Raw genomic sequence first — 72,089 nt, forward strand, 5'->3', positions numbered from 1 at the left:
ACAGGAGAGAAACCTTACAGATGCTCACAATGTGGGAAGAGTTTTGCTGCATCTGACACCTTAAAATCTCATCTGAGAATCCATACAGGAGAGAAACCGTACAGCTGCTCTCAGTGTGGGAAGGGTTTTACTGCATCTAACACCTTAAAATATCATCTGAGAATTCATACAGGCGAGAGGCCTTATCCCTGCCTTGGTTGTGGGAAAAGCTTTGTTAGTGCAGGAGCCCTAACCATACACAAGCGGATACACACTGGAGAGAAGCCTTATAGCTGTGATCAGTGTGGAAAGAGCTTTGCTCTAGCTTCCGTGCTGACTTCACACCGGCGCATACACACTGGAAAGAAACCTTATAGCTGTGAACAGTGTGGAAAAAGCTTTGCTCTAGCTTCCACCCTGACTAGACACCAGCGAACACACACAGGAGAGAAGCCTTACAGCTGTGATCAGTGTGGGAAGAGCTTTGCTCTAGCCTCCATCCTGACTACACACCTGCACATACACACTGGAGAGAAACTTTATAGCTGTTATCAGTGTGGGAAGAGCTTTGCTCGAGCTTCCACCCTGACTAGACACCTGCGAGCACACACTGGAGAGAGAAATTATGTCTGTCTATGTGGGAAGAGCTTTGCTATATCAGGACACCTGAGTAGACACCAGCGAACTCATACAGGAGAGAAGCCTTATAGCTGTGATCAGTGTTGGAAGAGCTTTGCTCTAGCTGACAGTCTGAATACACACAAACGAACACACACTGGAGAAAAGCCTTATAGCTGTGATCAGTGTGGAAAGCGCTTCAGTCAATCAGGGACCCTAAATTCCCACCAGCGAACACACACTGGAGAGAAGCCTTATAGCTGTGATCAGTGTGGAAAGCGCTTCAGTCAATCAGGGACCCTAAATTCACACCAGCGAACCCACACTGGAGAGAAACCTTATGTTTGTCTATGTGGAAAGAGCTTTGCTCAGTTAGGATCAATGAAAAAACACCAGAAAACAAAAACGTGTGGTATTTGGTCTCCCTCCTATCCGGCACCGGTTCCAGATCCCTAAATAAAGGGTCAACAGAAAACAGTCATATCCATCTCCCATTCTTAAACAGTTGACTTAGTCTGATCACCATGGTAACCTATGGAGCAAATTATGCAGCTCTGATCTAGGATCAGGTCTCCCCTGTGTCTAAATGGATAAATGTTATCATAGAAGATGTCATAGTGAACGTGTGTGTTCCTAAAACTAATCAGTAATACATTGGATAATATCCATGAGGTCAAGGCAAGAACTATGTACAATGAGGGAAAAAAGTATTTGATCCCCTGCTGATTTTGTACGTTTGCCCACTGACAAAGACATGATCAGTCTATAATTTTAATGGTAGGTTTAGTTGAACAGTGAGAGACAGAATAACAACACAAATCCAGAAAAACGCATGTCAAAAATGTTATAAATTGATTTGCATTTTAATGAGGGAAAAAAGAGCTCGATTTTGGTCTCATCTGACCACAACACTTTCACCCAGTTCTCCTCTGAATCATTCAGATGTTCATTGGCAAACTTCAGACCGCCCTGTATATGTGCTTTCTTAAGCAAGGGGACCTTGCGGGCGCTGCAGGATTTCAGTCCTTCACGGCGTAGTGTGTTACCAATTGTTTTCTTGGTGACTATGGTCCCAGCTGCCTTGAGATCATTGACAAGATCCCCCTGTGTAGTTCTGGGCTGATTCCTCACCGTTCTCATGATCATTGCAACTCCACGGGGTGAGATCTTGCATGGAGCCCCAGGCCGAGGGAGATTGACAGTTATTTTGTATTTCTTCCATTTGCGAATAATCACATCAACTGTTGTCACCTTCTCACCAAGCTGCTTGGCGATAGTCTTGTAGCCCTTTCCAGCCTTGTGTAGGTCTACAATCTTGTCTCTGACATCCTTGGAGAGCTTTTTGTTCTTGGCCATGGTGTAGAGTTTGGAATCTGATTGATTGATTGCTTCTGTGGACAGGTGTCTTTTATACCGGTAACAAGTTGAGATTAGGCGCACTCCCTTTTAAGAGTGTGCTCCTAATCTCAGCTCGTTACCTGTATAAAAGACACCTGGGAGCCAGAAATCTTTCTGATTGAGAGGGGGTCAAATACTTATTTCCCTCATTAAAAGGCAAATCAATTTATAACATTTTTGACATGCGTTTTTCTGGATTTTTTTGTTGTTATTCTGTCTCTCACTGTTCAAATAAACCTACCATTAATTATAGACTGATAATTTCTTTGTCAGTGGGCAAACGTACAAAATCAGCAGGGGATCAAATACTTTTTTCCCTCACTGTAGCTGTGATCAGTGTGGGAAGAGCTTTGCTGTAGTTTCCACCCTGGCTACTGATATATAAATTAAAATATATACAGGTTAAAAGTAATGACTAAATGTTCCACCCTTAAATATAGTTGTGAAATGTTCTTGTTTTAAGTATGATTAGTACTTTCTTAGTAGTGACTAATTATTATACTCCGAAACTCTGTGAGATGTGTTAGAATCTACTACCTGGTAATGTGTGAGTGTAGGCCCAGTAAAGATTATGACATTGTGTTACTATATAGCAATGTGAGTAGGAGTTAGACCGGACGGCGAAGGAGAACTGTTAAACATGGTGCAGAATATTGTGAGACCGGCGATAACTGAGGAATGCAGGGAGTAGTCTATGATAAGAACGTGTGTGTGTATGTATGTATGTGTGTGTGAACTGATGGTCAGGAGAGCAGTGGAAAACTACAGCCCGCCTACAGAGGGGTGGGATTTTTGTATGACGTGTGCGTATAAAAATATTGTACGACCATTTTGTGGCAGAATTCTCAATGAATAAAGATCTCTGACTATGCAGACCGGGACGCTGTCCGTTTCTTGATCCAAAAGCCTTACAACCTTTTGGGAGACGCACAGAGACACTGAAATAGTTAGTTAAATAATTATCATAACAGCTACACACCATCGAACACACACTGGAGAAAGAACTTATGTCTGTCTGTGGAAAGAGCTTTGCTCTAGCTTCCACCCTGGCTACACACCAGCGAACACACACAGGAGAGAAACCTTAGAGCTGTGATCAGTGTGGAAAGAGCTTCAGTCAGTCAGTACACCAGCGAACACACGCTGGAGAGAAACCTTAGACACAGTACCAGTTTGGACACCCCTATACAGTACCAGTCAAAAGTTTGGATACACCTACTCATTCCAGGTTTTTTCTTTATTTTTACTATTTTCTATATTGTAAAATTATAGTGAAGACATCAAAACTATGAAATAACACATGGAATCATGTAGTAACCAAAAAAGTGTTAAACAAATCAAAATATATTTTATGTTTGAGATTCTTCAAAGTCGCCACCCTTTGCCTTGATGACAGCTTTGCACACTCTCTCAACCAGCTTTATGAGGTAGTCACCTGGAATGCATTTCAATTAACCGCTGTGCCTTAAAAGTTAATTTGTTGAATTTCTTTCCTTCTTAACAAGTTTGAGCCAATCAGTTGTGTTGTGACAAGGTAGGGATGGTATACAGAAGATAGCCCTATTTGGTAAAAGACCAAGTCCATATTATGGCAAGAACAGCTCAAATAAGCAAAGAGAAACAACAGTCCATCATTACTTTAAGACCTGAAGGTCAGTCAACTTGGAAAGTTTCTTGAAGTGGAAATCTGTCCTTTGGTCTGATGAGTCCAAATTTGAGGTTTTTGGTTCCAACCGCCGTGTCTTTGTGAGACGCAGAGTAGGTGAACGGATGATCTCCCACCGTGAAACATGGAGGAGGACGTGTGATGATGTGGGGGTGCTTTGCTGGTGACACGGTCTGTGATTTATTTAGAATTCAAGGCACACTTAACCAGCATGGCTACCACCGCATTCTGCAGCGATACGCCATCCCATCTGGATCGCGCTTAGTGGGACTGTCATTTGTTTTTCAACAGGACAATGATGTAACACACCTCCAGGCTGTGTAAGGGCTATTTGACCAAGAAGGAGAGTGATGGAGTGCTGCATCAGATAACCTGGCCTCCACAATCACCCTACCTCAACACAATTGAGATGGTTTTGGATGAGTTTGACCACAGAGTGAAGGAACAGCCAACAAGTGCTCAGCATATGTGGGAACTCCTTCAAGACTGTTGGAAAAGCATTCCAGGTGAAGCTGGTTGAGAGACTGCCAAGAGTGTGCAAAGCTGTCATCAAGGCTACTTTGAAGAAAAAACATATATTTTGATTTGTTTTACACTTTTTTGGTTACTACATGATTCCATAGGTGTTATTTCACAGTTTTGATGTCTTCACTATTATTCTACAATGTAGAAAATAGTAAAAATAAAGAAAATCCCTGGAATGAGTAGGTGTGTCCAAACCTTTGACTGGTATTGTATATGTGGGAAGAGCTTTGTTCATTTAGGGCCAATGAGAAAACACCAGAAAGCACAAACATGACGTATTTCATCTCCCTCCTATCCAGCACCGGTTCCAGATCCCTAAATAAAGGATCAACAGAAAACATCTAGTGAACAGTCATATCCATCTCCCATTCTTAAACAGTTGACTTAGTCTGATCACCATGGTAACCTCTGTGGAGCATAATATTCAGCTCTGATCTAGGATCAGGTCTCCCCTGTGTCTATGTAATATCACACATTGTGATCTAAATGAATAAATGTTATTCTAGAAAATGTCATAGTGAACCTGTGTGTGTTGGGGGGATGTTGATAATTGTATCTTCTTTCATATACTCATGATACTATTATTATTAAATGCCATTACGTTGAATTATGTTTCAACAGTATGTGTATATTAATGTATTCAATTGATCAATAAATTCAATCCATTATCTTCTAAACAAGAAGTTATCACTTTAATTTGATATTTTTATAATAATATCTAAATTGATTAAAATGCTCCTAAAACTAATCAATGATACATTGGATCATAATATCCATGTGGTCAAGGCAAGAACTATGCATACTGTGTCTTGTAACAACGGTTAATGTAATAACTTTTAGAATTATGTAATAAAACCGGTAAATGTAATATCTTGTCGGTTAATATAAATAATGTTGAATTGTTATCGTAATAACTTTTCCATTAAATTTAATAAGTTACGTTATCAGTCAGGTGGGTAACAACTTTTTTGATGAATAACGTAATAACTTCAACCGATCATGTAATAACACCTAAACCAATATTTTATGTGTTGCTTCACTAATGTTAATGCACATACAGTGGGTGGAAAAAAGTATTTAGTCAGCCACCAATTCTGCAAGTTCTCCCACTTAAAAAGATGAGAGAGGCCTGTAATTGTCATCATAGGTACACGTCAACTATGACAGACAAAATGAGAAATAAAAATCCAGAAAATCACATTGTAGGATTTTTAATGAATTTATTTGCAAACTATGGTGGAAAATAAGTATTTGGTCAATAACAAAAGTTTCTCAATACTTTGTTATATACCCTTTGTTGGCAATGACACAGGTCAAACGTTTTCTGTAAGTCTTCACAAGGTTTTCACACACTGTTGCTGGTATTTTGGCCCATTCCTCCATGCAGATCTCCTCCAGAGCAGTGATGTTTTGGGGCTGTCGCTGGGCAACACAGACTTTCAACTCCCTCCAAAGATTTTCTATGGGGTTGAGATCTGGAGACTGGCTAGGCCACTCCAGGACCTTGAAATGCTTCTTACGATGCCACTCCTTCGTTGCCCGGGCGGTGTGTTTGGGATCATTGTCATGCTGAAAGACCCAGCCACGTTTCATCTTCAATGCCCTTGCTGATGGAAGGAGGTTATCACTCAAAATCTCACGATACATGGCCCCATTCATTCTTTCCTTTACACGGATCAGTCATCCTGGTCCCTTTGCAGAAAAACAGGCCCAAAGCATGATGTTTCCACCCCCATGCTTCACAGTAGGTATGGTGTTCTTTGGATGCAACTCATCATTCTTTGTCCTCCAAACACGACGAGTTGAGTTTTTACCAAAAAGTTCTATTTTGGTTTCATCTGACCATATGACATTCTCCCAATCCTCTTCTGGATCATCCAAATGCACTCTAGCAAACTTCAGATGGGCCTGGACATGTACTGGCTTAAGCAGGGGGACACGTCTGGCACTGCAGGATTTGAGTCCCTGGCGGCGTAGTGTGTTACTGATGGTAGGCTTTGTTACTTTGGTCCCAGCTCTCTGCAGGTCATTCACTAGGTACCCCGTGTGGTTCTGGGATTTTTGCTCACCGTTCTTGTGATCATTTTGACCCCACGGGGTCAGATTCAGTCTTCCCAGCCTGGTGCAGGTCTACAATTTTGTTTCTGGTGTCCTTTGACAGCTCTTTGGTCTTGGCCATAGTGGAGTTTGGAGTGTGACTGTTTGAGGTTGTGGACAGGTGTCTTTTATACTGATAACAAGTTCAAACAGGTGCCATTAATACAGGTAACGAGTGGAGGACAGAGGAGCCTCTTAAAGAAGAAGTTACAGGTCTGTGAGAGCCAGAAATCTTGCTTGTTTGTAGGTGACCAAATACTTATTTTCTACCATAATTTGCAAATAAATTCATTAAAAATCCTACAATGTGATTTTCTGGATTTGTTGTCATAGTTGACGTGTACCTATGATGAAAATTACAGGCCTCTCTCATCTTTTTAAGTGGGAGAACTTGCACAATTGGTGGCTGACTAAATACTTTTTCCCCCCACTGTACCACCCTCCACCAATTGCAAACCCACACACACAAACCTATGCACTTGTAGTTACTCACACACACTCACAAACACACATTGAAATGTACACACCTGCACAGTCAGACACACACACACACACACATTGATAAATAAAATACCTGAATTAATCTGTAGGCTTTATAATCAATGAGACAGTGGGTCGGTCAGGCTCACTTGGGGTGAAAATGTCCCTAGAGTTGGAAAATGTGTTTATCACAGCTTTCTGTGAGTTATCACTATTTCTATTAATCCTTACAACCCATTCAGTTTTTCCATAGGAAAATATTGCATGTTATTTTGGCATTAATACGTGTCACACATCAGTTTTCAAACAATGTAAAAAAAAAGATATATATAATAATTATTGCGTTAATAAAGCTGCATACAAACATGGTCTCTTTTTTGCTTTCTTGAGTAAGGCAGGTGTTTCAGACTAGCTCAGTGCTTTCAATGGTGGTAGGGCAGCCAGCAGAAAATACGGAGCGTAGGTGTCAAGGCGTCAGTGTAATGCGTTAGGCGAAGTCAGGCGCAGGACACAGAGCTAATCAAAAGGCGTACTTTACTCGAAGGTAAAAGAATGAACAACAACCTCCACGCAGGGAGGGCACAAACCCGCACACTAACGACAACCGAAACATTAACAAACACGCACAACACACAGTGTGAGACAGAGGGTTAAATAGGGAAGACATAACTACATAATGGGAAACAGGTGTGACCAAAAAGACAAAACAAGTCGAACATAGATACATGGATCGGTAGCAGCTAGTACTCCGGTGACGACGAACGCCGAAGCCTGCCCGAGCAAGGAGGAGGGGCAGCCTCGGCTGAATCCGTGACAGTACCCCCCCCCCCCCCATTGACGTGTGCCGACCCCGGCCTCAGGGACGGCCAGAAGGACGCGGAGCAGGGCGGGTCGGATGACTCTGGTGGAAATCCCTCAACATGGAGGGATCGAGGATGTCCCTCCTAGGGACCCAGCACCGTTCCTCCGGACCGTACCCCTCCCACTCCACGAGATACTGCTGGCCCCCCACTCGACGCCTCAAATCCAAGATGGAACAGACCGAGTACGCCGGAGCCCCCTCGATGTCCAGTGGGGGCGGAGGAACCTCCCGTACCTCAGACTCCTGGAGTGGACCAGCTACTACCGGCCTGAGGAGAGACACATGGAACGAGGGGTTAATACGGTAATTAATAGGAAGTTGTAACCTATAACAAACCTTGTTCAATCTCCTCAGGACTTTAAATGGCCCCACAAACCACCGACCCAGCTTCCGGCAGGGCAGGCGAAGGGGCAGGTTTCGGGTCGAGAGCCAGACCGGGTCCCCCGGTGCCTACACCGGGGCCTCACTGCGGTGGCGATTGGTGCTCGCCTTTTGTCGCCTGATTTCCCGCTGCAGGTGTACATGAGCAGCGTTCCAGGTCTCTTCCGAGTGCCGAAACCACTCATCCACCGCAGGAACCTCGATCTGCCTCTGATGCCAAGGTGCCAGGACCGGCTGATAACCTAACACACACTGGAAAGGCGTAAGGTTAGTAGAGGAGTGGCGGAGTGAGTTTTGGGCTATCTCTGCCCAGGGGATATAACCTGACCACTCCCCCTGCTGGTCCTGGCAATAGGACCTCAGAAACCTACCCACATCCTGGTTAACTCTCTCCACCTGCCCATTACTCTCTGGGTGAAAACCTGAGGTAAGGCTAATCGAGACCCCCAGACGTTCCATGAATGCCCTCCAGACCCTTGAGGTGAACTGGGGACCCCGATCCGACACAATATCCTCAGGTACCCCGTAGTGCCGGAAGACGTTTGTAAACCGGGCCTCAGCAGTTTGTAGGGCTGTAGGGAGACCTGGCATAGGAATGAGACGGCAGGCCTTCGAAAACCGATCCACAACGACCAGGATCGTGGTGTTCCCTTGTGAGGGGGGAAGGTCCGTCACAAAATCCACCAATAGGTGAGACCACGGCCGTTGTGGAACAGGTAGGGGTTGTAATTTCCCTCTGGGCAGGTGTCTAGGTGCCTTACACTGGGCGCACACCGAGCAGGAGGAAACATAAACCCTCACGTCCTTGGCTAAAGTGGGCCACTAGTACTTCCCACTAAGACAGTGCACAGTCCGACCGATGCCAGGATGACCAGAGGAGGGTGACGTGTGAGCCCAATAGATCAATCGATCACGAACCTCGAGCGGCACGTACATCCGACCCTCTGGACACTGGGGGGGAGTGGGCTCGGTACGTAACGCCCGCTCGATGTCCGCGTCAACCTCCCACACCACCGGTGCCACCAGACACGACGCCGGTAGTATGGGAGTGGGCTCCGTAGACCTCTCCTCTGTGTCATACAGTCGGAACAGAGCGTCTGCCTTAGCGTTCTGGGAACCTGGTCTGTAAGTGAGGGTAAATACAAAACGAGTGAAGAACATGGCCCACCTTGCCTGACGAGGGTTCAACCTCCTCGCCGCCCGGATGTACTCCAGGTTAGGATGGTCAGTCAAAATGAGAAAAGGGTGTTTAGCCCCCTCAAGCCAATGCCTCCACACTTTCAGAGCTTGAACCACAGCTAACAGCTCCCGGTCCCCCACATCATAATTGCGCTCCGCCGGACTGAGCTTCTTAGAAAAGAAAGCACAGGGGCGGAGTTTTGGTGGCGTACTCGAGCGCTGAGACAGCACAGCTCCAATCCCAGCCTCGGACGCATCCACCTCAACCTGGAATGCCAAGGAAGGATCCGGATGAGCCAGCACCGGAGCCGAAGTAAACAGGTCCTTCAGATGCCCAAAAGTGTAAATGTAATCAACAAAAAATTGGAAGACTGAAGGAGCATTCATCAAACCGTGTGGCATGACGAGGTACTCATAGTGCCCCGAGGTGGTACTAAATGCCGTCTTCCACTCATCTCCCTCCCGGATACGCACCAGGTTGTACGCGCTCCTGACATCCAATTTAGTGAAGAAGCGCGCCCTGTGCAATGACTCTGTCATACTCGCAATCAGAGGTAATGGATAGCTGTATTTTACAGTGATCTGATTTAGACCACGGTAGTCAATGCACGGGCGTAAGCCACCATCCTTCTTCTTCACAAAAAAGAAACTCGATGACACAGGGGAAGTGGATGGCCGAATGTATCCCTGTCTCAGAGATTCGGTGACATATGTTTCCATAGCTGCCGTCTCTTCCTGTGACAGAGGATACACGTGACTCCGGGGAAGCGCAGCGCCTACCTGGAGGTTTATCGCACAATCCCCCTGTCGATTGGGTGGTAATTGAGTCGCCTTGTTTTTACAGAAGGCGAGATCCAAATCGGCATATTCAGGCGGAATGTGCATGGTGGGAACCTGGTTTGGACTTTCCACCGTAGTTGCCCCTACGGAAACACCTACACAGCTCCCCAAGAGAGCCCTCTGTTGCCATGAAATAGTGGGGTCATGAGAAGTTAACCAGGGAAGCCCCAACACCACGGGAAACGCAGGAGAATCAATCAGATATAGACTAATTATTTCCTCATGCCCCTCCTGCGTCTTCATCCAGAGTGGCGCTGTGACCTCCCTAATCAGACCTGACCCTAAAGGGCGACTATCTAGGGCATGGATAGGGAAGGGCACATTGACTGGCACAATAGGAATCCCTAACGTACGGGTAAACTGACGATCAATAAAGTTCCCAGCTGCGCCTGAATCTACTAGCGCCTTATGCTGGGAATGAGAAGAAAATTCGGGAAATACAACATTAATACACATATGCGCAACAGGGAGCTCTGGGTGAGTTGGGTGCCTACTCACCTGAAACGGTTCATCAGTGCGCTGCCTACTGCCTCGACTCCTTGAAGGCCCTCCCCAGCACCGACCAGCAGTGTGTCCTCTGCGGCCACAGTTGGTGCAGGGGACGGCCCCTCTACCTGTCTCCCTCATAGCAGCACCTCCGAGCTCCATAGGGGTAGGGTCGGAGGTGCTGGGGGATGGAATGGACGGCCCCTGATTTGAACGCCCGCGGGTAGCCAACAGGTTATCCAGTCGAATCGACATATCCACCAGTTGGTCCAGGTTTGGGTTGGTGTCCCTGCAGGCCAATTCTTCGACGAACGTCCTCCCTCAAGCTGCAACGGTAGTGGTCGATGAGGGCCCTCTCATTCCATCCTGCGCTGGCAACCAGAGTCCGAAAGTCCAGTGCAAATTCCTGCGCGCTCCTCTTCCCCTGTCTGAAGTGGAATAGACGCTCACCCGCCGCTCTCCCCTCTGGCGGGTAAACTCTGCATAGCTTACAGTTGCGGCGTATATATATATATATATATATATTTTTTTTTTTTTTTTTTGGTCATATAGCAGACACTCTTATCCAGAGCGACTGACAGTTAGTGAGTGCATACAGTGGGGGAAAAAAGTATTTAGTCAGCCACCAATTGTGCAAGTTCTCCCACTTAAAAAGATGAGAGAGGCCTGTAATTTTCATCATAGGTACAGGTCAACTATGACAGACAAAATGAGAAGAAACAAATCCAGAAAATCACATTGTAGGATTTTTTATGAATTTATTTGCAAATTATGGTGGAAAATAAGTATTTGGTGAATAACAAAAGTTTCTCAATACTTTGTTATATACCATTTGTTGGCAATGACACAGGTCAAACGTTTTCTGTAAGTCTTCACAAGGTTTTCACACACTGTTGCTGGTATTTTGGCCCTTTCCTCCATGCAGATCTCCTCTAGAGCAGTGATGTTTTGGGGCTGTCGCTGGGCAACACAGACTTTCAACTCCCTCCAAAGATTTTCTATGGGGTTGAGATCTGGAGACTGGCTAGGCCACTCCAGGACCTTGAAATGCTTCTTACGAAGCCACTCCTTCATTGCCCGGGCGGTGTGTTTGGGATCATTGTCATGCTGAAAGACCCAGCCATGTTTCATCTTCAATGCCCTTGCTGATGGAAGGAGGTTTTCACTCAAAATCTCACGATACATGGCCCCATTCATTCTTTCCTTTACACGGATCAGTCATCCTGGTCCCTTTGCAGAAAAACAGGCCCAAAGCATGATGTTTCCACCCCCATCCTTCACAGTAGGTATGGTGTTCTTTGGATGCAACTCATCATTCTTTGTCCTCCAAACACGACGAGTTGAGTTTTTACCAAAAAGTTCTATTTTGGTTTCATCTGACCATATGACATTCTCCCAATCCTCTTCTGGATCATCCAAATGCACTCTAGCAAACTTCAGATGGGCCTGGACATGTACTGGCTTAAGCAGGGGGACACGTCTGGCACTGCAGGATTTGAGTCCCTGGCGGCGTAGTGTGTTACTGATGGTAGGCTTTGTTACTTTGGTCCCAGCTCTCTGCAGGTTTGGAGTGTGACTGTTTGAGGTTGTGGACAGGTGTCTTTTATACTGATAACAAGTTCAAACAGGTGCCATTAATACAGGTAACGAGTGGAGGACAGAGGAGCCTCTTAAAGAAGAAGTTACAGGTCTGTGAGAGCCAGAAATCTTGCTTCTTTGTAGGTGACCAAATACTTATTTTCCACCATAATTTGCAAATAAATTCATAAAAAATCCTACAATGTGATTATCAGGATTTTTTTTCTCAATTTGTCTGTCATAGTTGACGTGTACCTATGATGAAAATTACAGGCCTCTCATCTTTTTAAGTGGGAGAACTTGCACAATTGGTGGCTGACTAAATACTTTTTTTCCCCAACTGTACATTATTTTTTTTACTTTTCATACTGGCCCCCGTGGGAATCGAACCCACAACCCTGGAGTTGCAAGCGCCATGCTCTACTAACTGAGCTACATCCCTGCCGGCCATTCCCTCCCCTACCCTGGACGACGCTGGGCCAATTGTGTGCCACCCCATGGGTCTCCCGGTTGCGGCCGGCTACGACAGAGCCTGGATTCGAACCAGGATCTCTAGTGGCACAGCTAGCACTGCGATGCAGTGCCTTAGACCACTGCGCTACTCGGGAGGTCTATTCCCCCCCACTCGGCGTTGGCCCACTCCAGCGCTTTACCGGACAGACAGGAGATGAGGGCAGACACGCTCTCGTATCCCGAGGGAGCCGGGTGGATAGTTGCCAGGTAGAGCTCCACCTGGAGCAGAAAACCCTGACACCCGGCAGCTGTACCTTCATAAGCCCTCGGGAGCGAGAGCCGAATCCCACTGGACCCAGAGGGTGAAGCGATGGACATCGGTGTAGGTGGTGGTGTAATTGGAGGAGGTATAGGGATACCTCCTCTCTCCCATCGCTCCATAGTGTTCACAACTCGTTCCATAGCGGTGCCGAGAGCCTGGATCATGGCCGCTTGTTATTGGATGCCTTCCGCCATCGATCCGGCTAGCATAGCTGTACCTGCTGACTCCATGTAGATGGTGCGTGTTTCTGTCAAAGCGTCAGTGTAATGCGTTAGGCGAAGTCAGGCGCAGGACACAGAGCTAATCAAAAGGCGTACTTTACTCGAAGGTAAAAGAATGAACAACAACCTCCACGCAGGGAGGGAACAAACTCGCACACTAACGACAACCGAAACATGAACATACACGCACAACACACAGTGTGAGACAGAGGGTTAAATAGGGAAGACATAACTACATAATGGGAAACAGGTGGGACCAATAAAGACAAAACAAGTCGAACATAGATACATGGATCGGTAGCAGCTAGTACTCCGGTGACGACGAACGCCGAAGCCTGCCCGAGCAAGGAGGAGGGGCCGCCTCGGCTGAATCTGTGACAGTAGGGGTTGGTAATGTTCTCTAGTTGCGCCTTGATTGGCTCAGTGTTCTGTCACTCATGGGGACACTACTGTACGTCACCGAAAAATCTACAGGGAGAGCTAGAAAATTCAAGCCCCTTCGGTGCTGCCATAGATTTACAGCTGCTCAGCACAACAAGGTGAGTTCAAAAATGTATTGTATGCTGCTGCATAAATTATGTAATATGCCAGGGAGATATATGTACTGTAGCCACGAAAGTAATTCTAACTGTATGTTGTGTAGTAAGCTATTAATAGCCCACGTGCCTCTCCCTAATAATTTGGTCATTTTCCCCCTCATAACCTAGCTGTTTTGAGTTAGTGGTGTACATGTAGCCCATAGCCTGTTTTAGAGAAATGTCATCAAATATTGTGAGCGCTTTCATTGTCTGCTTATATGCCCCCTTTATTTATCCTACGGTTCTGACTTGGTGTAAAGGGAGAATACTGTAAGAACGGCTCATGTTCTGAATTCTGTAGCTGTACATTTCAAAAGTGCTGAACAAATAGTTATATTGACTATGTCCTTCTTTATATTGACTACTACTACGTTGCTCATTGTCTTAATGAAATTACGGATTGCCTCTCATCCGCTTTTTATTCCCTTATGCTATAGTCTATACATCTCAATTGTCAGGTTTATGTAAGTCAGCCATATCAGTTTTTTTTTAAGGCAGTAAATGAGTCTGAAGGAACTGTTTTGCTGCCAGACAAGGCTCAGTTGATAGCCGGGCATAGCCGGGGTAAGGATTCAGGATATGGTGCTGAAAAGAAAGCTCTGCTGTTGGGACAACTTTATGTAGGCCCTAATAGTTTGTGGGCACCGTTTGTCACTCTTATAGTGCAATTAATGTATTGTTTAGTGTTGTGTTGTTGCTTTTCTGGCATGCATCCCCAAAAAAATGTTTGTGGTTTTCCCAACCAAGATTTACATGCCAATATCGTCCCTGTGTATGGCCACTGCAGAGGTCGGATTGAACATAAATCGGGCTTTACTGGTACACTGCACAGATAGCGGTATTCAGTCTGTTATTTACGAGGCTATTCTTACTGGGCCTCAGCCAATAACAATATTTGGACTCTCTAAGAGAACTTTGTCAGAGAGGAAGAGGCAAAGAGAAAGGACCAACTCGAGTGAAAATCTGTCTCCCTCCAGCAGGTGGCGTTTGTTCGTTTTTTCCACACCAAGCATGGAGTTTTTGTATGGAGGTCAATGAGAGTGTTGAATTTGGCCATCCAAAAAACGAAAGGCTTATTTGCTACGTGAGGTTTATTTGATCTAATAGAAGTTTCTTAGCCTGCACTCATAGGACTGCTACAAGCCCTTGGCAGGCCGCTTTTGCGTCTTCCATTCAGAGGACAGCTATAAGCCCTAGGCAAGCCATCTAGCCATGAGCTAATTTGAAAGACAAGAGCAAGGAATTTCTCTAATCTCAAATTCGGCCTGCCACCTTCCAGCAAACCACAGCCAGCCAGAGGCTATAATGTGTTTTTTGTTTTTAATATAAATACCTTAGGTTTGTTCTGATTTTTATTTTATTTGCCAATTTTAAAAACACAATACAACCACACGTGGACATGCGGACAAAATGCATTTACAATCATTGAGGATGACACAAAAACAGTGATACATCTAATAGTTTACAGTTTAAAAAGATTAATGATATATTAATTATGCCAAAAATAGCCTACATTGTTGCCATTCATTTACATACTATATATTTGAGGCAATAGAAGCAGTTATTTTCTAGCAATAAATGACACTCCCTAAACCGCCTCTCCCACTTGAAGAGAAGTGCTGAAGACTATGTACTGTAGGTGGCGGCACCTCTTAAACACCACAGAAGAAGCCGAAAAGAATCAGCAGGAAGTTCTTTGTTACATCGAGTTTTCAAACCAAATAAAATTCCACAGGCTTTTGTAGGATATTTTCTGTTGTAAGATTAGTCTACATGAGACGTTTATTTTGATCGAGTTTTGATATTTTAAAAGGTGTGGTCTAGCTTTTTATTTATCTGAACGCTGTGACAAAGAAAGTAACTGTAGCATATACATTTGTTGTCATGTTTTTAATTTGAAGAAACGTTGAAGAAAGAATACAGTAGCCTCCACGATGGATCGGGTAAGTTTGGTTGACTTTTATGAACAGTATGCTTACTGTGGTGTATAAAATGTCTAGGTGTAGTTTGCATCATCTTTGATCTTCCACATCCATGCGTTTGATTTGAATCCAATTTCATCCAAGTAGCCTTCTAGCCTTTTGCACACAGATTGATGATACAAGCAATGCGCAACCATAACTTTGAGGTATTTTCTGAGCACCTTCTCACTTGTTTCTCCAGATGTCAGTACGACCACACACTGTTTTCACACTCATTTGTGGCGCCCAAATAAAACATATCACAGTTGAAAATACTTGATCCTTGTTGCTGCGCGCCTTTATGCAGAGGGAATACAACAATTATAGCTAATCTCAAAGATGTAATATTTGTCAAATTGTTGAGCATGTCCTTATTTAGCATATCAAGATCCTGATGTGGACCTCAGGCAAGAGAATATGCATTGTATGTGCTGAGAAAATCTACTATGTAGTCCAACTGTCAGTATGTGTCATCATATTGAGACAGTAAGGAGTCCATATAGGCCTATCTCAGTATATATAATGAGTCAATATCCGGCCATACCATGTATGATATCTGGAGGGAATCCAAAAATGATTTGTGCATAAGACAAAAATATGGATTTCATATTTGTCTAATTATTGAGCCTTTGCTGAAAACTGCATCATAAATTATCCTTATTTTCAGCATACAGTGGGGAGAACAAGTATTTGATACACTGCCGATGTTGCAGGTTTTCCTACTTACAAAGCATGTAGAGGTCTGTTATTTATATCATAGGTACACTTCAACTGTGAGAGACGGAATCTAAAACAAAAATCCAGAAAATCACATTGTATGATTTTTAAGTAATTCATTTGCATTTTATTGCATCGCAGTGCTAGCTGTGCCACTAGATATCCTGGTTCGAATCCAGGCTCTGTCGTAGCCGGCCACGACCGGGAGACCCATGGGGCGGCTCACAATTGGCCCAGCGTTGTCCAGGGTAGGGGAGGGAATGGCCGGCAGGGATGAAGCTCAGTTGGTAGAGCATGGCGTTTGCAACGCCAGGGTTGTGGGTTCGATTCCCACGAGGGGCCAGTATAAAAAAAAAAAGAAGTACGCACTAACTGTAAGTCGCTCTGGATAAGAGCGTCTGCTAAATGACTAAAATGTTTTAAAAAATGAAAACTCGCAAATCAACTTGATTGGAGATACACAACACACTCCCCACCTCTCGTCATGAGCTGTCCAGCCGTTACGGAGTACCATATACCGGATTTCTAACAGGGTCCTTTTTCTGTGCCTATCTAGCTCAAATTCTAGATGTCAGATTAAAACGGGAATATACAGTCTGCTGACTGTTGCCCTCTAATAGCTCAAATATGTTTTGAACTAACTATTAAAGTATGTTAAGAATTGACCGTGGATAGTCAAAGGTAATTGTCTGCAGTTTTCAGAAAGTGAATAGCTCAATTGATTGTGACGGTCTTGCATTGTAAAATATTACTCAATTCCCATTGAATGCTAAGTAAAGGAAAAATCGTTGTAATTGAATTAAAGGTTGTATACCTTGTGGGTAATTTTTGGTTGACTACTCTCTCACTTAGGGGCCGACAACATAAAAAACAACTATATTAATTATGCATGTTGTAGAATGAAACGGCTATATGTCTTAAATGCTTATGGATTAAGAACCAATTAAAGTGTTAAAACAGAGCAGAGACATTTCTTTAGTGCAAATGTTCCCTCTAGCTCCCTGCAGCTGGTCTGGGTAGAACTTCTCGTTGTAGCTGTGTGGAGATAGGAGTAACAATGGAACTAGTGTCACAAGGAAAAACCAGGTCCAGGGAGGATGGCTGTTGGGAAAGGCTTAAATGTATGTGGTTGAGAATGGGTTATGGACATGACATGTTTAAACCATGTTTAAGTATGAATTTATATGTTTTATAATGTGTTATGAAATGATAAGGGTAAAACAGAATTAACATGATTTGATACTTTGTACTCCAGATGCATGCCTGTGAAGTGAATATAGTCAATACAGTGTGTGACTGTTCCTTTAAAGCAGAGAGTGTGCGAGTCACGCCACCAATAATGAGATAAAGGACAGAAGCCCCGTCTAGAGAAACGCATGTAGCCCTCGTGAGTAAACAATAGATGGCATTGAAAGAGGTTAATCATTCACATAAGGAGGAGTAACTATGCATGTTGTATAAACTGTGACTATGCATTTGTGTCTGTATAAAATGAGAGCTCAGAATCAGGGAAAACAGGTGCTCTGCAGACCATCTTGGCTTATGTTACTTTGTGTAATAAAGTCTATCTTCATTAAACAAAAACGTCTGATTTTTAACAAGTATAGTGATAATTATCCACGACAACCTGAAGGTCATATAACTCAGCCATAGAAACTAAACAAAGATATCCCCATGTACAATAGTGTCATGTCTTTCTTGTGCCTTTTACAGCTTGTTTCTAGTCTAAACCATTGCAGTTATGCATCCTATATATTTATATAATCAGGGTTTGGGGGATATTAGCCCTGTCTCCCACCCCAAGCACCACACCACTGGAATAGCGTGCACTGCAGAGATGTTGACAAATATCCAACACATGGGCTAGTCCACCATCCAGATCAGAGCTGTAAAAACAATCAAGCCTGTCTAATGTGTTTGCTAGAGTGCATTTGGATGATCCAGAAGAGGATTGGGAGAATGTCATATGGTCAGATGAAACCAAAATATAACTTTTTGGTAAAAACTCAACTCGTTGTGTTTGGAGGACAAAGAATGCTGAGTTGCATCCAAAGAACACCATACCTACTGTGAAGCATGGGGGTGGAAACATCATGCTTTGGGGCTTTTTTTCTGCAAAGGGACCAGGACGACTGATCCGTGTAAAGGAAAGAATGAATGGGGCCATGTATCGTGAGATTTTGAGTGAAAACCTCCTTCCATCAGCAAGGGCATTCAAGATGAAACGTGGCTGGGTCTTTCAGCATGACAATGATCCCAAACACACCGCCCGGGCAACGAAGGAGTGGCTTCGTAAGAAGCATTTCAAGATCCTGGAGTGGCCTAGCCAGTCTCCAGATCTCAACCCCATAGAAAATCTTTGGAGGGAGTTGAAAGTCCGTGTTGCCCAGCGACAGCCCCAAAACATCACTGCTCTAGAGGAGATCTGCATGGAGGAATGGGCCAAAATACCAGCAACAGTGTGTGAAAACCTTGTGAAGACTTACAGAAAACGTTTGACCTGTGTCATTGCCAACAAAGGGTATATAACAAAGTATTGAGAAACTTTTGTTATTGACCAAATACTTATTTTCCACTATAATTTGCAAATAAATTCATAAAAAATCCTACAATGTGATTTTCTGGAAATGTTTTTCTCATTTTGTCTGTCATAGTTGACGTGTACCTATGATGAAAATTACAGGCCTCTCTCATCTTTTTAAGTGGGAGAACTTGCACAATTGGTGGCTGACTAAATACTTTTTTCCCCCACTGTATCTGTTCTGTTAGACTTTCTATTTCCTTTGTTAGTATAAAGTCTTTTGACCTAAATTGCTTTTGTTTTCGAGATGAGTACTGAATTGCATGGCCTCTAAAGGCACATGTAAAGGTGTCCCATACAATAAGGGGATTTGCTGTACCTATGTTATGTCGGAAAAAGTATGTTATAAATTCCTTTCTTCTAATTATAAATAAATTATCATCCAATAGGCTTTGATTAAATTTCCAATATCCTCGCCCACGTGGAAATTCAGTAAGAGTAATGTATATGCCAATTATATGATGGTCTGACCGCATTCTGTCCCCTATCAACACTTTTTAAACTTTTGGTGCCAATGAGATAAGAAAGAAGTCAAGACGACTAGCTTGATTGAGTCTCCGCCATGTATATCTCACTAGATCAGTATATTTAAGCCTCCATATATCTACTAGTTCTAATGTATCCATGACATTCACAATTTCCTTAAGAGCATGTGGGTGATTGTTTGTGATTGTTATAATCCCCCACCATAATAATATTGTCCTGAATTGCTTGCAGGGTTGATAATTTATTATATATATTGTCAAAGAAGTGTGGATCATCATTATTTGGTCCTTAAAGGTTAATGAGCCATATCTGTTTATGGTCCAATAACATATTTAAAATAATCAATCTACCTTGTGTATCTATTTGGACAATTTGCACATTCGGATCGAAATTACTATTAATTAATATCATCACCCCTTTTAAATTTCTTTGCCCATGGGAGAAGTATATTTCCCCCCCCCCCCATTATTTTTTTCCACGCTACTTCATCTCGAATTGTTGAATGAGTTTCCTGTATACAATAGATATTATATTCCTTCTCTTTGAGCCATGTAAATATTGTTCTTCTTTTGTTATTATCAGCTAAGCCATTACAATTATAACTGGCTATACTTATTTCACCATACACCATAATGAGATACAAGTTTCAAGTCTATTTATCATTATATATGTTTGTAAATTTACCAATAAAAAAATACCGTAATGATTGAGTGTCCATATAGCTGTACCGTGATATTTGCATTGCTACTGAGTAACCCTTCAATTGTTCTCCACTAATTACCCCGCTAAAGCCCCTCCCCATCCCAAGTTGAGCCGTCATTCCAGTGATCGGCATCCCACCCACGTCCCTCCGGATCCCTAAGGCCCCGAGAGGCCAGGACCCATCCATCGAAAACAGCACACAGTGCCACCCACAAAACAGAAGCAGATTAACCGCCAAAAGCGGTAAATGTAACCGTCGGCTCTGGGATATGCAACCATTTCCCCTCTCAAACACAAAAAAGCACACCACATGGTTGACTGCGGAAGAAATGGGCCGAGCGTGCAAACGCACCGGCATCCACACCTGCCGCAAGGGGGAAAGGACGCCAGAGAGAACACAGGACCAACCACAACAACCACCCGCCAAAACAACAACCGCCTGCCAAAAAAGCCATGTTCTAATTATTTGTATTTAAAGATGTATTATTCTACTTGTTATTTTTTCTTGTTATATCGTTTTATAAAATACTATACTTACTATAAATGTTCTTTAATATTACAATCCCTATCATTGCTAGTTTTGGGTGCTCCATTATTCGACTCCTCTATTACAACTTTTAGAATAGCCATGGAGTAGTCTTTGTGTCTCTGAACATTTGGTTGTCGATATACAGTTTATCCACCACTAGTGCAACATGTTTCCCTTTTAATCTGTTTTCCTTGAAGATTGGATACAGAATTTTGCGACTTTCTGCAATCTCCCTCGGGAACTGATCATTCATGCCTATTTTTGTGCCAGCAAGTCTTTTCCCTAAGCTTTTTACCATTGCTTTATCTTTAAAAAATTCAAATTTGGCAACGATGGGGCGCTCATATTTCTGTCCTCTTTATCCAAAACGATGTACACGTTCGAGTTGGATTTTATCAACAGCCTCGAGTGGGATTTGTAGCGTTGTATGTAGGAAGTCCTTCATAATATTCTCTGTTATTTCTCCCTCCCTTTTCCTGGATACCCATAAGTACTAGATTTTCTCTCATCGATCTAGTTTGGATGTCTAGTAAGGCTTCTCTCAGAAGGTTGTTCTCCTTTTTTAGTTCCCTAACGTCCGTTTCCATCTTAGAGACTGTCACTTTAAATTTGTTGGTTTCTTTCTCCATTACCAAAGCTTTTTCGTCACTCATTTGAAGACTCGCTTTCAACTCTTTTACGTCCTTACTGACCAATTCTAGTATGCCCAATTTGTCATTTATCGACTTCAACAGGTCGCTTTCCACACTTACAAGACCCAGTGGTGAAAAGCATATATCATCTGTATCAGTCGACGAGTCTCGTTTCCTTTTAGGATTAGGTTCTTCTCGCTTATCTTCCGACATGTTTGGGTGTTGCGTGTTGTTGTAATGTTTGTTGATATATTTCTCTAGCCTTATGATCTGTTTTGTGTTATTTTCCAGATTGAATTATATTAACAGCGAATATATGGAATGCTAATATTTAGTCTAACTTACTGATTTTGAATATTATGTTTTTATCTTGAGGTGGTTTGTACCGCTTTCTATTCAATACGCCATCTTGTCTACGTGTCTACAGGTGCTGTTAGATGTAGCATGTTTTATGACCAGTTGGAGCAGTGTAAACAGCACTAAATAAATTATAAGTGTACCAATATATAAAATATATAAAGCCAGCAAAGACTAAGAACAGTTAGTGAATTGCGGTTTATTTATTGTCTCTGCTAATTATTCAAAGCACCCTTTGTTACTTTATTTTAAAACTAAAATGCTTTTGCATTAAAATGCATTTCAAAGCATGAAGGACTCGTCTGTGTGATGAAATGAACGATTGATTGATTGCGTTCATATTATTTATGACAAACAGATTTAGATTATTTTACTTTCGGTTTTGTTCACCAGCTTCAAACAGCTGAAAATCCAATAGTTTGGGTTATGGATAATATATTTCACAGTGGTTTAGATGCTACAATGATTCTCTACAGTATACTTGCTTGTTTTGTCACAAATTGAAATTAGGCGAACTATAATTTTTTTTGCAACCAGGAAATGGTGGAGCAATTTCTGCATTGTGCACCTTTTTTTAAATTACGTTTTATAGTGTTACATAATGTTTTATAGTGTTACGTAATGTTCTGTAATGTTACATAATGTTCTGTAGTGTTACATAATGTTCTGTAGTGTTACATAATGTTCTGTAGTGTTACATAATGTTCTATAGTGTTACATAATGTTCTATAGTGTTACATAATGTTTTATAGTGTTACATCATGTTTTATAGTGTTACATAATGTTTTGTAGTGTTACATAATGTTCTGTAGTGTTACATCATGTTCTATAGTGTTACATAATGTTCTGTAGTGTTACATAATGTTCTGTAGTGTTACATAATGTTTTATAGTGTTACATAATGTTCTATAGTGTTACATAATGTGTTTGTTTGTTGGTAGGCTTACATGTATTATTATTATTTTAGTCGCCCACATGGCCCTTACGCTAGCTCCACTTCTGCCTAGATACTATGTTAACGAATACCTCATTATCTTTCCTTCCTCCCAAAATGTGCACTTGTTCACTTCTCTTCACTGATTTATAATAATAATAATATGCCATTTAGCAGACGTTTTTATCCAAAGCGACTTACAGTCATGTGTGCATAAATTTTTACGTATGGGTGGTCCCGGGGATCGAACCCACTACCCTGGCTTTACAAGCGCCATGCTCTACCAGCTGAGCTACAGAGGACCGATTTGAAAGGAAATGACTGGTAAAAAACATATGGTGGATACTCCCACTAGCCCATGACTTTCGTTAGTTATGATTTTCACAAGTATGTGGTACATTTTCACAACTAAGCACAAAAATAGGTTTCAAAACTCTTAGGCCATTTTCAATTGACTGCTTTTGAAAATATTTTCCTGTAATTTGTTAACAAAACATTTAACTATAATTTCATCAAACTGCTAAACTGAACCACAAAGGCAACATTTTATAGTGTCTAGTTTAAGTACAGTTTGAAAACTGTATGAATTGACATTAATTTAATTTAGGTTGGAAGGTAAAACCAAATCATTTATGGATTTGGCTGTAAAAACTACATTATCCTTCTTCAGCCAGTGTGCTTCTATACAGTAGGGCAAAGTGGGTCACTGTGCTACCATTTGAAATGATGGTGTAGTGTACAATGCACTGCTGAAATACCTGGGTGGTAAATTACAGTTTATTCCACTCATTATCTGAATATTGTTACACTGTGAGCTGATTTTAGATGATGATGCTGTTACAGTAACAAGTCACATAGAAAAGTCTCTCCACGTATGAACCCATAAGTTAATCGGACGACTGACCAATAATGTGAGACTTTAGTTCTGGGTTAATCAAGATTAACTCAGGGTGAAAAGTAGTGAACGATTGCACACTTCAGGAGAAAGGAGATATTTTAAGGATGCATCCAATCAATCAGAGGTTTAGACTACAGTAATCAAATGTTTGGTCTAATGATATTCTATGTACAATACTTCCTATGGTCACCAGGACAGAGCTAGCCCATCCCCCTCCACCCTGCTGGAGTCCCCTGGTCACAACTCTCCTGGTAGAGCCTTACTGCTGGGACTGAAGAGGGTGTCTGTGTGGCTGGTCGACTGCAGGAAAACACCAGGGCAGAGTGGAACTGTAAGAGAAGGACACGAGGAGGGTGATGGAGATTTGATTTCATCAAGTAAGAACAATGGGGTGTGTGGATTAGACTACAATCTGCTTCTGCAACTTCTGTTAATTGATTTATAAACAGTAAAACACTCAATGGCCAGTTAATTGTCGATCCAATTTTATGAATGGGGGGGGGGGTGTACCTAATCAACTGGCCACTGAGTGTACAGTGAGGGAAAAAAGTATTTGATCCCCTGCTGATTTTGTACTTTTGCCCACTGACAAAGACATGATCAGTCTATAATTTTAATGGTAGGTTTATTTGAACAGTGAGAGACAGAATAACAAAAACAAAAAATTCAGAAAAACGCATGTCAAAAATGTTATAAATTGATCTGCATTTTAATGAGGGAAATAAGTATTTGACCCCTCTGCAAAACATGACTTACTTGGTGGCAAAACCCTTGTTGGCAATCACAGAGGTCAGACGTTTCTTGTAGTTGTCCACCAGGTTTGCACACATCTCAGGAGGGATTTTGTTCCACTCCTCTTTGCAGATCTTCTCCAAGTCATTAAGGTTTTGAGGCTGATGTTTGGCAACTCGAACCTTCAGCTCCCTCCACAGATTTTCTATGGGATTAAGGTCTGGAGACTGGCTAGGCCACTCCAGGACCTTAATGTGCTTCTTCTTGAGCCACTCCTTTGTTGCCTTGGCCGTGTGTTTTGGGTCATTGTCATGCTGGAATACCCATCCACAACCCATTTTCAATGCCCTGGCTGAAGGAAGGAGGTTCTCACCCAAGATTTGATGATACATGGCCCTGTCAATCGTCCCTTTGATGCGTTGAAGTTGTCCTATCCCCTTAGCAGAATAACACCCCCAAACCATAATGTTTCCACCTTCATGTTTGACGGTGGGGATGGTGTTCTTGGGGTCATGGGCAGCATTCCTCCTCCTCCAAACACGGCGAGTTGAGTTGATGCCAAAGAGCTCGATTTTGGTCTCATCTGACCACAACACTTTCACCCAGTTCTCATCTGAATCATTCAGATGTTCATTGGCAAACATCAGACGGCCCTGTATATGTGCTTTCTTGAGCAGGGGGACCTTGCGGGCGCTGCAGGATTTCAGTCCTTCACGGCGTAGTGTGTTACCAATTGTTTTCTTGGTGACTATGGTCCCAGCTGCCTTGAGATCATTGACAAGATCCCCCTGTGTAGTTCTGGGCTGATTCCTCACCGTTCTCATGATCATTGCAACCCCACGAGGTGAGATCTTACATGGAGCCCCAGGCCGAGGGAGATTGACAGTTATTTTGTGTTTCTTCCATTTGCGAATAATCGCACCAACTGTTGTCACCTTCTCATCAAGCTGCTTGGCGACAGTCTTGTAGCCCATTCCAGCCTTGTGTAGGTCTACAATCTTGTCCCTGACATCCTTGGAGAGCTCTTTGGTCTTGGACATGGTGGAGAGTTTGGAATCTGATTGATTGCTTCTGTGGACAGGTGTCTTTTATACAGGTAACAAACAGATTAGGAGCACTCCCTTTAAGAGTGTGCTCCTAATCTCAGTTCGTTACCTGTATAAAAGACACCTGGGAGCCAGACATTTTTCTGATTGAGAGGGGGTCAAATACTTATTTCCCTCATTAAAATGCAAATCAATTTATAACATTTTTGACATGCGTTTTTCTGGATTTTTTGTTGTTATTCTGTCTCTCACTGTTCAAATAAACCTACCATTAAAATTATAGACTGATCATTTCTTTGTCAGTGGACAAACGAACAAAATCAGCAGGGGATCAATACACACACACACACCCACTGTATATTGATGATAAGGGCGGCAGGTAATCTAGTGGTTAAGAGCGTTGGGCCACAAATTGAAAGGTTGCTGGTTTGGATCTCTGAGCCGTCTAGGTGGAAAATTTGTCTGTGCCCTTGAGCAAGGTACTTAACCCTAAATAATCCTTTAAGTCGCTCTGGATAAAAGTGTCTGCTAAATAACACGTTTATGAACATTGTTATAGTATTTGTTTATGGACCCATATTTCCAAAACCTAGTTATTCAATGTCTTTGTTTCACAGGGGACACCCCAAACCGTCGTTCTCTCAGTGGGAGGGGCTTATCATCTGGGGCGCCTCAACCACATCATGTTGCTGACCAGACAGAGAAGAGTCTCTCCAGATCAGAACATCTCAAGAAACACCAGCAGAGACATACAAGGAAGAAACCTAACCACTGGTCTTCTGACTGTGGGAAGAGTTTCAGAAGCCGGAGTGGAGTCATAATTCAACAGCGGATTAACAACGGAGAGAAACCGTACTGCTGCTCTCATTGTGGGAAGAGTTTCACTGCCTCTCACACCTTAAAATGTCATCAGAGAATTCATACAGGGGAGAGGCCTTACCCCTGTGTTGATTGTGGGAAATGCTTTGCTTTTTTGGGAGCTCTAAACATACACAAGCTGACACACACAGGAGAGAAGCCTTATAGCTGTGGTCATTGTGGGAAGAGCTTCAGTCAATCGGGGAGCCTGAATTCACACCAGCGAATACACACTGGAGAGAAATCTTATAGCTGTGATCAGTGTGGGAAGAGCTTTGCTCTATCAGAATACCTGAATAGACACCTGCAAACACACACAGGAGAGAAGCCTTATAGCTGTGGTCAGTGTGGAAAGAGCTTTGCTTGCTCAGGAGAGCTGACTAGACACCTGCGAACACACACTGGAGAGAAGCCTTATAGCTGTGGTCAGTGTGGGAAGAGCTTCAGTCAATTATGGAATCTGAATTCACACCAGCGAACACACACTGGAGTGAAGCCTTATAGCTGTGATCAGTGTGGGAAGAGCTTCATTCAATTAGGGAATCTGAATTCACACCTGCAAACACACACTGGAGAGAAACCTTTTAGCTGTGATCAGTGTGGGAAGAGCTTTGCTCAATCAATACATCTGACTAGACACCAGCGCATACACACAGGAGAGAAGCCTTATAGCTGTGGTCAGTGTGGGAAGAGCTTCAGGCATTCAGGGAACCTGAATTCACACCAGCTAACACACACTGGAGAGAAGCCTTATAGCTGTGGTCAGTGTGGGAAGAGCTTCAGTCAATTAGGGAATCTGAATTCACACCAGCGAACACACACTGGAGTGAAGCCTTATAGCTGTGATCAGTGTGGGAAGAGCTTCAGTCATTCAGGGAGTCTGAATTCACACCAGCGAACACATACAGGAGAGAAACCTTATAGCTGTGATCAGTGTGGAAAGAGCTTTGCTTGCTCAGCACATCTGACTATACACCAGCGAACACACACTAGAGAGAACCCTTAGATAGGTATATGTGGGAAGAGCTTTGTTCATTTAGGGCCAATGAGAAAACACCAAAAATCACAAACATGACGTATTTCATCTCCTTCCTATCCGGTTCCAGATCCCTAAATAAAGGATCAATAGAAAACATCTAGTGAACAGTCATATCCATCTCCCATTCTTAAATCAGGTTACTTATTCTGATCACCATGGTAGCCTCTGAGTAGCATAATATGCAGCTCTGATCTAGGATCAGGTCTCTCCTGTGTCTATGTAATATCACACATTGGGATCTAAATGGATAAATGTTCTAGAAAATGTCATAGTGAACCTGTGTGTGTTGGGGGGGATGTTGATAATTGTATCTTCTTTCATATACTCATGATACCATTATTATTAAATGTCATTATGTAGAATAATGTTTCAACAATAGGTGTATATTCATGTATTCAATTGATCAATAAATTCAATCCATTATCTTCTAAACAAGAAGTTATCACTTTAATTTGATATTTTTATAATCATTATCTAAATTGATTAAAATGCTCCTAAAACTAATCAATGATTCATTGGATAATAATATCTATGAGGTCAAGGCAAGAACTATGCATACTGTGTCTTGTAACAATGGTTAATGTAATAACTTTTAGATTTGTAATGGGAAAAAAACGGTAAATGTAATATCTTGTCAGGTAATATAAAATGTTGAATTGTTATAGTAATATATTTTCCATTTAATGTAATAAGTTACATTATCAGGTGAGTAACCTTTTTTTGGATGAATAACAATGACTTCAACCGATCATGTAATATCACCTAAACCAATTTTTTATGTGTTACTTCACTAATGTTAATGCACATACCACACTCCACCAATTGCAAACCCACACACACAAACCTATGCACTTGTACTCACACACAAACACACACTCTAATCATCAAATTGTATTGCTTGCATACACATACAGTACCAGTCAAAAGTTAGGACACATCTACTCATTCCAGGGTTTTTCTTAATTTTTTATCTTTTATATATTGTAGAATAATAGTGAAGACAAACTATGAAATAACACATATTGAATCATGTAGTAACCAAAAATGTGTTAAACAAATCAAAATATATTTTATATTTGAGGTTCTTCAAAGTAGCCACCCTTTGCCTTGATGACAGCTTTGCACACGTGGCATTCTCTCAACCAGCTTCACCTGGAATGCTTTTCCAACAGTCTTGAAGTAGTTCCCACATATGCTGAGCACTTGTTGGCTGCTTTTCCTTCACTCTGCGGTCCAACTCATCCCAAACCATCTCAATTGGTTTGAGGTCGGGTGATTGTGGAGGCCAGGTCATCTGATGCAGCACTCCATCTCTCTCCTTCTTGGTCAAATAGCCCTTACACAGCCTGGAGGTGTGTTTTGGGTCATTGTCCTGTTGAAAAACAAATTATAGTTTTGATGTCTTCACTATTATTCTACAATGTAGAAAATAGCACAAATAAAGAAAAACCCTTGAATGAGCAGGTGTGTCCAAACTTTTGATTGGTACTGTATTTAGCAGATGTTATTGCGGGTGTAGAAATGCTTGTGTTCCTAGCTCCAACAGTGCAGTAATATCTAACAATACACAACAATACAAACACATCTAAAATATACACACCTGTACAATCATACACACACATTGATAAAACATTTACTGAATTAATCTGTAGACCCTATAGTCAACGAGCTAGGGGGCTCACTTAGGGTGAAAATGTCCCTTAGTGATTATTTTTAAAGATCTATGTCCCTAGAGTGTAAAATGTGTTCTATCATTGCAGCAATGGTAGCTTTCTGTATATTATCACTATTTCTATCCATCCCTCCATCCCATTCCGTTTTCCCATAGGGGTTTTACCCTATGACAATGTCAGCACACATAATTTATGTCATAAAAAAAGCATATCAATCACATAAAGGCTTCATAATTCATAAAGGTCATATTAACCAACTGCTATTATTTCATAGAACAAAACGTATAAGATCTCCTATGCTAACCTTATTTTCGGCGCTTATTCCAAAACCCACATTTTTCCCCATTAATTTTGTCCCATAGGGATGGCTGAACGAGCCAAAGGTAACTAATTTCTGAGTTTTAAGACTGTCGAGCTTGTATAGCTCGATATTGACATGATTGGTTGACGGTAAGTGGGGGTGGTACTTCCTGTATAAACACAAACTACCTTACTTGACTACTTCCTATACAACGAAGCCAACAAGCTATCGGCCAATAGCTTTAACACCACATGTATGTAAGATTATGGAACATATGATTACGGCGAGGGTAACTTACTTCCTGGAAAGCAGAGTATATAGTATAGCCACATCAGAGTGGGTTCAGGAAGGGTACGCGAACTATGGATCCAGTGCTCTGCTGAGAAGCAGAGGTCAGGAAGGCTCAGGTGAACAAGGAGACTGTTGTAGCTGTCTTTTTTCATGTGGAGAAGGCGTATGATATGATGTGGAAGGAGGGGTTGTTAATCAAGCTTGATATTATGGGGGTAGGAGGAAGAACGTACAACTGGATAAAGGATTTCCTGTTTGGAAGGTCTATCAGGTGAGGGTGGGGAAGTCTTTATCAGGCAGCTACTTGGTGGATAACGGTACACCACATGAGAGTTTGATTAGTCCTCTGTTTTTCTCAATCATGATCAATTATGTTTACTCTCAGGTACAGCCGGATATAGGGAGGTCGTTATTTGCAGATGATGAGGCCTTATGGAAGAGGGGAAGAAATGTGCCATACATAGTCAGGAAGGTACAGCAAGCAATTGATGAGGTAGAGCGGTGGGCATTAATGTGGGGATTCAGGTTCTCTGTAGAGAGAACTCAAACAGGGTTCTTTACCAGGAGGAAGGTGGGAGATGAGGTATGCTTGAGGTTATATGGAGGAAACTTGGAGAGGGTGGGGGCCTTCAGGTTCCTTGGGGTATACTTTGACACTAGACTGACCTGGGCAGAACACATTGCGAGAGTGGTGGGAAAGTGTAAGAAGGTGCTAAATGGGGGGGGGGGGGACTGTGTGGAAGGGAGTTTAGTCCAATGGTAGTTATTCCTGTAAATCCACCATGGCTACTCCCGCCTCCAGTGGTTGATCTAGAAGTGTTGGAGAGACTACAGGAAGATACGGAGGGTGTTGATCCATCTGATTTCTTTAAGAGACGTCTGGAAACTATGTATCAGGATTTTGTAGCCATTTACACAGATGGTTCAAAAGATCCAAGGACAGGATGTACTGGGTCAGCATTTGTAGTGCAAGAATGTGGGGTGGAAGTCAGGAAACGTATTACAGATCATCTGGCTGTATATACGGCAGAGCTGATGGCCATACTGTTGGCGTTGCAGTGGGTGGAGAAAGTCAAACAAGACAGATTAGTTATTTGCTCTGATTCATGTGCAGTGGTAATGAGTCTTCAGTCATTTAGCTCAGGTAGCAGACAAGACATGCTTTATGAGGTGCTACAAACCCATGGCACGATTAAACAGATGGGTATACAGATACGATTTTTCTTGGATCCCAGCCCATGTGGGGGTGGAAGGGAATGAGGCAGTAGATGAACTGGCTAAACAAGTACTTAGTAGTGGGGATGTTGATGTTGATGTTTCAATGAGCAAGGCAGAGGCAAAAAGACTGATATATACAGTGATGGTGCAGAGATGGCAGGAGCAGTGGAATAGAGATATACTAAGGGAAGGCATTTATTTCAAGTACAGAGGAAAGTCGGGGAGGACGACAGGAAGGGACAGAAGAGAGGAGGCTATTTTTACAAGATTAAGGGTGAGACACAGCCAGTTGAATAAGACATTAAATGTGATAGGAAAGTGTGATTATTGTCAGGAAACAGAGACCGTGGAGCATGTATTGCTGCAGTGTGGGCAGTATCAGGGGGAAAGAGAGGATGAGATCTAGTATGAGGGAGAAGGGGATACAGGAAATTAGTTTAGAGTATATTGAGTAGAACGTCATTAGATATAGTCTCAAATATTTTATATTTTTTAAGAGTAACAGGGCTGCCAGGTAGACTTTAGTTTCTCCCTGTCTCTGGCCCACAGTCCTGTACAGTAGGTGGCGGTAATGCACCAAATCAAATCAAATCAAATTTTATTGGTCACATGCGCCGAATACAACAGGTGCAGACATTACAGTGAAATGCTTACTTACAGCCCTTAACCAACAGTGCATTTATTTTAAACAAAAAAAGTAAGAATAATACAACAACAAAAAAGTGTTGAGAAAAAAAGAGCAGAAGTAAAATAAAGTGACAGTAGGGAGGCTATATATACAGTAAAATAAAGTGACAGTAGGGAGGCTATATATACAGGGGGGTACCGTTGCAGAGTCAATGTGCGGGGGCACCGGCTAGTTGAGGTAGTTGAGGTAATATGTACATGTGGGTAGAGTTAAAGTGACTATGCATAAATACTTAACAGAGTAGCAGCAGCGTAAAAAGGATGGGGTGGGGGGGCAGTGCAAATAGTCCGGGTAGCCATGATTAGCTGTTCAGGAGTCTTATGGCTTGGGGGTAGAAGCTGTTGAGAAGTCTTTTGGACCTAGACTTGGCACTCCGGTACCGCTTGCCGTGCGGTAGCAGAGAGAACAGTCTATGACTAGAGTGGCTGGAGTCTTTGACCATAACGTTGGATGAAAACTGCCGATAAACCCCACTGAAGAAGAAGACTACCTCCTTCCAGCAGTGTGTAGCAGGGAGATTCCTAGATGTGAGAAGTGTGCAGGAGGACCTGAGACAAAGGAATGTGTAGTATTGATGGAATAAGTTGTGTGTGTAAAATGGTGCTGGAGATCAGAGGTGTCCGGTGAGAGAAAGACAGGTTGAGGTTGCCAGGATCAGAGTAGAGCAGAAGGTGTCGTATGCTGAGGCAGTGAAGAGAGTAGTAGAGGAAGATGGGTCCAGGGTGAGGGATACTGAGAGGATCCCTGTGATTAGGCCGAGGTCAACAGAGAGTGATGGGAATAACATGCCATGGTTGTCAACTGTACCACAGGAATAGAACGTAATGCAGTGCCTTAGACCACTGCGCCACTCGGGTTAGTTGGTTTTCCCTCACTAACTTTAAGCATCAGTTGTCAGAGCAGCTTACCGATCACTGCACAGCCAATCTGTAATTAGCCCACCCAACTACCTCATCCCCATATTGTTATTTATTTTAATTATTTGCACCCCATTATCTCTATTTGCACATCAACTTCTGCATATCTGTCATTCCAGTGTTAATACTAAATTGTAATTATTTTGCACTATGGCCTATTTATTGTCTTACCTCCATAACTTACTACATTTGCACACACTGTATATAGATTTTTCTATTGTGTTATTGACTGAACGTTTTGTTTATCCCATATGTAACTGTGTTGCTGTTGTTTTTATCGCACTGCTTTGCTTTATCTTGGCCAGGTCGCAGTTGTAAATGAGAAGTTGTTCTCAACTGGCTTACCTGATTTAATAAAGGTGAAATAAAAATAAATGAAAAAATGAATTAATACTACAGAATAGTAGGCATACACACAGCCACCTCACTAGGTGGCGGCATGCACCTATTACAATTGTTTGCGGATCGTCATAATAACAAAGAAGAAGATGCCCACTTCCTTCAGTCTGCTCTATTCCGTGAAGCGGAAGAAGTATACAGCCACTGACTAATGCTTTTAATGCCTCATGGCCACTGCAGAGGTCTGATTGAACATACATCGGGTTTTACTGCTTCGCTGCACAGATAGCGCTGCTGTAACCAGTCTGGTATTTTATAAGCTACCCTTACTGGGCCTCAGTAAATTATTACTATCTGGACTCTCGATGAGGATGTTGTTCCAAGTGGCTCTCGGGTAGAGGTAGACGATAACAGATATCAGGATTCTTGGTGAATAGGGTGTTGAACGTTTTATTGACTCTAATAGATCAGGTAAAATCTTACCCAGGATCTTTCTGAAGTACGATTAGCCTACATTAAACCTTTATTTGTCACAACTTAAATCGAGTTTCGATATTTAAAAGGACGTTTGATTGCTCTGGTCTAGTTGTGACAAAGAAAGTAACTAGTGTGGGCTAGCTACAGATTTACTCTTGAGGTTTTTTTATTTGAAGAAACGCTGAAGAAAGAATAGCTTCCACGATGGATCGGGTAAGTTTGGTTTACTTTTATTAACAGTATGCCTACTGTGGTGTATAACATGTCTAGGCCTAGTTTTCATCATCTGGTGGTAATAAACTCTTGGTATATTTTGTCCTTCAGCAAAGTAGCCTACAGATTGATACAAGGCAATGAGCAACGAGCAGCTGAAGTCAGAACCATGGAGAAATAATGAGGCCAAGCCTACACCTTTTAGTAGGGGTGTTGGTAAAATGACCAGGCAAGCCAATCCAGAAAAATTGCCATTTTACAACCTATTTGTTGTGATAATTGCGTTTTTTTTTCTATAACCTGTTACTTTATGACTTGACAAAGCCGAGACAAGAAGACAGTGGCAGAATAAATTCAACTACACCTTTTTTTCAATCATAAAACCGGAGAGGAACATCTGTCTGGTTGAGTATTGTTAAATTGCGTCAATTCAAATCTGGTATAGGAACAAAAAGAGGTCAATACACGTCTTCTAAAATAGACTAGTATTTTAATTAATGCAAACACTTGAATTGGTAAATATGATGTTCGTATATTCGGGCCCACTGAAAAACCACGCAGGGCAGTCAGAGAACTGAGCCATTGTTATAAGGTCTTCTTTAAATACTCTGACAGAGATAGTTCCTGCTCCAAGCAGGCCTATCAGAGTAGAGACTGAGCGTGGTTTAGACTTACTCAGCCTATCGTTGGCGCACAGGCTGGTCCCAGCCCCTTGGCGCTTCACTGTTGCCAGGCATTAGTTGTTATCTCCACAACTTGTCTCGAGTCAGCAACCTCATACATCTTTGTAGCAGAACACATGTCCTTGAGCGGTTTAACAAAGAAGCAGTGTGTGTGTATGTGAGACACAAGTCTGTCTCAGCCTACCCCCTAACAGTTCCCCACATTAATCACAGCTTGTTATATTAAACAATCTATATCAGTACAGTACAAACCTATTATGTTTAATCATTAATGTATTCTTTCTAAGCTAGGCATCACATCTAGTTATAAGAAAATTGATTCCCACAGTATATAAAACATGTTGCATGTAACAAACAGTTTGGTGACCTACAGAATGGTCAAGCAAGTTAATGTTTTCGGCCTACTAAACAACTATTGATTTAGAGTTACCGCAAGTAGCAAAGAAAATAATACTAATAATATGCCATTTAGCAGACACTTTTATCCAAAGCGACTTAGTCATGTGTGCATACATTTTTACGTATGGGAAAACAGGCGCTGCCTCCACTATTCAAGCACCGTTTCAACTTCATCATCTAATCACCTATGCTTAGTCTACAACAGTGACAACTAAAATATACCAAAAACCAGGGGTGCAACTTTCACTGGGGACGGGGTGGACATGTGCCCCGATCTTTCTTAAATTGCACCCCCCCCCCCCCCAGTTTTATCGTTGGAATGTGATACAAAACGAGGCAACGGTGTGCTTTAGGACCACGCAGACGCCTCCGAGCGGTCGGGTAGGCTGTTTGGAGTGTTTATCCGACTGGAATAAACAATTCAATAATTAAGTCCCCCCCCCCCCCCCCCCCCCAATTCTAATACCAAAGTTGCGCCCCTGCCAAAAACGATTTAGTCTGATTAACCTAAGCTTAATATGATGCATCTATCCATGTGTGCATGCAAGTAGAAAAAAACATGTTGACTCACCCAACTTGTAGAGAAATGTAAATTCCATCCTCCTCTGTCATACAGTACACGCTTTTAGTTTTTTTTGGCCTAGGCTACCTGGCTAAGATGCTTGCACGCTAGCCTAGTGTTATGATGATTTGTGATACAAGATTCATTAATGTATGGAGAAATCATAAGCTGTATGTGGACAGAGAACAAGGACAAGCCATGTGTTATGTCGGTCACGAGGGAGTACTAGAAGGTCAGTGTGCCAAGATAGAATGGGTGGCCACTGTTGCTAATCTTAGGATTGGTGCGTGATGGAATGGCCTGGCTAGGGTGCCACCCGACAACAAGGAGAGGAATGATATGTAGGAAGTGAGTGGTAGTTAGTAATAGTTATCAACTGGGTACGATAAAAGTAGGTTGGAAGGGCATTATATAAGTTGAAAGATGTGGTAAGGGAGTCAGTCAAATCAAATCAAATCAAATTTTATTGGCCACATGCGCCGAATACAACAGGTGCAGACGTTACAGTGAAATGCTTACTTACAGCCCTTAACCAACAGTGCATTTATTTTTAACAAAAAAAGTAAAAATAAAACAACAAGAAAAGTGTTGAGAAAAAAAGAGCAGAAGTAAAATAAAATAACAGTAGGGAGGCTATATATACAGGGGGGTACCGGTGCAGAGTCAATGTGCGGGGGCACCGGCTAGTTGAGGTAGTTGAAGTAATATGTACATGTGGGTAGAGTTAAAGTGACTATGCATAAATAATTAACAGAGTAGCAGCAGCGTAAAAGGATGGGGTGCGGGGGAAGTGCAAATAGTCCGGGTAGCCATGATTAGCTGTTCAGGAGTCTTATGGCTTGAGGGTAGAAGCTGTTGAGAAGTCTTTTGGACCTAGACTTGGCACTCCGGTACCGCTTGCCGTGCGGTAGCAGAGAGAACAGTCTATGACTAGGGTGGCTGGAGTCTTTGACAATTTTGAGGGCCTTCCTCTGACACCGCCTGGTATAGAGGTCCTGGATGGCAGGAAGCTTGGCCCCAGTGATGTACTGGGCCGTAAGCACTACCCTCTGTAGTGCCTTGCGGTCGGAGGCTAAGCAGTTGCCATACCAGGCGGTGATGCAACCAGTCAGGATGCTCTCGATGGTGCAGCTGTATAATTTTTTGAGGATCTGAGGACCCATGCCAAATCTTTTCAGTCTCCTGAGGGGGAATAGGCTTTGTCGTGCCCTCTTCACGACTGTCTTGGTGTGTTTGGACCATGATAGTTTGTTGGTGATGTGGACACCAAGGAAATTGAAGCTCTCAACCTGTTCCACTACAGCCCCGTCGATGAGAATGGGGGCGTGCTCAGTCCTCTTTTTTTCCCTGTAGTCCACAATCATCTCCTTTGTCTTGGTCATGTTGAGGGAGAGGTTGTTGTCCTGGCACCACACGGCCAGGTCTCTGACCTCCTCCCTATAGGCTGTCTCATCGTTGTCGGTGATCAGGCCTACTGCTGTTGTGTCGTCGGCAAACTTAATGATGGTGTTGGAGTCGTGCCTGGCCATGCAGTCATGGGTGAACAGGGAGTACAGGAGGGGACTGAGCATGCACCCCTGAGGGGCCCCCGTGTTGAGGATCAGTGTGGCAGATGTGCTGTTACCTACCCTTACCACCGGGGGTGGCCCGTCAGGAAGTCCAGGATCAAGTTGCAGAGGGAGGTGTTTAGTCCCAGGATCCTTAGCTTAGTGATGAGCTTTGAGGGCACTATGGTGTTGAATGCTGAGCTGTAGTCAATGAATAGCATTCTCACGTAGGTGTTCCTCTTGTCCAGGTGGGAAAGGGAAGTGTGGAGTGCAATAGAGATTGCATCATCTGTGGATCTGTTGGGGCGGTATGCAAATTGGAGTGGGTCTAGGGTTTCTGGGATAATGCTGTTGATGTGAGCCATGACCAGCCTTTCAAAGCACTTCATGGCTACAGACGTCAGTGCTACGGGTCGGTAGTCATTTAGGCAGGTTATCTTAGAGTCCTTGGGCACGGGGACTATGGTGGTCTGCTTGAAACATGTTGGTATTACAGACTCAGTCAGGGACATGTTGAAAATGTCAGTGAAGACACTTGCCAGTTGGTCAGCACATGCTCGGAGTACACGTCGTGGTAATCAGTCTGGCCCTGCGGCCTTGTGAATGTTGACCTGCTTAAAAGTCTTACTCACATCGGCTACGGAGAGCGTGATCACATAGTCATCCGGAACAGCTGGTGCTCTCATGCATGCTTCAGTGTTGCTTGCCTCGAAGCGAGCATAGAAGTGGTTTAGCTCGTCTGGTAGGCTTGTGTCACTGGGCAGCTCGCGGCTGCGCTTCCCTTTGTAGTCTGTAATAGTTTTCAAGCCCTGCCACATCCGACGAGCGTCAGAGCCAGTGTAGTACGATTCAATCTTAGTCCTGTATTGACTTTGCCTGTTTGATGGTTCGTCGGAGGGCATAGCGGGATTTCTTATAAGTGTCCGGGTTAGAGTCCCGCTCCTTGAAAGCAGCAGCTCTACCCTTTAGCTCAGTGCGGATGTTTCCTGTAATCCATGGCTTCTGGTTGGGGTATGTACGTACGGTCACTGTGGGGACGACATCATCGATGTACTTATTGATGAAGCCAGTGACTGATGTGGTGTACTCCTCAATGCTATCTGAAGAATCCCGGAACATGTTCCAGTCTGTGCTAGCAAAACAGTCCTGTAGCTTAGCATCTGCGTCATCTGACCACTTTTTTATTAACCGAGTCACTGGTGCTTCCTGCTTTAGTTTTTGCTTATAAGCAGGAATCAGGAGGATAGAGTTATGGTCAGATTTGCCAAATGGAGGGCGAGGGAGAGCTTTGTATGCGTCTCTGTGTGTGGAGTAAAGGTGGTCTAGAGTTATTTTTCCTCTGGTTGCACATTTAACATATGATGAGGAAAAGCACGTTCCTCTTATTATGTGATCCAGTACTGAAATAAATGTAAATCAAACTTCCATCTGTGTCAACTGCTCTCTTACATCCTGAACTTCTCAATACCAGAAAATCATCATAACACCTAGTAACTTCCATTCATGGCCAACGATGCACCAGGCCAGCTAGTTAATGGCCCCTTTTCAAATTATTACTATTTTTGAGAAGTAACTGTGAGATGCTCATCTCACGCCACAATGTCCCCCCCAAAAAAATTTTGGACAATTATTATTTTATATTTTGTTTTAGATTCCATTATATTCTGTTCGTTAGTGTTCAGTATTTTCTGCGACTACTTCGCTAAAAGTATTGCGTCTGATTAAAATGGCACTATAGTTTCCATAAAGTGACCATTTGAATAAGTTTGTAGGTGCAACAGTTTTTATTTCTGTCCATTAAGAACCAACGATGTGCTACCTTTTTGTAGCATTTCTGACAATACTAACTTAATTTCAGCAAAATCTGAGTTCTATCTAACCTGGTCAGCAACTTGGATGCTTGGCAACAATACAACGGCTATTAGCTAACGTTAGCTTGCTTGTCCAATGTCCAGCAGCTAGCCTCTTTAGCTAGCTAACACAAGTCAGCTGAAAGTAGCTAGCTAACAAACAGGCAAAGAATGGTAGCTACCTGTAATTGTTTATGGAAGGTTTGTTACACAAATAACTTCTGCCATTAGCTAGTTAGAACCAGACAACATCGACACAGAAGCTAGCTAATGATAGCTAGTTAACGTCCAAATGCCAGTCGTACATTTTTGTTCAAAACATAGCTACATCAGTTCAAAACCAAATTGTCATGCTGCTACCTTACAATGCATGCAATGCAATGGACTTTTGCAACACTAGCTAGCTATCTACTCCATAGAACAAGCTATGCTAAGAGCTAGCTACAGTTGAAGTCAGAAGTTTACATACACTTTAGCCAAATACATTTAAACTCAGTTTTTCACAATTCCTGACATTTAATCCTAGTAAAAATGCCCTGTTTTAGGTCAGTTAGGATCACCACTTTATTTTAAGAATGTGAAATGTCAGAATAATAGTAGAGAGAATGATTTAGTTCAGCTTTTATTTCTTTCAGCACATTCCCAGTGGGTCAGAAGTTTACATACACTCAATTTTGGCCCATTCCTCCTGGCAGAGCTGGTGTAACTGAGTCAGGTTTGTAGGCCTTCTTGCTCGCACACGCTTTTTCAGTTCTGCCCACAAATGTTCTATAGGATTGTGGTCAGGGCTTTGTGATGGCCACTCCAATACCTTGACTTTGTTGTCCTTAAGCCATTTTGCCACAACTTTGAAAGTATGCTTGGGGTCATTGTCCATTTGGAAGACCCATTTGCGACCAAGCTTTAACTTCCTGACTGATGTTTTTAGATGTTGCTTCAATATATCCACATTTTTCCTTCCTCATGATGCCATCTATTTTTTGAAGTGCACCGGTCCCTCCTGCAGCAAAGCACCCCCACAGCATGATGCTGCCATGGTGTTCTTCGGCTTGCAAGCTTTCCCCTTTTTCCTCCAAACATAACGATGGTCATTATGGCCAAACAGTTCTATTTTTGTTTCATCAGACCAGAGGACATTTCTCCAGAAAGTACGATCTTTGTCCCCATGTGCAGTTGCAAACCGTAGTCTGGTTTTTTATGGCAGTTTTGGAGCAGTGGCTTCTTCCTTGCTGAGCGGCCTTTCAGGTTATGTCGATATAGAACTTGTTTTACTGTGGATATAGATACTTTTGTACCTGTTTCCTCCAGCATCTTCACAAGGTCCTTTGCTGTTGTTCTGGGATTGATTTGCACTTTTCGACCAAAGTACGTTCATCTCTAGGAGACAGAACGCGTCTCTTTCCTGAGCGGTATGACGGCTGCGTGGTCCCATGGTGTCTATACTTGTGTACTATTGTATGTACAGATGAACGTTGTACCTTCAGGCATTTGGAAATTGCTCCCAAGGATGAACCAGACTTGTGGAGGTGTAAAATGTTTTCTTCTGAGGTCTAGGCTGATTTCTTTTAATTTTCCCATGATGTCAAGCAAAGAGGCACTGAGTTTGAAGGTAGGCATTGAAATACATCCACAGGTACACCTCCAATTGACTCAAATGATGTCAATTAGCCTATCAGAAGCTTCTAAAGCCATGATATCATTTTCTGGAATTTTCCAAGCTGTTTAACGGCACAGTCAACTTAGTGTATGTAAACTTCTGACCCACTGGAATCGTGATACAGTGAATTATAAGTTAAATAATCTGTCATGCACAAAGTAGATGTCTTAACTGACTTGCCAAACTATAGTTTGTTAACAAGAACTTTGGAGTGGTTGAAAAACTAGTTTTAATGACTCCAACCTAAGTGTATGTAAACTTCCGACTTCAACTGTATATTTCACTGTCAGACAGGACACAACTCAAACTGTATCTGAGAAAACAAATACACATGTAAACAGCACGTTGTGCAGTGAACAAATCCATGTTGTCTAGCATCAGGACAAACTCACCAGTTTCAAAAATCCAGAATAAATTCAAGTATGCGCCTTCTCCTGTCTTCTTTACATTTTAATCCATATCTATTTAGATCAACAGTGCCAAACTAACAATTCTGCCAATTGACCGGCTTGATTGTTTTTACAGCTTTGATCTGGATGCTGGACTAGCCCATATTTTGGATATTTGTTAAATATTTTATCTCAATGACATGTATTGCTAAAACAATGGTTTAAGGAAATACAGGCAGGCACCACATTACACAAGACAAAACCGCTCGGTCAATTAATTATGATGGTCTTGTAAGGATAAAAGCAAAGCTTGCTTTCATATACACTGAACAAAAATATAAACGCATCATGTAAAGTGTTGGTTTCATGAGCTGAAATAAAAAATTCCAGAAATGTTCCATACGCACAAAAAGCTTATCTCTCAAATGTTTTGCACAAATTTGATTACATCCCTGTTAGTGAGCATTTCTCCTTTGCAAGATAATCCATCCACCAACCTTGGGCTGGGGACAATAGAAGGTGAATCTAAAATGTGCAGTTTTGTCACACAACATATTGCCACGTCTCCAAGTTTTAAGGGAGCGTGCATTTGGCATGCTGACTACAAGAACATCCACCGCAGCTGTAGGCAGAGAATTGATTGTTGATTTCTCTACCATATGCCGCCTCCAACGTCGATTTAGAGAATTTGGCAGTACGTCCAATCAGGCCTCACAATTGCAGACCATGTATATGGTATCGTGTGGGCAAGCGGTTTGCTGATGTCAACATTGTGAACAGAGTGCCCCATGGTGGGGTTATGGTATGGGCAGGCCTAAGCTATGGACAATGAACACCATTGCATTTTATCGATTGGCAATTTGAATGCACAAAAATACTGCAAGATCTTGAGGCCCATTTTGTTTTATGGTAGCTGTAACCAACAGATGCATATCTGTATTCCCAGTCATGTGAAATCCATAGATTAGGGCCTAATGAAGTTATTTCAATTGAATGATTTCTTCATATGAAGTAAAATCTTTGAAATTGTTGCATGTTGCGTTTTTATATTTTTGTTCAGTATAATTTAAAATAAAAGCTTGAAAAGGTAGTGGAATGGGATTAGTGTGTGTGTGAAGGATCATTGTATGCATTAAAAATCACAGTGTGGGAGCACCTCCTCTAAGAGTCTGAATTGGGCTTTTTGAGAATGCTTGACTCATAAGCAACCTGCATAAACATTGTTTAAAGTACAATAGACCAACATAGCTACTGTAGTAGGTCAAAGCTGTGTGCTGGAAAACCTTGGTAGAGCATGGGTGGAGTAGGGATTGTGGTGCTCATGGGAATGTCCTTTTTCAGTTTCAGACCAATGCCTACTTTTCACTTAAAACAGTTTTACTATAAAATAGATGTCTTGACTGTGATAAGGGCACAGGAATATGTGTCTACTAAATTGCATAGCGACTGTAAATTATGCTACATTAAAGGCAGACTCGGCTAAATGACGCCACAAGTAGCACTGCAGATATTGCAATGAGCGAGATGCAAGACTTCGCTCTCACTCAGTCACACACAGTATCTGCACATATGAAAGGGTACGCTTCACGCTGTTCCAGGATGCTAGCCATGGGACCAAAACAGTGGAGAAGTTTAGCCTCACACTTCAACGTTCTTTGTTATTGCGGAAATTAACCCACTATGCTGTTTACTTTGTGCATCTCGCCTACGTCATATTGCTGAGTCTACCTTTAAACTCAGAATATGCTATTCTGTTCTTTGTAATGTTTTTTGTGCTTAAATATTTATTGGACTGTTTAAAATGTAGACAAATTGCGTCATTGTTGGATTCTTCTTGGATAGGCCTACCTCAAATCCCGGCAGTGTGTTAACTTAATTTAAAATATTTTACTTAATAAATAACTTAGTATGTGAAGACCCTGGTCTTACCCCAACCAGCAGTGCAGCCACCGGTCCCAGGGGGGCCCTCAAGGAGGTATCGTGACAGACAGTTGTAGGGTACATTGCTTTATAAAATAAGCAACAACCGCCTACACCAATTCCAGGGTTGAATTTAATCATCTCAATTTTGCTGTATTTTAAAGTGTTAAATAATGTTATGGTGTTAAATAATGTTTTATAGTGTTCAATAATGGTAGGCCTTCATCAAAGTTTATTTTTTTATCTGCAGGAACAGTTGCACCAATGGTCCTCACACTAGCTCCACTTCTGCATAGATACTATGTTAAGGAATCCCTCATTATCATGATGATGCTGTTACAGTAACAAGTCACATAGAAAAAAAAAATGTAAATGTACATAGAAAAGTGGATCTTGAGTAATGTTGCATGGGGCAGAAATTGCACCAGGCTACACCAATACCTTTTTCCAGTAAGCTTCTGCTACATGCCACAATACCCCTATATCTGATGGTTTCTTCTATTCATGTAGTGTATAAGGATACTGAAACTAGAAGACTGACATTTTTCTCAACATGCTCCAATAGTGGGATAATGAGTAGCAGTAGTTCAAGTGTTTAGGTTTTTCCTCACTGGTTATTTGAACAAATCACAATTTCTCAGGTGTTAGCATCTTTCAAAAAGTGATTTGATAAAAACTGTACATTTGTGGAAAGTAATGAATGATTGCACACTTCAAGAGAAAGGACATATTTTAGGGATGCACCCAATCAATCTGAGATTTAGACTAAAGTAACCAAATGTTTGGTCTAATGATATTCTATGTACAATACTTCCTGTGGTCACCAGGACAGAGCTAACCCCTCCCCCTCCACCCTGCTGGAGTCCCCTGGTCACAACTCTCCTGGTAGAGCCTTACTGCTGGGACTGAAGAGGGTGTCTGTGTGGCTGGTCGACTGCAGGAAAACACCAGGGCAGAGTGGAACTGTGAGAGAAGGACACGAGGAGGAGAGAGATGGAGATTTGATTTCATCAAGTAAGAACAATGGTGTGTGTGGATTAGACTACAATCTGCTTCTGCAACTTCTGTTAATTGATTTATAAACAGTAAAACACTCAATGGCCAGTTAATTGTCGATCCAATTTTGTGAATGGAGGGGGGTGTACCTAATCAACTGGCCACTGAGTGTACAGTGAGGGAAAAAAGTATTTGATCCCCTGCTGATTTTGTACTTTTGCCCACTGACAAAGAAATGATCAGTCTATAATTTTAATGGTAGGTTTATTTGAACAGTGAGAGACAGAATAACAACAACAAAAAATTCAGAAAAACGCATGTCAAAAATTTTATAAATTGATTTGCATTTTAATGAGGGAAATAAGTATTTGACCCCTCTGCAAAACATGACTTAGTACTTGGTGGCAAAACCCTTGTAGGCAATCACAGAGGTCAGACGTTTCTTGTAGTTGGCCACCAGGTTTGAACACATCTCAGGAGGGATTTTGTTCCACTCCTCTTTGCAGATCTTCTCCAAGTCATTAAGGTTTCGAGGCTGATGTTTGGCAACTCGAACCTTCAGCTCCCTCCACAGATTTTCTATGGGATTAAGGTCTGGAGACTGGCTAGGCCACTTCAGGACCTTAATGTGCTTCTTCTTGAGCCACTCCTTTGTTGCCTTGGCCGTGTGTTTTGGGTCATTGTCATGCTGGAATGTTGTTCTGTCCCCTTAGCAGAAAAACACCCCCAAAGCATAATGTTTTCACCTTCATGTTTGACGGTGGGGATGGTGTTCTTGGGGTCATAGGCAGCATTCCTCCTCCTCCAAACACGTTGAGTTGATGCCAAAAAGCTCGATTTTGGTCTCATCTGACCACAACACTTTCACCCAGTTCTCCTCTGAATCATTCAGATGTTCATTGGCAAACATCAGACGGCTCTGTATATGTGCTTTCTTGAGCAGGGGGACCTTGCGGGCGCTGCAGGATTTCAGTCCTTCACGGCATAGTGTGTTACCAATTGTTTTCTTGGTGACTATGGTCCCAGCTGCCTTGAGATCATTGACAAGATCCTCCTGTGTAGTTCTGGGCTGATTCCTCACCGTTCTCATGATCATTGCAACTCCACGAGGTGAGATCTTGCATGGAGACCAAGGCTGAGGGAGATTGACAGTTATTTTGTGTTTCTTCCATTTGCGAATAATCGCACCAACTGTTGTCACCTTCTCATCAAGCTGCTTGGCGATGGTCTTGTAGCCCATTCCAGCCTTGTGTAGGTCTACAATCTTGTCCCTGACATCCTTGGAGAGCTCTTTGGTCTTGGACATGGTGGAGAGTTTGGAATCTGATTGATTGATTGCTTCTGTGGACAGGTGTCTTTTATACAGGTAACAAACTGAGATTAGGAGCACTCCCTTTAAGAGTGTGCTCCTAATCTCAGCTCGTTACCTGTATAAAAGACACCTGGGAGCCAGAAAACTTTCTGATTGAGAGGGGGTGAAATACTTATAAATTGATTTGCATTTTAATGAGAGAAATAACATTTTTGACATGTGTTTTTCTGGATTTTTTTGTTGTTATTCTGTCTCTCACTGATCAAATAAACCTACCATTTAAAATTATAGACTGATCATTTCTTTGTCAGTGGGCAAACGTACAAAATCAGCAGGGGATCAAATACTTTTTTCCCTCACTGTATGTGTCACGATCGTCGAAGGAGGAGGACCAAGGCGCAGCGTGGAATGCAAACATATTTTATTTAAAAAGTATCACACGAACAAAACAACAAACGATAACGTGACGTCCTCGGTCTAACACAAACCAACACGGAACAAGATCCCACAAAGAACAGATGAAAACAGCCTACCTAAGTATGGCTCCCAATCAGAGACAACGAGCAACAGCTGCCTCTGATTGGGAACCACCCTGCCCAACATAGATCTATACGATCTAGAACAGAAACCAAAACATAGAAAACACAACAGAAGCTACACAGTGAAAACTAAACTTAGAAAATCCACACCCTGGCTCAACATTTCAGAGTCCCCAGAGCCAGGGCGTGACAGTACCCCCCCCAAAGGCGCGGACTGCGACCGCGCCTAAACATAAACTAAACAGGGGAGGGCTGGGTGGGCATTCCTCCTCGGAGGCGACTCCGGGCTTGACCACCACCCTCCAACCATTCCCCCGTAGCGCCCCTGGTCCGGTCTGGCCCCGCTGGCTGGAGCTGGACTGGACATCGTAGGAGCGGATTGCTTAGGCTCCGGTGTGGAGCAGCTGACCGGTACCTGACCAGGCACCGGTGACCCAGGCACGGGTTGTGCCGGACTGACGACGCGCACCCCTGGCTTGGTGCGTGGAGCAGGAACGGGCCGGACCGGGCTGACGATGCGCACCCCTGTCTTGGTGCGAGGAGCAGGAACGGGCCGGGCTAGCGACGCGCACCGTAGGCTTGGTTCGGGGGGCAGGAACAGGCCGGGCCGGGCTGGCGACGCGCATCATTAGCTTGGTGCGGGGAGCAGGAACAGGCCGGGCCGGGCTGGCAACGCTCACCATTGGCTTGGTGCGGGGAGCAGGAACAGGCCGGGCCGGGCTGGCGACGCGCTCGTAGGCTTGGTGCGAGGGACAGGAACGGGCCGGACCGTACTGGCAATACACCTCAGTACCTCTCGCCGTGCCTCTACATCTTCCTTCCCTTTTCTCACCAATGGCTCCCGTAACCCGGTGGCCTTCTCTCCTCGTCCACGAACTCGCTCCTTCTCTGCCTCCAGCAGCCCCGTCGTCCATGCCATGTGCCCCCCCCTAAATTTTTTTTGGGGGTGGCTCTCGCCTGTCCGACCACGGCCCGGTTGGCACCGCTTCTCCTCTCCTGCCTGGGTCTCCCCCCTCATAGCCCTCCGGCAACGGACGGCCTCCTCCTCCGTAATCTGCCCCCAACCGAGGAGGACATCTACTAATGTTACCTCCTGCGTGTGCTCCTGGACACGCTGCTTGGTCCTGGTGTGGTGGGATCTTCTGTCACGATCGTCGAAGGAGGAGGACCAAGGCGCAGCGTGGAATGCAAACATATTTTATTTTATAAAGTATCACACGAACAAAACAACAAACGATAACGTGACGTCCTTGGTCTAACACAAACCAACACGGAACAAGATCCCACAAAGAACAGATGAAAACAGCCTACCTAAGTATGGCTCCCAATCAGAGACAACGAGCAACAGCTGCCTCTGATTGGGAACCACCCTGCCCAACATAGATCTATACGATCTAGAACAGAAACCAAAACATAGAAAACACAACAGAAGCTACACAGTGAAAACTAAACATAGAAAATCCACACCCTGGCTCAACATTTCAGAGTCCCCAGAGCCAGGGCGTGACAGTATGATGATAAGGGCGGCAGGTAATCTAGTGGTTAAGAGCGTTGGGCCACAAATTGAAAGGTTGTTGGGTTTGGATCTCTGAGCCGTCTAGGTGGAAAATCTTGAGCAAGGTACTTAACCCTAAATGCTAATTTAAGTCGCTCTGGATAAAAGCGTCTGCTAAATAACACATTTATGAACATTGTTATAGTATTTGTTTATGGACCCATATTTCCTAAACCTAGTTATTCAATGTCTTTGTTTCACAGGGGACACCCCAAACCGTCGTTCTCTCAGTGGGAGGGGCTTATCATCTGGGGAGCCTCAACCACATCATGTTGCTGACGAGACAGAGAAGAGTCTCTCCAGATCAGAACATCTCAAGAAACACCAGCAGAGAGGTACAAGGAAGAAACCTCACCACTGGTCCTCTGACTGTGGGAAGAGTTTCCGAAGCCGGAGTGGAATCATTATTCAACAGCGGATTAACAACAGAGAGAAACCGTACTGCTGCTCTCATTGTGGGATGAGTTTCGCTGCCTCTCAAACCTTAAAATTTCATCAGAGAATTCATACAGGGGAGAGGCCTTACCCCTGCGATGATTGTGGGAAAAGCTTTGCTTTTTTGGGAGCCCTAAACATACACAAGTTAACACACACTGGAGCGAAATCTTATAGCTGTGATCAGTGGGGAAAAAGCTTTGCTCGATCAGGCCAGCTGACTATACACCAGCGCATACACACAGGAGAGAAGCCTTATAGCTGTGATCAGTGTGGGAAGAGCTTCAGACAATCAGGGAGCCTGAATTCACACCAGCGAATACACACTGGAGAGAAACCTTATAGTTGTGATCAGTGTGGGAAGAGCTTCAGTCAATCAGGGAGCCTGAATTCACACCTGCGAATACACACTGGAGAGAAGCCTTATAGCTGTGATCAGTGTGGGAAGAGCTTTTCTCGATCAGTACATCTGACTAGACACCAGCGCATACATACAGGAGAGAAGCCTTATAGCTGTGATCAGTGTGGGAAGAGCTTTTCTCGATCAGTACATCTGACTAGCCACCAGCGCATACACACAGGAGAGAAGCCTTATAGCTGTGATCAGTGTGGGAAGAGCTTCAGTGATTCAGGCCAACTAACTAGACACCTGCGAACACACACAGGAGAGAAGCCTTATAGCTGTGGTCAGTGTGGGAAGAGCTTTTCTCGATCAGTACATCTGACTTGCCACCAGCGCATACACACAGGAGAGAAGCCTTATAGCTGTGATCAGTGTGGGAAGAGCTTCAGGCATTCAGGGAGCCTGAATTCACACCAGCGAATACACACTGGAGAGAAGCCTTATAGCTGTGATCAGTGTGGGAAGAGCTTCAGTGATTCAGGCCAACTGACTAGACACCTGCAAACACACACAGGAGAGAAGCCTTATAGCTGTCATCAGTGTGGGAAGGGCTTTTCTCGATCAGTACATCTGACTAGACACCAGCGCATACACACAGGAGAGAAGCCTTATAGCTGTTATCATTGTGGGAAGAGCTTTGCTCTAGCTTCCACCTTGACTGCACACCAGCGAACACACACAGGAGAGAAGCCTTATAGCTGTGGTCAGTGTGGGAAGAGCTTCAGTCAATTTGGGCATCTGAATTCACACCAGCGAACACACACTGGAGAGAAGCCTTATAGCTGTGATCAGTGTGGGAAGAGCTTTGCTCAATCAGGCCAGCTGACTATACACCTGCGCATACACACAGGAGAGAAGCCTTATAGCTGTGATCAGTGTGGAAAGGGCTTTGCTCGATCAGGCCAGCTGACTGTACACCAGCGAACACACACTAGAGAGAACCCTTAGATAGGTATATGTGGGAAGAGCTTTGTTCATTTAGGGCCAATGAGAAAACACCAAAAAGCACAAACATGACGTATTTCATCTCCCTCCTATCCAGCACCGGTTCCAGATCCCTAAATAAAGGATCAACAGAAAACATCTAGTGAACAGTCATATCCATCTCCCATTCTTAAACAGTTGACTTAGTCTGATCACCATGGTAACATCTCTGGAACATAATATGCAGCTCTGATCAACGATCATTTCTCCCCTGTGTCTATGTAATATCACACATTGTGATCTAAATGGATAAATGCTATCATAGAAAATGTCATAGTGAACCTGTGTGTGTTGGGGGTATGTTGATAATTGTATCTTCTTTCATATACTCATGATACTATTATTATTAAATGTCATTATGTAGAACAATGTTTAAACAATAGGTGTATATTCATGTATTCAATTGATCAATAAATTAAATCCATTATCTTCCAAACAAGAAGTTATCACTTTAATTTGATATTTTTATAATAATTATCTAAATTGATTAAAATGCTCCTAAAACTAATCAATGATACATTGGGTAATAATATCCATGAGGTCAAGGCAAAAACTATGTATGCTGTGTCTTGTAACAACGGTTAATGTAATAACTTTTAGATTTCTAATGTAATAATACAGGTAAATGTAATAACTTGTTGGTTAATATAAACAATGATAAAATGTTTAATTGTTATAGTAATAACTTTTTACACATAATTTAATAAGTTACGTTATCAGGTAATAACGTTTTTGATGAATAACGTAATAACTTCAACCGATCATGTAATTACACCTAAATACTTTTTTTCCCCACTGTACCTAGTCCATAATGTTGAGGCCTATGGGATTTCCGTTGAAGAGGTAAGGGAGGAGGATGGTACATGTGATCTGCATAACATATTAATACTAATTGACATACCTTTGTATGCCTCCTCGTCTATGTACAGTGGGGGGGAAAAGTATTTAGTCAGCCACCAATTGTGCAAGTTCTCCCACTTAAAAAGATGAGAGAGGCCTGTAATTTTCATCATAGGTACACGTGAACTATGACAGACAAAATGAGAGAAAAAAAATCCAGAAAATCACATTGTAGGATTTTTAATGATTTTTTTTGCAAATTATGGTGGAAAAGAAGTATTTGGTCAATGACAAAAGTTTCTCAATAGTTTGTTTTATACCCTTTGTTGGCAATGACACAGGTCAAATGTTTTCTGTAAGTCTACACAAGGTTTTCACACACTGTTGCTGGTATTTTGGCCCATTCCACCATGCAGATCTCCTCTAGAGCAGTGATGTTTTGGGGCTGTCGCTGGGCAACACAGACTTTCAACTCCCTCCAAAGATGTTCTATGGGGTTGAGATCTGGAGACTGGCTAGGCCACTCCAGGACCTTGAAATGCTTCTTACGAAGCCACTCCTTCGTTGCCCGGGCGGTGTATTTGGGATCATTGTCATGCTGAAAGACCCAGCCATGTTTCATCTTCAATGCCCTTGCTGATGGAAGGAGGTTTTCACTCAAAATCTCACGATACATGGCCCCATTCATTCTTTCCTTTACACGGATCAGTCGTCCTGGTCCCTTTGCAGAAAAACAGCCCCAAAGCATGATGTTTCCACCCCCATGCTTCACAGTAGGTATGGTCTTCTTTGGATGCAATTCAGCATTCTTTGTCCTCCAAACACAACGAGTTGAGTTTTTACCAAAAAGTTATATTTTGGTTTCATCTGACCATATGACATTCTCCCAATACTCTTCTGGATCATCCAAATGCACTCTAGCAAACTTCAGACGGGCCTGGACATGTACTGGCTTAAGCAGGGGGACACGTCTGGCACTGCAGGATTTGAGTCCCTGGCAGCGTAGTGTGTTACTGATGGTAGGCTTTGTTACTTTGGTCCCAGCTCTCTGCAGGTCATTCACTAGGTCCCCCCGTGTGGTTCTGGGATTTTTGCTCACCGTTCTTGTGATCATTTTGACCCCACAGGGTGAGATCTTGCGTGGAGCCCCAGATCGAGGGAGATTATCAGTGGTCTTGTATGTCTTCCATTTCCTAATAATTGCTCCCACAGTTGATTTCTTCAAACCAAGCTGCTTACCTATTGCAGATTCAGTCTTCCCAGCCTGGTGCAGGTCTACAATTTTGTTTCTGGTGTCCTTTGACAGCTCTTTGGTCTTGGCCATAGTGGAGTTTGGAGTGTGACTGTTTGAGGTTGTGGACAGGTGTCTTGTATACTGATAACAAGTTCAAACAGGTGCCATTAATACAGGTAACGAGTGGAGGACAGAGGAGCCTCTTAAAGAAGAAGTTACAGGTCTGTGAGAGCCAGAAATCTTGCTTGTTTGTAGGTGACCAAATATTTATTTTCCACCATAATTTGCAAATAAATTCATTAAAAATCCTACAATGTGATTTTCTGGATTTTTTTTTTCAATTTGTCTGTCATAGTTGACGTGTACCTATGAATGATGAAAATTACAGGCCTCTCATCTTTTTAAGTGGGAGAACTTGCACAATTGGTGGCTGACTAAATACTTTTTTTCTCCACTGTACCTGCAGACACAGACACAAAGGTGAGCAGTTCAGTCATCTGCACCCAATACAGCAAGCCATATTCTTATCGCCTACATATTCTTACATCTTTGATGATTGATATCCATTTAATTGTGTCCATTTTCTGTTTTAGAAAGATTTGCACAAATATGAAAAGATAGATGGTATCATCATCAAACAATATCAATTTAGATTATACAAGGGTCAAACTTTACCTTAAATTGAGGAGATCATTACATTTTTCAGTTAAGTGCCTGCACCTGCTGTCCTTTCCAATCCAAATGTTTCAGTTGGGCAGTTAGCTTCCTGCAAGAACGCCCACCAACTAAGGAGGTTCCTGATGAACCCCACCTCCTATGGGGTTCTTGGAAGAACCTTTTGGGGGCGATTTTCAGTGACAAGAACCTTAAGGTTCTTCGAAGATCTTAGAAGAACCCTTGTTGAACCACTAATTTTTAGAGTGTATGACAATGTCAGCATACAGTACGTCAGGTTATTTCTCATGTATACCCTTTAATCATATATAATTGGAAAGATTGTATTCATAGCTATCCAGCAGACATATTTTCAGAATGTTCAGATCAACAGAAATTGGATCTTCGACCTCTAGAATACATATCAGAATTACCTGTTAAATTGTACATTTTAAACTGTGTTTGACAAGTGGTTCTGAAACCCCCACTACCCACCCCATCATGGGCTACCACATCCACCCTGACCACCACTCCTCGGAGAGTCAGAGAGGTCACTACACGGCTCAGAGGACACAAACCTATGCACTTGTACTCGTACACAAACACACACTTTAATAATCAATTGTATTGGTCGCATACACACACAGTGCCTTGCAAAAGTATTCATCCCCCTTGGTGTTTTTCCTATTTTGTTGCATTACAACCTGTAATTTAAATGGATTTTTATTTGGATTTCATGTAATGGACATACACAAAATAGTCCAAATTGGTGAAGTGAAATGAAAAAAATAACTTGTTTCAAAATATTCTAAAACTATTTCACCCCCTTTGCTATGAAGCCCCTAAATAAGATGTTGTGCACCCAATTACCTTCAGAAGTCACATAATTAGTTAAATAAAGTCCACCTGTGTGCAATCTAAGTGTCACATGATCTGTCACATGATCTCAGTATATCTACACCTGTTCTGAAAGGCCCCAGAGTCTGCAACACCACTAAGCAAGGGGCACCACCAAGCATGCGGCACCATGAAGACCAAGGAGCTCTCCAAACAGTTCAGGGACAAAGTTGTGGAGAAGTACAGATCAGGGTTGGGTTATAAAAAAATATCAGACACTTTGAACATCCCACGGAGCACCATTAAATCCATTATTAAAAAATTGAAAGAATATGGCTCCACAACAAACCTGCCAAGAGAGGGCCGCCCACCAAAACTCACGGACCAGGCAAGGAGGGCATTAATCAGAGAGGCAACAAAGAGACCAAAGATAACCCTGAAGGAGCTGCAAAGCTCCACAGCGGAGATCTGTCAATAGGACCACTTTAAGCCATACACTCCACAGAGCTGGGCTTTACGGAAGACTGGCCGGAAAAAAGCGATTGCTTAAAGAAAGAAATAAGCAAACACGTTTGGTGTTCGCCAGAAGGCATATGGGAGACTCTCCAAACAAACTTCTTTCTCCCCTCTCTCTCCAGATAAAATATTGCGACTTGTGACGGCAGGCCGCCCAACAACCTGCCCGCTTGACCCTATCCCCTCCTCTCTTCTCCAGACCATCTCCGGTGACCTTCTCCCTTACCTCACCTCGCTGATCAACTCATCCTTGACCGCTGGCTATGTCCCTTCCGTCTTCAAGAGAGCGAGAGTTGCACCCCTTCTCAAAAAACCAACACTCGATCCCTCTGATGTCAACAACTACAGACCAGTATCCCTTCTTTCTTTTCTCTCCAAAACTATTGAGCGTGCCGTCTTTAGCCAACTCTCTTGCTATCTCTCTCAGAATGACCTTCTTGATCCAAACCAGTCAGGTTTCAAGACTGGTCATTCAACTGAGACTGCTCTTCTCTGTGTCACAGAGGCTCTCCGCACTGCTAAAGCTAACTCTCTCTCCTCTGCTCTTGTCCTTCTAGACCTGTCTGCTGCCTTTGACACTGTGAACCATCAGATCCTCCTCTCCACCCTCTCCGAGCTGGGCATCTCCGGCGCGGCTCACTCTTGGATTGCGTCCTACCTGACCGGTCGCTCCTACCAAGTGGCGTGGCGAGAAGCTGTCTCCGCACCACGTGCTCTCACCACTGGTGTCCCCCAGGGCTCAGTTCTAGGCCCTCTCCTATTCTCGCTATACACCAAGTCACTTGGCTCTGTCATATCCTCACATGGCCTCTCCTATCATTGCTACGCTGACGACACACAACTAATCTTCTCCTTTCCCCCTTCTGAAAACCAGGTGGCGAATCGCATCTCTGCATGTCTGGCAGACATATCAGTATGGATGACGGATCACCACCTCAAGCTGAACCTCGGCAAGACGGAGCTGCTCTTCCTCCCGGGGAAGGACTGCCCGTTCCATGATCTCGCCATCACGGTTGACAACTCCGTTGTGTCCTCCTCCCAGAGTGCGAAGAGCCTTGGCGTGACCCTGGACAACACCCTGTCGTTCTCCGCTAACATCAAGGCGGTGACCCGATCCTGTAGGTTCATGCTCTACAACATTCGGAGAGTACGACCCTGCCTTACACAGGAAGCGCCACAGGTCCTAATCCAGGCACTTGTCATCTCCCGTCTGGATTACTGCAACTCGCTGTTGGCTGGGCTCCCTGCCTGTGCCATTAAACCCCTACAACACATCCAGAATGCCGCAGCCCGTCTGGTGTTCAACCTTCCCAAGTTCTCTCACGTCACCCCGCTCCTCCGCACACTCCACTGGCTTCCAGTTGAAGCTCGCATCTGCTACAAGACCATGGTGCTTGCCTACGGAGCTGTGAGGGGAACGGCACCTCCATACCTTCAGGCTCTGATCAGTCCCTACACCCAAACGAGGGCACTGCGTTCATCCACCTCTGGCCTGCTGGCTCCCCTACCTCTGCGGAAGCATAGTTCCCGCTCAGCCCAGTCAAAACTGTTCGCTGCTCTGGCACCCCAATGGTGGAACAAGCTCCCTCACGACGCCAGGACAGCGGAGTCACTCACCACCTTCCGGAGACATTTGAAACCCCACCTCTTTAAGGAATACCAGGGATAGGATAAAGTAATCCTTCTACCCCCCCCCCCCCCCCCAAAAAAAATAAATAAAATAAATAAACATTGTAAAGTGGTTATCCCACTGGCTATAAGGTGAATGCACCTATTTGTAAGTCGCTCTGGATAAGAGCGTCTGCTAAATGATGTAAATGTAAAATATGGAAGAAGGTACTCTGGTCAGATGACACTAAAATTGAGCTTTTTGGCCATCAAAGAAAACACTATGTCTGGCGCAAACCCAACAACTCTCATCACCCCGAGATCACCATCCCCACAGTGAAGCATGTTGGTGGCAGCATCATGCTGTGGGGATGTTTTTAATCGGCAGGGAAACTGGTCAGAATTGAAGGAATGATGGATGGCGCTAAATAGAGGGAAATTATTGAGGGAAACCTGTTTCAGTCTTCCAGAGATTTGAGACTGGGACGGAGGTTTACCTTCCAGCAGGACAATGACCCTATGCATACTGCTAAAGCAACACTTGAGTGGTTTAAGGGGAAACATTTAATTGTCTTGGTATGGCCTAGTCAAAGCCCAGACAGTACTGCTGCTCTATGTGTGGGAAGAGGCACATCTCTGCAGGGCGTCTTAAAGAACACCAAATAATCCATACAGGAGAGAAACCTTACAGATGCTCACAGTGTGGGAAGAGTTTTACTGTATCTACTGCCTTAAAATCTCATCTGAGAATTCATATAGGCGAGAGGCCTTACCTCTGCCTTCTTTGTGGGAAAAGCTTTGTTAGTGCAGGAAACCTAACCATACACAAGCAGATACACACTGGAGAGAAGCCTTATAGCTGTGATCAGTGTGGAAAGAGCTTTGCTCTAGCTTCCTTGCTGACTTCACACCGGCGCATACACAATGGAAAGAAACCTTACAGCTGTGAACAGTGTGGAAAGAGCTTTGCCGTAACTTCCTCCCTGACTAGACACCAGCGAATACACACTGGTGAGAAACCTTATGTCTGTCTATGTGGAAATGAGCTTTGCTCAGTTAGGGACAATGAAAAGTCACCAGAAAACAAAAACGTGCCGTATTTCATCTCCCTCCTAGACAGCACCGGTTCCAGATCCCTAAATGAAGGATAAATAAAAGACCTCTAGTGAACAGTCATATCCATCTCCCATTCTTAAACAGTTGACTTAGTCTGATCACCATTGTAACCTCTCTGGAGCCTAAATGCAGCCGTGATCTAGGATCAGGTCTCCCCTGTGTCAATGTAATATCACACATTGGGATTTAAATTGATAAATGTTATCATATAAGATGTCATAGTCAACCTGTCTGTGTGTGTGCTCATAAAACTAATCAATGATACATTGGATAATAATATCCATGAGGTCAAGGCAAGAACTATGTGTCTTGTAATAACTTTTAGATTTGTAATGTAATATCTTGTACCGCAGAAATGGAATGTAAATCACAGAAAATTGATGCTGTGGTGGCAGCTGCAGAGAAGTATTTGGGTATATGAGATTTTACTTCAGAAGAGTTACAGGGTGTTTTGAGTGGGGTGTCCTGTCCTCCCAGGCCATTGGGATGGTGCAGGAGCAGATTGGGGTAGTGGGTTTTTAATGAGTGTAGGTGGCAGCTGCTGAGAATAACCTGGGTGGACAATATTTTACTGCAGAAGAGTTCTAAGATATTTTTAGATCAAATATATACATATATATATATATATATATATATATATATATATATATATCATTGTAGAATAATAATGAAGACATTCAAACTATGAAATGACACATATGGAATCATGTAGTAACCAAGAAAGTGTTACACACTTTTTTTATATTTGAGCTTCTTCAAAGAAGCCACCCTTTGCCTTGATGACAGCTTTGCACACTCTTGGCATTCTCTCAACCAGCTTCATGAGGTTGTCACCTGGAATGCATTTCAATTAACAGGTGTGCCTTGTTAAAAGTTAATTTGTGGAATTTCATTTCTTCACACTTAACCAGCATGGCAACCACAGCATTCTGCAGCGATACACCATCCCATCTGGTTTGCTCTTAGTCCCACTAACATCGTTTTTTCAACAGGACAATGACCCAACACACCTCCAGGCTGTGTAAGGTATATTTGACCAAGAAGGAGAGTGATGGAGTGCTGCATCAGATTACCTGGCCTCCACAATCACCCGACCTCAACCCAATTGAGATGGTTTGGGATGAGTTGGACGCAGAGTGAAGGAAAATCAGCCAACAAGTGCTCAGCATATGTGGGAACTCCTTCAAGACTGTTGGAAAAGCATTCCAGGTGAAGCTGGTTGAGAGAATGCCAAGAGTGTGCAAAGCTATCATCAAGGCAAATGTTGGCTACTTTGAAAAATCTAAAATATATTTTGATATTTGTTTAACACTATCTTGGTTATTCCATATGTGTTATTTGATAGTTTTGATGTCTCACTATTATTCTACAATGTGGAAAATAATAGTTATAAATAAAAACACTTGAATGAGTAGGTGTCCAAACTTTTGACTGATACTGTAAACAGTTAAAGTTGGAAGTTTACATACATCTTTGCCAAATACATTTAAACTCAGTTTTTCACAATTCCTGACATTTAATCCTAGTAAAAATTCCCTGTCTTTGGTCAGTTAGGGTCACCACTTTATTTTAAGAATGTGAAATGTGTCACGATCGTTATTACAAGCGGACCAATGCGCAGCGTGATAAGCGTACATGTTTTATTTTAGTACACCACACGAACAAAAAACAACAAACGATACGTGAAGTCCTAGGTTAATAACACAAACCTTTCGGATCAAGATCCCACAATAAACTAGTGCCAAAAGGCTGCCTAAGTATGGTCCCCAATCAGAGACAACGAGCTACAGCTGTCTCTGATTGGGAACCACCCTGGCCAACATAGAAATAAACGATCTAGAACGAAACACATAGAAAACGAAACAATAAAACCTACACACCCTGGCTCAACATTAAAGAGTCCCCAGAGCCAGGGCGTGACAGTACCCCCCCCCCAAAGGCGCGGACTGCGACCGCGCCAACTAAACACAACAGGGGAGGGGCCGGGTGGGCATTCCGCCTCGGAGGCGGATCCGCCTCCGGGCGTGACCACCACTCTCTTTCTACCCCCCCGTAGCGCCCCTGGTCTGGTCCCGCTGGCCGGAGCTGGACTGGACACCGGTGGAGCGGATTGCTCTGGCTCCGGAGTGGAGCAGCTGACCGGTGCCGGACCAGGCACCGGTGGAACAGGCACGGGCCGTGCCGGACTGACGACGTGCACCACTGGCTTGGTGCGGGGAGCAGGAACGGGCCGGACCGGGCTGACGACGCGCACCACTGGCTTGGTGCGGGGAGCAGGAACGGGCCGGACCGGGTTGACGACGCGCACCACTGGCTTGGTGCGGGGGACAGGAACGGGCCGGACCGGGTTGACGACGTGCACCACTGGCTTGGTGCGGGGAGCAGGAACAGGCCGGACCGGGCTGGCGACGCGCACCACAGGCTTGGTGCGGGGGACAGGAACGGGCCGGACTGGGCTGGCGACATGCACCACAGGCTTGGTGCGGGGGACAGGAACGGGCCGGACTGGGCTGGCGACGCGCACCACAGGCTTGGTGCGGGGAGCAGGAATGGGCCGGACTGGGCTGACGACGCGCACCACAGGCTTGGTGCGGGGAGCAGGAATGGGCCGGACTTGGCTGACGACGCGCACCACTGGCCTGGTGCGGGGAGCAGGAACGGGCCAGACTGGGCTGACGACGCGCACCACTGGTATGGTGCGGGGAGTTGGAACGGGCCGGACCGGACTGGCGACACACACCACTTGCTTGGCGTGAGGAGCGGGACTGGGTTTCCTTATGAACCTCCGCTCCTTCTGCTGCCTAACCAGCTCCTCTCGCCGTGCTTCTACACTCTCCTTCTGCTCCCTCTGCACCAATGACCCCCTTAATCTGGCGGCCTCCTCTGTTAACCGGCTGAACCGCTCTATCGCGGCCTCCTGCTGCCTCGTCGTCCACGGCGTGAGCCCCCCCCTAAAAAATCCCACAATAAACTAGTGCCAAAAGGCTGCCTAAGTATGGTCCCCAATCAGAGACAACGAGCTACAGCTGTCTCTGATTGGGAACCACCCTGGCCAACATAGAAATAAACGATCTAGAACGAAACACATAGAAAACTAAACAATAAAACCTACACACCCTGGCTCAACATTAAAGAGTCCCCAGAGCCAGGCCGTGACAAAATGTCAGAATAATAGTAGAGAGAATGATTTATTTCAGCGTTTATTTCTTTCATCACATTCCCAGTGGGTCAGAAGTTTACATTCACTCAATTAGTATTTGGTAGCATTGCCTTAAAATTGTTTAACTTGGGTCAAACGTTTTGGGTAGCCTTCCACAAGCTTCCCACAATAAGTTGGGTGAATTTTGGCCCATTCCTCCTGACAGAGCTGGTGTAACTGAGTCAGGTTTGTAGGCCTCCTTGCTCGCACACGCTTTTTCAGTTCTGCCCACAAATGTTCTATAGGATTGAGGTCAGGGCTTTTTGATGGCCACTCCAATACCTTGACTTTGTTGTCCTTAAGCCATTTTGCCACAATTTTGGAAGTATGCTTGGGGTCATTGCGACCAAGCTTTAACTTCCTGACTGATGTCTTGAGATTTTGCTTCAATATATCCACATACTTTTCCTTCCTCATGATGCCATCTATTTTGTGAAGTGCACCAGTCCCTCCTGCAGCAAAGCATCCCCACAGCATGATGCTGCCACCCCTGTGCTTCACGGTTGGGATGGTGTTCTTCGGCTTGCAAGCTACCACCTTTTTCCTCCAAACATAACGATGGTCATTATGGCCAAACAGTTCTATATTGGTGTTTCATCAGACCAGAGGACATTTCTCCAAAAAGTACTATCTTTGTCCCCATGTGCAGTTGCAAACCGTAGTCTGGCTTTTTTATGGCGGTTTTGGAGCAGGAGCTTCTTCCTTGCTGAGCGGCCTTTCAGGTTATGTCGAAATAGGACTCGTTCTACTGTGGATATAGATAATTTTGTACCTGTTTCCTCCAGCATCTTCAAAAGGTCCTTTGCTGTTGTTCTGGGATTAATTTGCACTTTTCGACCAAAGTACGTTCATCTCTAGGAGACAGAGAACGCGTCTCCTTCCTGAGCGGTATGACGGCTGCCTGGTCCCATGGTGCTTATACTTGCATACTATTGTTTGTACAGATGAATGTGGTACCTTCAAGCGTTTGGAAATTGCTCCCAAGGATGAACCAGACTTGTGGAGGTCTACAAAAAATTTCTGAGGTCTTGGGGGGAATAACAGTTAGGAAAACCAGTCACGAGAATACCAAGATGGCAAATCAGGGGGCGGGGTTGAGTTGGGGCATGTCACTAGGGGTGGTTGGGGACCACCAATATTTAGCTTAAAAGGCTAACGCTATTCCCGATTTAGCTTCTTAGTGAGGCATCTTCAAGTATTATAGTGGATCATTTCTCAAAGTGTTCAAGGGGCACTGCTTCAACAACGATGGGCATGAAGCTGTGGTTAGCACCGCAAATTTCAGAACATTGTCCGTAGAACACCCCGGGTCGAGAGGCAATAAAGGCTGGTTGATTTAAACGTCCGGGGACGGCGTCTATTTTTACACCTAAAGAAGGGACAGCTCAGAAGTGAAGGACATCTTCAGCTGAAACGAGAACTCTGATTGGAGATTCCACGGGGACCACTATTCGATGGTCTGCCTCCAATAGGCGAAATTGTCTGGGGATTAGGTCTTGGGTGGAGATTATATAGGAGTCAAAGCCTAGATCTTCGTAGTCGATGTATTCGTAACTTCAGTATCATTGGTGTCCTATTGCTTTGATGGTGAGGTGGGGGTCGTTAATTTCGTCTATAAGATAGAGAATTCGGAGGGAGGGGAGAGCGATAAGAATAAGGATGACTGCTGGAAGGATGGTTCAAACGATCTCAATTTCTTGAGAATCGAGGATGTATTTGTTAGTAAGTTTAGTAGAGACTGTTGCTACGATGATATAAAGCACTAGTGTGCTGATAAGAAGAACAATCATAAGAGCATGGTCGTGGAAGTGAAGAAGTTCTTCTATTACAGGTGAGGCCGCGTCTTGGAATCCTAGTTGTGAGGGATGTGCCCATTGTAGCTAAGTGCTCAAGACACGCGGGGTTTTAACCCACAACTTTGCCTTGACAAGGCAGTGTAATATACTAGTTTTACTAGTGTCTTATGGAAGATAGTGGCAGAGTGGTTATGCGGTTGGCTTGAAACCAGCACATGGGGGTTCAATTCCTCCCTTTCTCGTTAGGCTGCTTGTACTTGTACAAACGCCGGTTCCTCGAAATGTGTGATAGGGCGGGGGACATCCGTGCAGTCACTCTACGTTTGTTGAAGTCAGCTCAATTAATGCGACTTCCCGTTTGGCGGCAAAGGCTTCTCAAAGGATACATAAGAATATAATTACAGCAACCAAGGAGATAAGGGATCCGATTGAGGAGACAGTGTTTCAAAGTGTGTAGGCATCAGGGTAATCAGAGTACCGTCGTGGTATCCCTGCAAGGCCTAGAAAATGATGGGAGAAAAAGGTTAAATTTACGCCAACAAAACATAATTCCGAAGTGGATTTTAGTTCATGTGCTGTGAAGGGTGTATCCAGTGAATAGGGGGAATCAGTGCACGAAAGCGCCTATAATGGCGAAAACAGCTCCTATTGATAGAACGTTGTGGAAGTGGGCGGCTACATAGTAGGTGTCATGAAGGATGATGTCTAAGGAGGAATTTGCTATGCCTGTTAGTCCCCCCACTGTAAATAGGAAAATAAACCCCAGGGCCCAAAGAAGTGGTGTCTCTCATTTTGATTGAACCACCATGCAATGTGGCTAACCAGCTAAATACTTTTACACCTGTAGGAATGGCAATGATTATAGTGGCGGATGTAAAGTAGGCACGAGTATCAACGTCTATCCCAACAGTAAACATATGGTGGACCCAGACGATAAAACCTAGGAGTCCAATGGCTATTATAGCTCAGGCTATTCCCATATACCCCAAGGGTTCTTTTTTGCCGGAGTAGCAGGGACGGCCTGTTCAATAGGGCGATATGGGCGACGCACTGCCAAACGGGAAAAGGAAGGGATTTTTTTTCTAATCAATTATATCACGGCAACAGTAGTTATCAGTGTTCTAATCTGATCTGACTGCCACTAAATGTCAAATCAGGCTAAAGTCGTGCTTCAAATGGCCCCGCCCGTTTTTGGGGCGATTTCAGTCAGGTTGAAAATCGCCCAGAAGTCTCTCATAGCCTGTCATGTAAAATCTATTTTTTTCAAATTTCAAAGCTTTCAATACAATCTCTATGGGTGTCTGTGGGCTTGCACTTACGCGCTTTCGTCATACGTGACGTAGCCATGAACGTAACTAAGAAAATAGCGGCTAGCAGCGTCTCTGTTGCGACCTGCAGTGTGGCGTTATCTTATGTTTTTAATTTGTACACTTAGTGGCGTTATTTTATGTTTTTAATTTGTACACTTAGTTTACAAACATTCTGCCAACCATGGATTTCCAGTGGTGGGTTTTGGACTGATCTTGTTGATCGTGTACATACCCGCTACGAACGGACTAAATAATGAAAACGCTGCTGGCACCGGAATCCAATACAGCTGGGAGACTTGGCTGGATGACAGAGTCCCGGACAGAGAAGTGGAGCCGGCCGGTCTGACAGTCACAGGGAAAATCGATCCTGGTAAGAGAGTGACTCTGTACCCCCGACATTGAACTGCTTTCTGTGTCACTGCGACCTTACTATCTGCCCCGTGAGTTCCCCCAATTGTTTGTTACCGTTGTGTACTGTTGATAATCACAAGTTTACTGGAGAACTGAGACCATGTAGAGACTTTGGACAGGGTGGATATGGTATAATAAAGGCAGTTTATTCAGAGGTAAAGATATCTGGAATCGCGTGCACGGACTCGTTCGTCAAACTCTTAGGGAGCTATCTGAAGAGAGAGCCCCGAAAACATTGTGTGCAGACATTTTATACAATAAATGATGTAGGTTGAATCTAGTAGTTCTGATCTTCTGATTGGTCCTGATGAGTTGGGCGAGGTCCCCTCCACTGTTGCATTGGCTCTGAGTCGGGTTCTCTGTCTTCAAATGTTCAGCCTAAAGAGAGGGGATTTTTGTGTGTGTGTGTGTGTTTAACAGTGATGATGTGTGTGTGTGTGTGTGTTATCAGTGATGATGTGTGTGTGTGTGTGTGTGTGTGTGTGTGTGTGTGTGTGTGTGTGTGTGTGTGTGTGTGTGTGTGTGTCCTCAGAGCAAGAACTCGTGAGTTGGAAGAACTGAGAGACCTATGGCGTGGGTGTTGTCCTTGGCCACCTGCTGACAAGGCTGACAAGATAGGACTCTTTTGTCCATTGTTATATGATAGGAACAGCATTGATTGAAAACAAACGCCCAACACAAAATGGGTCATGCACAAGATTTTAGTCAGACCAAGCTATAACATTATATATTTACTACGACAGTACATTCAACCAAGAGCTAATATAACAAAGGCATCAGAGATTATTTATAATCTGTCACAGAAACTGGAATCCATCTCCCCAGATCAGTCAATAAATGCTTCTGGTATTGACTTATATGCTGCCCCTGTCTTCATGTTGTTGCTGGACATATCTTTTTTAAAATGTGTGTAGGTCACCTAAATCATCAGAAAAATTGCCCCTCCTGAGAATTTTTTCAGGAGCCGCCACTGCGGAGTAGTATACAACAATGTGGGAGATCATACCAAAACCTGGGAGAATTAGAATATAGACTTCCGGATGACCAAAGAATCAGAAGAGGTGTTGATACAGGATTGGATTTCCTCCGCCTGCTGGGTCAAAGAAAGTGGTGTTTAGATTCCGGTCTGTAAGTAGCATAGTGATACCTGCTGCTAGGACGGGGAGGGAAAGCAGTAAAAGGACTGCGGTAATTAAGACGGCTCAGACAAAAAGAGGGGTTTGATACTGGGAGATAGCTGGGGGTTTCATGTTAATAATGGTTGTAATAACATTAACGGCCCCTAAAATAGAGGAAATACCAGGGGTTAAGGCTCCTGCGTGGGCGAGGTTGCCTGCTAGAGGGGGGTAGACTGTTCATCCTGTGCCGGCACCGGCTTCAACTCCAGACGAGGCCAGGAGAAGAAGAAAGGACGGGGGAAGGAGTCAGAAGTTCATGTTATTCATTCGGGGAAATGCTATGTCGGGGGCCCTGATTATAAGTGGAATCAATCAGTTTCCAAAGCCTCCAATCATAATTGGCATAACTATAAAGAAAATCATAACAAAGGCATGGGCCGTGACGATCACATTATACATTTGATCATCCCCCAGAAGAGCCCCGGGTTGGCTTAGTTCCGCTCAGATTAAAAGGCTTAGGGCTGTGCCGACTATTCCGGCTCAGGCACCAAATACTAAATAAAGGGTGCCAATGTCTTTGTGGTTGGTTGAGAAAAATCATTGTGTGATTGCGACAGGTAAGGTGGCTGAGAGTTAAGCGGTGGATTGAACCCCATGTACAGAGGTTTAAGTCCTCTTCTTATCAAGCCTTGTGGTGTACTTACATGTCAGATTGCAAACCCGAAGAAGTAGGCTAACAGCCTACTGAGTTTGTAGGATCGAGGCCTTCCCACCTAGAAAGGCTTTAGCTTAATTAAAGTGTCTGGGTTGCATTCAGAAGATGTGGGATAGAGTCCCGCAAGTCTTAACAAGGGCTGGGAGATTCTCACTCCCGCTTAGAACTTTGAAGGTTCTTGGTCTTAGTGCTATCCTAAGCCCTTGTTATAAGTTTAGTAACGCAGCTATGGCGGTGGTGAGGGGAAGTAGGCCCAGGGCTAATATAGTGACAAGTGATAGTGGTATGGTGACATGGGTAAAGTTCAGTCGTCAAGGGGCAGTGGCGGTGAGGGTGTTGGGTCAGATAGTTAAGGTTATGGCGTAACATAGTCAGGGGTAGAAGTACAGGCTGAGAAGGGCTGTTATGGCAGCTAGTGTGGCGGACATTGGTAGTCCTTGTTTCGTTAGTTCTTGTAAAATTAGTCACTTAGGTATAAATCCTGAGAGAGGTGGAAGGCCTTCAAGTGATAGTAGAACTAGAATAGCTAGTGCGTGTTATAAAGGCTGAAGATGTTATGATAATATACATGATCAGGCTTAGGAGGGTGATAGAAGGCGCGAATTGTATAATCAGTACTATCCACCCGAGGTGGGCGATTGAGGAGTATGCTAGGATCTTACGCAGCTGGGTTTGGTTGAGCCCGCCTCACCCGCCAACATGAGTTGACAGAAGCCCTAGTGTAACAATTAGGGAGGAGTTAACAGCTGGGGCTACCTGGAGCATAAGCGCAAAAGGTGCAAAAGCTTTTGTCAGGTTGAAAGGATTAATCCTGGGGTGAGGTCTAAACCTTGAAGGACTTCTGGGAGTCAAAAGTGTACTGGTGCCAAGCCTACCTTAAGTGCAAGGGCCAGTATGACAGTTGTAACCGCAATTGGGTGGGTTAATTGTTGAATATCCCATTCTCCAACCAGTCAGGCATTGGTGGTGCTAGCAAACAGGATCACGGCCGCAGCGGTGGCCTGTGTCAAAATATATTTTGTTGTAGCTTCAACTGCTCATGGTCGGTTCTTACTACATTAAACGGGACCGATACTGAAAGTTGGTGGGTAAAGACGGAGCCTGTGTTAGTTGGAGGTTTGTTGTTTAGCAATTAATCAGGTGAGAACGGTTCCGTTGGTGGTTATCCGAGACTTGCTTAATGTAAACCTTGGAATAGTGCTGATGTATGAGGGCTTAAAACCACTTATGTTGATAATACATAGGATGTACTACCCTCGTGCAGTAATAATATATGGGTCAGTACATAATATGCAATATTATACATAGCGGTGTAATATATACACAATGTATGGGGACATATAGTTCGCTATGTACACTGCGGCGTCAGAGGGTAGTTTAATTTAGAATCTTAGCTTTGGGAGTTAAGGGTGGGAGTTAAAGTCTCCTCTCTCTGAGCACTAGGGAGGGTTTTAACCTCCGGCCTCCGGATTACAAGACCGGCGCTCTTACACTGAGCTACTAGGGCAGGTTCATTCGAGGGCTTTGTTCTCAGCTCACCCAGCTAAGGGGGCTAAGACTAGGAAGATGGTGAAGTAGATAACTGAAGCAACCTGGCCGATGATGATGAAAGGGTGTTCTACAGGTATACCACCGATTCAGGTGAGGATGAGCATGTCTGCCACTAGGGTTCAGAACAAGAATTGGGTGAGGGGCCGGAAGGTTAGTCCTCGTTGCTTAGGGGTGTGAAGAATGGGGATGACTATGAGTACGAGGATGGAGAATAGTAGGGCGAGGACTCCGCCTAGCTTATTGGGGATTGATCGTAGGATTGCGTAGGCGAACAGGAAGTATCACTCAGGCTTGATGTGGGGCAGGGTAAGGGGTTGGCTGGTGTAAAATTATCTGGGTCTCCCAAGAGGTTGAGCGCAAATAGTGCTAAGGATGTTAGTCCTAGTAGTATGGCTACAAATCCTAGCAGGTCTTTGTATGAGAAGTAGGGTCAAGCAAAGAGGCACTGAGTTTGAAAGAAGGCCTTGAAATACATCCAGAGGTACACCTCCAATTGACTCAAATGATGTCAATTAGCCTATCAGAAGCTTCTAAAGCCAAGACATCATTTTCTGGAATTTGCCAAGCTGTTTAAAGGCACAGTCAACAGTCAAGTATGTAAACTTCTGACCCACTGGAATTGTGATACAGTGAATTGTAAGTGAACAATTGTTGGAACAATTACTTGTGTCATGCACAAAGTAGATGTCCTAACCAACTTTCCAAAACTATAGTTTGTTAACAAGAAATTTGTGGAGTGGTTGAAAAACTAGTGTTAATGACACCAACCTAAGTGTATGTAAACTTCTGACTTCAACTGTATGTATGTATATGTATTTACAGTCGTGGTCAAAAGTTTTGAGAATGACACAAGTATTGGTCTTCACAAAGTTAGCTGCTTCAGTGTTATGAGATATTTTTGTCAGATGTTGCTATGGTATACTGAGGTATAATTACAAGCATTCCATAAGTGTTAAAGGCTTTTATTGACAATTACATTAAGTTTATGCAAAGAGTCAATATTTGCAGTGTTGAACCTTCTTTTTCAAGACCTCTGCAATCCGCCCTGGCATGCTGTCAATTAACTTCTGGGCCACATCCTTACTGATGGCAGCCCATTCTTGCATAATCAATGCTTGGAGTTTGTCCGAATTTTTGGGTTTTTGGTTGTCCACCCGCCTCTTGAGGATCGACCACAAGTTCTCAATGGGATTAAGGTCTGGGGAGTTTCCTGGCCATGGACCCAGAATTTTGATGTTTTGTTCCCCGAGCCACTTAGTTATCACTTTTGCCTTATGGCAAGGTGCTCCATCATGCTGGAAAAGGCATTGTTCGTCACCAAACTGTCATGCTGGAAAAGGCATTGTTTGTCACCAAACTGTTCTTGGATGGTTGGGAGAAGTTGCTCTTGGAGGATGTGTTGGTACCATTCTTTATTCATGGCTGTGTTCTTAGGCCAAATTGTGAGTGAGGCCACTCCTCTGGCTGAGAAGCAAATCCACACATGAATGGTCTCAGGATGCTTTACTGTTGGCATGCCACAGGACTGATGGTAGCGCTCACCTTGTCTTCTCCGGACAAGCTTTTTTCCGGATGCCCCAAACAATCGGAAAGGGGATTGATCAGAGAAAATGACTTTACCCCAGTCCTCAGCAGTCCAATCCCTGTACCTTTTGCAGAATATCAGTCTGTCCCTGATGTTTTTCCTGGATAGAAGTGGCTTCCTCGCTGCCCTTCTTGACACCAGGCCATCCTCCAGAAGTCTTTGCCTCACTGTGCGTGCAGATGCACTCACACCTGCCTGCTGCCATTCCTGAGCAAGCTCTGCACTGGTGGTGCCCCGATCCCGCAGCTGAATCAACTTTAGGAGACGGTCCTGGCGCTTGCTGGACTTTCTTGGGCGCCCTGAAGCCTTCTTCACAACAATTGAACCTCTCTCCTTGAAGTTCTTGATGATCCGATAAATGGTTGATTTAGGTGCAATCTTACTAGCAGCAATATCCTTGCCTGTGAAGCCCTTTTTGTGCAAAGCAATGATGACAGCACGTGTATCCTTGCAGGTAACCATGGTTAACAGAGAAAGAACAATGATTTCAAGCACCACCCTCCTTTTAAAGCTTCCAGTCTGTTATTCTAAATCAATCAGCATGACAGAGAGATCTCCAGCCTTGTCCTCGTCAACACTCTCACCTGTGTTAACAAGAGAATCACTGACATGATGTCAGCTGGTCCTTTTGTGGCAGGGCTGAAATGCAGTGGAAATGTTTTTTTGGGATTAAGTTCATTTTCATGGCAAAGAGGGACTTTGCAATTCATTGCAATTCATCTGATCACTCTTCATAACATTCTGGAGTATATGCAAATTGCCATCATAAAAACTGAGGCAGCAGACTTTGTGAAAATTAATATTTGTGTCATTCTCTAACCTTTTGACCACAACTACAGTGGGGAGAACAAGTATTTGATACACTGCCGATTTTGCAGGTTTTCCTACTTACAAAGCATGTAGAGGTCTGTAATTTTTATCATAGGTACACTTCAACTGTGAGAGACGGAATCTAAAACAAAAATCTAGAACATCACATTGTATGATTTTTAAGTAATTCATTTGCATTTTATTGCATGACATAAGTATTTGATCACCTACCAACCAGTAAGAATTCTGGCTCTCACAGACCTGTTAGTTTTTCTTTAAGAAGCCCTCCTGTTCTCCACTCATTACCTGTATTAACTGCACCTGTTTGAACTCATTACCTGTTTAAAAGACACCTGTCCACACACTCAATCAAACAGACTCCAACCTCTCCACAATGGCCAAGACCAGAGAGCTGTGTAAGGACATCAGGGATAAAATTGTAGACCTGCACAAGGCTGGGATGGGCTACAGGACAATAGGCAAGCAGCTTGGTGAGAAGGCAACAACTGTTGGCGCAATTATTAGAAAATTGAAGAAGTTCAAGATGACGGTCAATCACCCTCAGTCTGGGGCTCCATGCAAGATCTCACCTCGTGGGGCATCAATGATCATGAGGAAGGTGAGGGATCAGCCCATAACTACACGGCAGGACCTGGTCAATGACCTGAAGAGAGCTGGGACCACAGTCTCAAAGAAAACCATTAGTAACACACTACGCCATCATGGATTAAAATCCTGCAGTGCACGCAAGGTCCCCCTGCTCAAGCCAGCGCATGTCCAGGCCCGTCTGAAGTTTGCCAATGACCATCTGGATGATCCAGAGGAGGAATGGGAGAAGGTCATTTGGTCTGATGAGACAAAAATATAGCTTTTTGGTCTAAACTCCACTCGCCGTGTTTGGAGGAAGAGGAAGGATGAGTACAACCCCAAGAACATCATCCCAACCGTGAAACATGGAGGTGGAAAAATCATTCTTTGGGGATGCTTTTCTGCAAAGGGGACAGGACGACTGCACCGTATTGAGGGGAGGATGGAAGGGGCCATGTATCGCGAGATCTTGGCCAACAACCTCCTTCCCTCAGTAAGAGCATTGAAAAATGGGTCGTGGCTGGGCCTTCCAGCATGACAACGACCTGAAACACACAGCCAGGGCAACTAAGGAGTGGCTCCGTAAGAAGCATCTCAAGGTCCTGGAGTGGCCTAGCCAGTCTCCAGACCTGAACCCAATAGAACATCTTTGGAGGGAGCTGAAAGTCCATATTGCCCAGCGACAGCCCCGAAACCTGAAGGATCTGGAGAAGGTCTGTATGGAGGAGTGGGCCAAAATCCCTGCTGCAGTGTGTGCAAACCTGGTCAAGACCTACAGGAAACGTATGATCTCTGTAATTGCAAACAAAGGTTTCTGTACCAAATATTAAGTCCTGCTTTTCTGATGTATCAAATTCTTATGTCATGCCATAAAATGCAAATTAATTACTTAAAAATCATACAATGTGATTTTCTGGATTTTTGTTTTAGATTCCGTCTCTCACAGTTGAAGTGTACCTATGATAAAAATTACAGACCTCTACATGCTTTGTAAGTAGGAAAACATGCAAAATCGCCAGTGTATCAAATACTTGTTCTCCCCACTGTATATAGGTGTAGGGTTGGTTGGTTGGTTGGTTGGTGGTGAAATGTTCTATTTTTTTGCGTGTCAATGTGATTGAAAACACCCTCCACTGCAGAGTAGGTAGCAGCATGAACAAACGCCATGACACCGAACAAGACCATTTCCGAATGCCTGACTTCTGTGGAGGCTGCATCACAGTAAATGCTGTATGGCCAGTGGCGACCTGCCATTCAGGGCATGTGGGGCAGAAAACATATATATTTTTGTGGCTGTTTTGAATGTTATTTTTGATATTAATACCTGTCACATATCAGTTTGCAAACAATGAAAAAAATCTAAAAATAATTGAGTTAATAAAGCAGCATACAAACATGGTCTCTTTTTTGCTTTCTTGAGTAAGGCAGCTCCAAAATGCAGGTGTTTCAGACTAGCTCAGTGCTTTCTGTGATGGAGAGACAGCCAGCGGAAAATATAGAGGATAGGGTTTGGTAATGTTCTCTAGTTGCGCCATGTTGCGCATTTTCTTAACATTTGTCATAATTAGCAATGATTTTGTATCCTCTCTCGACGGACTTCGGCTGCACATTTTCCGCCATTTTCTTCAAACCTGAAAATGTTGTGAAGCCACGACCATTTTCAAATCCGTTTCAATCCTTGTCATATGAAGAGAAATGATAGATCAAACGTAAATATACACAACAATTTGGAAATCGCAAATTCAACAATGAGTGGTTTGGAATGAATCAGTGGCTAACTGTAAGCGTTGGAGAGGGTGTGTGGTCCAAGTCTGGGTGAAAGAGTCTCCTTTTCAAGCTTAAAAGGATAAACATTCACTTACAACATCATGGGCCAGAAAATGTTGAATACATTGGCCATGCTGTCAATCCAGCACGACTTCTGCCACTTCTAAAACAACTAGAAGCTCAGAACTGGGAAATGTTAGACTTCAGTGAGTTCAAGAGAACTGGGAACTCTGGGGGGAAAAAACAAGCTCAGACTGGGAAAATACGTTTTGAACGGACATCCAACTCGGAATTCCAAGTCGGGAACTCGGGCCTCTTTCTAAATCTCCGACCTGAAGATCACTGACGTCATGATTCGACCTTGTGCTTTCCAGAGTTTTCAGTTGTCTTGAAAGCACCATAAATCCAGAGAATGCCAGACTTTGATGACAAAATATGCCCACAAGAAGGACCATCGCGCCACCTTCCTGTTCAAGTGAGCACATCACAAGAAGGTGAGTCCAAAAATGTATTGTATGCTGCTGCATAAATTATGTAATATGTCAGGGAGATATGTATACTGTAGGTAAGAAAGTAATTCTAAGTATGTTGTGTAGTAAGCTGTTATTAGCCCATGTGCCTCTTTCTTATAATTTGGTCCCGTTCCCCCTCATAACTTAGCCTACTGTTCTGACTTGGTGGTGTACATGTAGCCTATAGCCTGTTTTAGAGAAATGTCATCATCGAATATTGTAAGAGCTTTCATTGTCTGGTTATATACCCCTGTTATTTATCCTAAGGTCTGACTACTGTAAGAGAATACTGTAAGAACAGCCCATGTTCTGAATTCTGTCGCTGTACATTTCAAAAGTGCTGAACAAATAGTTATATTGACTATGTCCTTCTTTATATTGACTACTACTACGTTGCTCATTGTCTTAATCGAAATTACGGATTGCCTCTCATCCGCTTTTCATTCCCTTATGCCATAGTTTGTACATCTCAATTGTCAGTGGAAACCACATTTGTTTAAGCAAGTCAGCCATATCAGCAGTTTTTTTAAAAGGCAGTAAATGAGTCTGAATTAACTTTTTCGTTGCCAGACTGATAGATTAATTATTAATGACTAATTATTACACCCTGAAACTGTATATAATGTGTTAGAAATGTGTGAGTGTAGGACCAGTAAAGGCTATGGCATTGAGCCACTATTAAGCAATGTGAGTAAGAGTTAGGCCAGACAACAAAGACAACTGAGAAACTAAGATAAAGAGGCCTCCCAATTTAGGGAGGGGAGAAACTATTATGAAAACATGGTGCAGAATATTGTGAGAACGGCAATAACTGAGTAATGCAGGGAGTAGGATATGTGTGTCTGTGTGTGTGTATGTGTGTATGCATGTGTGTATATGTGTGTGTGTGTGTGAACTGAAGGTCAGTAGAGCAGTTTTAGAGTGGAAAACTACAGCCCGCCTACAGAGGGAAGGGATTTATTTTTGTATGACGTATGAGTATAAAAGATGGACTCTGAAATTGTGATGGCAGAATTCTCAATGAATAAATATCTCTGACCATGCAGACCGGGACTCTGGCCGTTACTTAAATCCCAAAAGACTTACAACCTTTTGGGAGACGCACAGAGACACTAAAATAGTTTGTTAAATAATTCACTTAACAGCTTGGTCCTTCTGAGCCAGACTCCAAAACCCTGTTTCTGTCATTCCAGGTAACTCTGAAAACCGTCGACGGGCGAATGATACATTCGTAAATAGAAAGTCCTGCCCTTTGACATTAAGGGTTAAAACAGACCAGAGGACACCTGATTAATGACAGAGACGGTGACGGAATCCAAACCTACATTGAATCTCGGCTGCAAGGATAAGGTCAGTAGTCTTTATTCATTAACTTGGTGAAATTGATTTGAGGACTTGCTAAAATATTGAAAAGTAACAAATTGATCAATGCGTAGCCA

General features: G+C 43.5%; 3 protein-coding genes across 3 annotated transcripts in view; all 3 read left to right on the plus strand.

The window, feature by feature from the left end:
• LOC311103757 (uncharacterized protein) overlaps positions 1 to 1,300 on the plus strand; it is an 8,670-nt gene extending 7,370 nt beyond the window's left edge. The window contains exon 4 of the mRNA XM_084145405.1: positions 1 to 1,300. This exon is cut by the window's left edge and continues 290 nt beyond it. Within this exon, the coding sequence (XP_084001531.1) occupies positions 1 to 1,053 (1,053 nt within the window). The 3' untranslated portion in view covers positions 1,054 to 1,300.
• A 14,091-nt stretch (positions 1,301 to 15,391) lies between these two features.
• On the plus strand, positions 15,392 to 27,753 carry LOC311104054 (uncharacterized protein). The gene is made up of 3 exons (XM_084145710.1): positions 15,392 to 15,606; positions 23,654 to 23,837; positions 25,856 to 27,753. Exons 1-3 carry the CDS (start codon positions 15,598 to 15,600, stop codon positions 27,100 to 27,102), a joined length of 1,440 nt encoding a protein of 479 aa, XP_084001836.1. The 5' UTR covers positions 15,392 to 15,597; the 3' UTR covers positions 27,103 to 27,753.
• Positions 27,754 to 32,783: 5,030 nt separating this feature from the next.
• LOC311103783 (uncharacterized protein) lies at positions 32,784 to 48,910 on the plus strand. The gene is made up of 3 exons (XM_084145437.1): positions 32,784 to 33,252; positions 43,087 to 43,273; positions 46,865 to 48,910. Exons 1-3 carry the CDS (start codon positions 33,244 to 33,246, stop codon positions 48,445 to 48,447), a joined length of 1,779 nt encoding a protein of 592 aa, XP_084001563.1. The 5' UTR covers positions 32,784 to 33,243; the 3' UTR covers positions 48,448 to 48,910.
• Positions 48,911 to 72,089: the final 23,179 nt, after the last annotated feature.

Source organism: Coregonus lavaretus, assembly GCF_964263955.1.
Source record: "Coregonus lavaretus genome assembly, chromosome: 28".
Lineage (NCBI taxonomy): Eukaryota > Metazoa > Chordata > Actinopteri > Salmoniformes > Salmonidae > Coregonus > Coregonus lavaretus.

Coding starts and splice junctions, on each gene's coding strand:
- LOC311104054 (XM_084145710.1), top strand. Junction 23,838..25,855: donor TGGAGATTTGATTTCATCAA/GTAAGAACAATG, acceptor TTTGTTTCACAG/GGGACACCCCAAACCGTCGT.
- LOC311103783 (XM_084145437.1), top strand. Junction 43,274..46,864: donor TGGAGATTTGATTTCATCAA/GTAAGAACAATG, acceptor TTTGTTTCACAG/GGGACACCCCAAACCGTCGT.